We start from the raw sequence: 72,089 nt of genomic DNA, 5'->3' as shown, positions 1-72,089 counted from the left end.
CCTGCCACCTGGCGGAGAAACAGAAAAAGGTAATAGAAAGGTTGATTAAATCAGGCTGGAAACCCCATGACACGCTGGCTGACCAGCGGGAGTGGTAGAAGAAGGAAAAGAAAGATAAGGAAGAAAAGGCCTGGGTTCTGATTCTTCGAGCCCATGTAAAATTAACAGAGAAAGTAAATCAATCATATATTAATCTATCATCATGTATTAATTGTAACTTGCGTAATTATGTAATGCCATAAAAAAACCTGATAGTGACTATCTTAAGTGATGTATGGATCCAAAAATAGAGCTGGCCAAACAATAAGCTTTGTTGAATGAAGAGAGACTTTTGTGAATGTCTGTCTTTGAATGAGAGTGCTTGTGTGATTTTTGACTGTGGAATATTTGAGGTGGGAATTAATGAATTTTTCATGTGTCTGAAAGCCTGTTTGAAAAAGTGGTGGAGCTGTCTGTTTGTTTTAGCTCCACCCACTTTTTCAGACAGAGTAAAAGTGTTTTTAACCCTTTGTAGTATTGTCCTGTATGTGGGAAGTTTTAAGAAAGTGTGAACCTAGAATTGAATTACATTTTAAGTTAGAAATGCAGGTGCGGATTTATTCGGGGGTGATAAGTTACGGAGCTAGGAAATGCACAAAGGATAGGTTTGTTGAGCAAAAGATAAAAAATGCGTGGTCCGGTTGGTTTTAAAATTTTCCTTTGTGTAAAACCTTGACACGAAAGCTTCTAGCTCAATAAAAAGAGTTTTAAATAAAAGATTTTGGTTGTATTGGAAAAATAATTATAAAACAAGTACTTTGCATTCTGTGATCTGTGAATCACTAAGCATAAATGAGAAATCCGATATAAAAAATACAGTATTACCATATTTGACATTTTGTAATTCAACAATAAATACAAATACTACAAATGGGGAGCAGAAATTAGGATGGGAACAGTGAAGAGTTAATTTTGTTGTGAAGGTTTCAAGTACCACTGGTTAAGAAAAGGCACAACAAAATGCAATACATTTAAAATAAAAATTTAAATATGATCTCTTTAAAAAAAAGAAATAAAACTAAAAGGTTTGGAAACAATCTAGAAATACCTTCAGGGATCAGGTCAAACTCCTGGGCAAGTGATGAGCTATCTGCGAAAGTGTAAAAGGGGCTTTGGAAAAATTTGTTGTGAATGTTTGTTGAAGCTTGACTGTTGAATCCACAAAGGACTGCTTGCCTTTATCAAAAGATAAAGATGCAACCTTGATAGAAAACAAATCGAACGAATTTGGAAAAAAGTGTTTTTGATTCTCTTATGATTTTAAATTAACAAATTCACGGAGACACAAGCCCTCTGTGTAAAATACAAAACCTAATTTGAAGAAAGGAGATTTAAATGGAAAAAGACATAACGTACTAAGTAAGTACTGGAAAAAAAAGTGTTTGCAATGGAAAAAGACGTAACTTACTAAATACTAATTGATTTTAGCTGTGAAAAAGATATTAGTTTAATTGGGAAAAGCAAAAAAAATTGGAAGAGGTAAAAGACACTCTACATTGATAATGATTTTAAATTACGAGAAAGTTTCACTGTTTGAAAAGATTTCCAAAATGGATGTTGTTTATCAAGAAAAGTCCCAAACAGTCTAAACAAGCAGGAGGGTTTTGAAAATAACGAGGAGAAAAGATCTAAGCTATGCGCACTCAGCACAGAAAGAAAAAAACTGGGAATTAGAAAATTTTACTGAATTTTAAAATTCTTATAGAAAATGGAACTGGCACGGAAGTTTAGATTTTGTATCGAGAGAGAAATAAAACACAAGATTTGCTCAGTGAATGGGACCGTAAAAAAAAAAACGAAATGTTGGAATGTATACAGCTTGTGTTAAAATTGGTTTTCAGTAAACAAAATAGCTATTCAATAAGTGTGGTCTCGTTTTAAATCAATTAAAAAAAAATCTTTGGCATGTATTTGAATTAGAAGTTTAGAAAAATTGGAGTTTAATTTAAAATGCTGTCTTTCCTGATGAGAAGATTTTTATTATGACCACTTTGCTAATGATTTCTGCTGTTTTAATGGATTCCTAATTTCTAAGCAAGTTTTGAAGGTACAAAGACTTGAAAAGAAAATTTCGGATGATTACGCAAAGTCATGTAATGACATCAGGCCGTCTTACAAACCTGTAAAGGAGTTAACCCGTTCCATTGACAGCTGTTTTATACTGGACATTATTCATTTGGATTTCTTAATAAAATAAAGAAGCCTCACCTGACAGACAGAGGAAATGGTGGGACAGTCAGAATAAAAATAAAACAGAGCTAGCCTATGTAATAATACTCGCCTGATACAGATAAAAGAAATAGATACTCAAACAAAACAAATTCAAGAGTTAAAGCTAAGATAAATAAGCTGGAAGAGATTTTTAAAAAACAGGACCAGATGGATAGTGCAGTGCGCAGCCATAGCACCATCACTTATGGCAATAGAGCCAATGTACCCCACGGTGGGTAAGTCTAGTCCACAAACCTAACCTAACAATAAACCAGACTGGGATACGTAGCCAAAATAGGTAACGCGGGTGCATAGCTCGAGATTGGTCTGAAGACGGGATGTTACGGTCACTGTATCAGGCCATCCCAGGGGTCTGGGCAAAAAGCAAGCAGGACTGCAGTCTCATTAACATCACACCAGAGAAAATCATGGGACCCATGCATCCTCCCCACAAACAATACCCCATTAAACCAGAGGCCATGCAGGCCACTGAGAATCTCTGGTGGAACAGGGCATATTACGACAGACAGTATCAGTCACAAACTCCCCGATGTGGCTAGTAAAAAAGCCAGATGACAGCTATCGACTAACTATAGATTATACGGCCCTGAATAAGGTAACACCCAAGGAACACCCTATCGTAGCCAGCCCAACCAATGGCCCCCGGCACATGATAATGGCTATCTATCAGCGGCACCAATACGCACTACCACCATTCCCTCCAACGGACGCAGAGCAGCCCACATTACCATACAGGAGGTACCTCTCAGACCGACTAGGAGAGGCAATCAAAAGATAATTAAGTGAAGATTTAAGGTAGGAGATGATTACGATGAGACTTTGGAATAGGCAGAACATGTAGAAGAGTTAAGGTTAGAAAAAAAAAGCAAAAATAGCAGCAAAAGCGGTAACGAAAGGGAGGAGACACACCCAGGTGCAGCTCCCCTGATATGTTTTAGCTGCAATAAGGGAGGAGATGCAGAAAGGCGAGGCCCCCAACAGGCAAAGAAGGAAGCACCCTTTTGCAGCAAGTGGATGATATCCTTATTGCCTCCAGCACACAACAACAACTTGTAAAGGCTTTAACTACAGTGCTAGGAGCGCTACAAAGCACAGGATTAAAAATAAATCCGAGGAAGGAACAGGTGGGAAAGAGCAAAGTAACATATATAGAATACATAATAACAATTGTGGTTGTAAGGTTAAAACAAGCTCTCAAGTGCTCCAGCCCTGGGATTACCCGACCAGAATAGGCCCTTCCACATCTATACCCACCACAGTAAAGATCATTACATGGTACAACTATAAAGAATATGGATAACCTAACCCTTACCTCTGATTTCACAGAGTGACTTCGACATGCATGGATAAAAGTTGAGTAGACCAGAACCAACACCTGGTGACGACCAGGCTATCTGTTTAAACTTTGCAGATAAAACACTCACCGAGATGGGACCGCAGCGGCTACTTCAACTCTGGAGACTTATGATACTGGGAACCTTAAGGCCCACGCAAGCACTGGATAATACAGGCGGACTACGAGAGATACAGCACACGCAGGAAAGACACAACTACATGAACTATGGGGCTTTGTTTAATTTAATTGACGGAATATGCATCCCAGCAGCCAAAGACTGGAGCAAGGACAGAACTTGTTTTAACGCATGCTATATGATAATGTTAAGCATAAAATTGTGCCTGTTCTGATCAATATCTCAGGCATACGAATGGCAGAATATTGAACGGAATGAGCAAGAAATATGTATAGTGTATTGAATAAAGTTGTAATGCAGTAGGCTGCCGATGCCAGTAGATTCCAAGGACAGGAGCCAGTTCATTGGACTAAGAGGGGAATAGTTAATGATGCCGCTACCGGTTTTAACACCGGAACCTACATAGTAAACTTGCTGGATATACAAAGGCTAAACGAAAAGGTGGAGCAACTTAAGGGGGTGATGAAAGGACTATTAGAATGGGCAGAGCAGAATCAGGAAGATCAAGCTAAACTAGGAAGAGAGGGTGCAGAAATCCAACTGGATGGAATTTCAGTCCTAGAGGCTCATGCCAAAACAATTAATTGCCTAATCGACAGAGAGAAGGAAGATGCAGGAAAGCTTAGACAGGGACAACTCTGTCACGCTTATGGCTTATGGATGGTGGGACAGATACAATACAACCTTGATCAGATTCAAAGGGGGGGGTGCCAGACTGGATAGACAGCCCACATCTGGCTCAATTGGCCAAACGGAAGGGGACACTGGATAACTGTACTCTGAAGGAACTAACCAGAGTATATCCAGTGATCCCAGGTTGCCCAATGGGCAAAGCTGCCGGAGTGGAAATAGTCCTGATGATCCCAATAGTCACACAAGACTCGGGGCCGTTTCCCCTTTATCAACTAGAAAATATCGGGGTCATACGGGAAAACACCTCCCTCCGTTACTATCTGACCACAACCTCTGCTGTCCGCAGAGACAACACACGCTATAGGATCTCCCTAATGGGATGTAAGCAGAGGGGTGACATCACGGTGTGCCCTCATCCGGTGGGATAAGGAGAACTAGACGAGTGTAGATTTAACCGAACTGATGGATGTGTATTGGAAAACATAGAAACATAGAAACATAGAAAATATGTACAGGAGTAGGCCATTCGGCCCTTCGGCCCTTCGAGCCTGCACCGCCATTCAATGAGTTCATGGCTGAACATGCAACTTCAGTACCCCATTCCTGCTTTCTCGCCATATCCCTTGATCCCCCTAGTAGTAAGGACGACATCTAACTCCTTATTGAATATATTTAGTGAATTGGCCTCAACTACTTTCTGTGGTAGAGAATTCCACAGGTTCACCACTCTCTGGATGAAGAAGTTTATCCTCATCTCGGTCCTAAATGGCTTACCCCTTATCCTTAGACTGTGACCCCTGGTTCTGGACTTCCCCAACATTGGGAACATTCTTCCTGCATCTAACCTGTCTAAACCCGTCAGAATTTTAAACGTTTTGAGGAGATCCCCTCTCATTCTTCTGAACTCCAGTGAATACAAGCCCAGTTGATACAGTCTTTCTTGATATGTCAGTCCCGGCATCCCGGGAATCAGTCTGGTGAACCTTCGCTGCACTCCCTCAATAGCAAGAATGTCCTTCCTTAAGTTAGGACAACAAAACTGTACACAATACTCCAGGTGCGACCTCACCAGGGCCCTGTACAACTGTAGCAACACCTCCCTGCCCCTGTACTCAAATCCCCTCGCTATGAAGGCCAACATGCCATTTGCCTTCTTCACCGCCTGCTGTACCCGCATGCCAACCTTCAGTGACTGATGTACTATGACACCCAGGTCTCGTTGCACCTCCCCTTTTCCTAATCTGTCACCATTCAGATAATAATCTGTCTCTCTATTTTTACAACCAAAGTGGATAACCTCACATTTGTCCACATTATACTTCATCTGCCATGCATTTGCCCACTCACCTAACCTATCCAAGTCAGTCTGCAGCCTCATAGCATCCTCCTCGCAGCTCACACTGCCACCCAACTTAGTGCCATCCGCAAATTTGGAGATACTGCATTTAATCCCCTCATCTAAATCATTAATGTACAATGTAAACATCTGGGGCCCCAGCACAGAACCTTGCGGTACCCCACTAGTCACTGCCTGCCATTCTGAAAAGTACCCAATTACTCCTACTCTTTGCTTCCTATCTGACAACCAGTTCTCAATCCATGTCAGCACCCTACCCCCAATCCCATGTGCTTTAACTTTGCACATTAATCTCTTGTGTGGGACCTTGTCGATAGCCTTCTGAAAGTCCAAATACACCACATCAACTGGTTCTCCCTTGTCCAATCTACTGGAAACATCCTCAAAAAATTCCAGAAGATTTGTCAAGCATGATTTCCCTTTCACAAATCCATGCTGACTTGGACCTATCATGTCACCTCTTTCCAAATGCGCTGCTATGACATCCTTAATAATTGATTCCATCATTTTACCCACTACCGATGTCAGGCTGACCGGTCTATAATTCCCTGTTTTCTCTCTCCCTCCTTTTTTAAAAAGTGGGGTTACATTGGCTACCCTCCACTCCATAGGAACTGATCCAGAGTTTATGGAATGTTGGAAAATGACTGTCAATGCATCCGCTATTTCCAAGGCCACCTCCTTAAGTACTCTGGGATGCAGTCCATTAGGCCCTGGGGATTTATCGGCCTTCAATCCCATCAATTTCCCCAACATAATTTCCCGATTAATAAGGATTTCCCTCAGTTCCTCCTTCTTACTAGACCCTCTGACCACTTTTATATCCGGAAGGTTGTTTGTGTCCTCCTTAGTGAATACCATACAAAGTACTTGTTCAATTGGTCTGCCATTTCTTTGTTCCCAGTTATGACTTCCCCTGATTCTGACTGCAGGGGACCTACGTTTGTCTTTACGAACCTTTTTCTCTTTACATATCTATAGAAGCTTTTGCAGTCCGTTTTAATGTTCCCTGTAAGCTTCCTCTCGTACTCTATTTTCCCTGCCCTAATCAAACCCGTTGTCCTCCTCTGCTGAGTTCTAAATTTCTCCCAGTCCCCAGGTTCGCTGCTATTTCTGGCCAATTCTGGCCAATAAAGCCACTTCCTTGGCTTTAATACTATCCCTGATTTCCCTTGATAGCCACGGTTGAGCCACCTTCCCTTTTTTCTTTTTACGCCAGACAGGGATGTACAATTGTTGTTGTTCATCCAGACGGTGTCTAAATGTCTGCCATTGCCCATCCACTGTCAACCCCTTAAGCATAATTCGCCAGTCTATCCTAACCAATTTACACCTCATACCTTCAAAGTTACCCTTCTTTAAGTTCTGGACCATGGTCTCTGAATTAACTGTTTCAGTCTCCATCTAATGTAGAATTCCACCATATTATGGTCATTCTTCCCCAAGGGGCCTCGCACAACAAGATTGCTAATTAATCCTCTCTCATTACACAACACCCAGTCTAAGATGGCCTTCCCCCTAGTTGGTTCCTCAACATATTGGTCTAGAAAACCATCCCTTATGCACTCCAGCAAATCCTCCTCCACCGTATTGTTTCCAGTTTGATTAGCCCAATCTATATGCATATTAAAGTCACCCATGATAACTGCTGCATCTTTATTGCATGCACCCCTAATTTCCTGTTTGATGCCCTCAACAACATCACTACTATTGTTTGGACGTCTGTACACAACTCCCACTAACTTTTTCTGCCCTTTGGTATTCCGTAGCTCCAACTATACCGATTCCACATCATCCAGGCTAATGTCTTTCCTTACAATTACATTAATTTCCTCTTTAACCAGCAATGCCAGCCCACCTCCTTTTATTTTCTGTCTATCCTTCCAAAATGTTGAATACCCTTGGATGTTGAGTTCCCAGCCTTGGTCACCCTGGAGCCATGAATCCGTGATGCCAACCATATCGTATCCGTTAACTGCTATCTGCACAGTTAATTCGTCCACCTTATTCCGAATACTCCTCGCATTGAGGCACAGAGCCTTCAGGTTTCCCTTTTTAACATGCTTTGACCCTTTAGAATTTTGCTGCAAAGTGGCCCTTTTTGTTTTTTGCCTTGGGTTTCTCTGCCCTCCACTTTTACTCATCTCCTTTCTGTCTTTTGCTTCTGTCTCCATTTTGTTTCCCTCTGTCTCCCTGCATTGGTTCCCATTCCCCTGCCATATTCGTTTAACTCCTCCCCAACAGCACTAGCAAACACTCCCCTTATGACATTGGTTCACCGCGGTCCTGCCTAGGTGCAGACTGTTCGGTTTGTACTGGTCCCACCTCACCCAGAACCGGTTCCAATGCCCCAGGAATTTGAATCCCTCCCTGCTGCACCACTGCTCAAGCCACGTATTCATCTGAGTTATCCTGTGATTCCTACTCTGATTAGCACGTGGCACTGGTATTAATCCCGAGATTACTACTTTTGAGGTCCTACTTTTTAATTTAGCTCCTAGCTCCTTAAATTCGTCTCGTAGGACCTCATCCCGTTTTTTACCTATAATGTTGGTACCAATGTGCACCACGACAACTGGCTGTTCACCCTCCCTTTTCAGAATGTTCTGCACCCGCTCCGAGACATCCTTGACCTTTGCACCAGGGAGGCAACTTACCATCCTGGAATCTCGGTTGCGGCCGCAGAAACGCCTATCTATTCCCCTTACAATTGAATCCCCTATCACTATCGCCTACCCACTCTTTTTCCTGCCCTCCTGTGCAGCAGAGCCAGCCATGGTGCCATGAACTTGGCTGCTGCTGCCCTCCCCTGATGAGCCATCTCCCTCAACAGTACTCAAAGCGGTGTATCCGTTTTGCAGGGGGATGACGGCAGGGGACCCCTGCACTACCTTCCTTGCACTGCTCTTCCTGTTGGTCTTCCATTCCCTATCTGGCTGTGTACCCTTTACCTGTGGTAAGACCAACTCACTACATGTGCTATTCACGTCATTCTCAGCATCGTGGATGCTCCAGAGTGAATCCACCTTCAGCTCCAATTCTGCAACGCGGCCCGTCAGGAGCTGGAGACAGATACATGTCCCGCAGATGTAGTCATCAGGGACATGGGAAGTGTCCCTGAGTTCCCACATAGTACAGGAGGAGCATATCACATGTCCGAGCTCTCCTGCCATGACTTAACACTTAGATACACTTAATTTGGCGACAACAATGTTAACAGGTTACTTACTGATATAAAAAGAAAAAGAAAAGCTACTCACCAATCACCAGCCAATCACTTACCCCTTTGGCTGTGACGTCATCTTTTGATTTCTTTCTACTTCTTTTTTGCTTTCTCTCCCGGCTGCAGCTGCACAAGCTGGGCCTCTCGACTCACGCTGGCCTTTTGTAGGCCTGGGACGCTGCCGCTCCGCCTCTCCATGCACCTCCCGCTGTGCTTCACCGACTCACACTGGCCTTTTGTAGGCCTGGGACACTGCCGCTCAGCCTCTCCACGCACCTCCCGCTGGAAATAGTACCTGCCCCCACACATTTTGCCAGAGCAGGTTACGGGGGCAAATGGAAATACTGTGTCTCTACCACGGCACGTTCATATCAGTACAATGGCTTACAATGCCAGATCCCACAACCAAATTTTTGCTTCACACCCCTACGACCCATCACAATAGGACAAGCCTGCATTATCCAGGTTAGATGCCGAGGCATGGAAATCATTAACGCCACCAATCTGCTCCACGATCACCTGCAGGATTATGATGAGCCAGAGCAGGTCCCTATAACTAAGATTCAGAGTAGGCCAGTCTGTCAGACTCTAGCACCAACTACAGACAAAAATTGAAATACTGGAGAAGGATACTGACCAAGAGCTACAAAGCCAGAATTGGTGGAGGAGGGTCTCGGACTGGGGGCTGAATGTAAACATTCACGTCTGGATTCGAATAATATCACACATACTGGTAGGGATACAGCTGATTGGCACTAACATGGGGCGTTATGGTTTGTCGATCCTGCAGGCAGTATGCGCGACGCAGGAGAATCAGAACTAGAGCTCAAGTAGATAAGGAAATCTGCCTATCCGAACGACAGGGTAATTTGGACTATATCAATTTGATGCAAGTAACCGGGATTCTTGAAACCATGTGACTGGCCAGCCCGTTGGGGCAGGGAATACCGGGTGGTGCGTAAAATAATAAACGGGGTAACAAAGGGTGTTGGTTAAAGGGACTAGGACTAGTTCCTTACCGAAAGGCGGGATTGTTAAAGGGCATTTTCTAAGGCAAAGGCACCTGCAGTATAAGTATATGTGAATTTAAACTGGCTGTTGAAGATTCTGCAAAGCATTAGGGGAACTCAACTAGCTGACTTGACCACATTCCTAGGTAACTGATACAACTGTGTTTCTCACACAGGCACACACAATTAAGTCCTAATCAGCACATTCCGAAGCCCAGAACAGGTGTCTCTATCCAATGATACATAATGGGACTCCTGTAACAGGGTTAAGATAAGAAGTCCTAGGAACACACCAGACCCAAGGACACTAGATAAGGGTGGGCCTGACCACATCACGAGGGCATGAGGAATTCTTAGAAAAAACATGAACTGATCACGCAGCCCCTTGATGCTTAGGGGTCAATTCCATTGGCCCAAAGAAACCTGTATGTAATCTATAATCATTATGATTGAATTGTGTCCAGCCGAAATGGGCTGAGTAATTGTAGCCAAGTGTCATAAAACGTATAAGTATCGATGGATTTCTTTGTTTGGCGGAGAAAGGTGCCTGGTGTTACCCAGACGCTTTCTCCCTGCCGACGTAATAAACCGTTTTGATGTTTGGAACCGAACCAGAGTGATGAGTGATTCTTCCAGTATTTCATTTGTGCTAACACTACATTGAATCTGACTGAATTATGGTCACTGGCACCCAAGTGCTCTCCCACTGACACCCCTTCCACCTACCCAGCTTCATTCCCCAAAACTAAATCCAGAACCGCCCCCTCCCGTGTTGGGCTTGTTACATACTGATTATAAAAGTTCTCTTGAATGCATTTTTAAAATTCTGCACCCTCTATACCCTTCATACTATATTTGACCCATTCAGTATTAGGATAGTTGAAATCCCCTACTATTAGATAGTTGAAATCCCCTACTATTACTGCCCTATGGTTTTTGGACTTCACAGAAATTTGCCTACATATTTGCTCTTCTATCACCCTCCCACTGTTTGGGGGTCTATAATACACACCCAGCAGTGTGTTTAACCCTTTTTTATTTTTCTGTTTGACCCATATGGCCTCATTTGATGATCCCTCTAACATAACATCCCTCTTTACAGCTGTAATAGGTTCATTAATCAATATCGCAATCCACCCTCCCTTTTTACCCCCCTCTCTGTCTTGTCTAAAAATCCTGTAACCATGAATATTGACCGACCAAACCTGCCCCTCTTTCAGCCATGTCTCTGTAATGGCTATAATGTCATACTCCCAAGTGTGCTCTCAGCTCATCCATTTTATTCACTATACTCCTTGCCTTGAAGTAGATACCATTTAGCACAGGAATGCCTCCTTGATTACTACTTACCAACCATTGTTTCCTCTGCCCTACAGATTCACTTTCTATATTCTTGCTTTCCAATTTCTGCTTTACTTCCTTCCCTTTTGAATTTGTTCTCAGGTTCCTCTCCAGTTTGTACACGTTCCATCTTTCCCAGAAGCGGTCCGAATGCTTCAGGAATTTAAAGCCCTCCCTCCTACACCAACTCTCCAGCTGCGCGTTCATCCTCTCTATCCTTCTATTCTCGTACTCATCAGCATGTGGCACTATTAGTAATGCGGAGATTACTATCTTTGAGGTCCTACCCTTTAATTTTTCTCCTAGCTCCCTAAATTCTTCCAGCAGGACCTCATCCCTCTTTCTACCTATGTCATTGGTCCCGAGATGGACCACGACCTCTAGAAACATACAAACATAGAAACATAGAAAATAGGTGCAGGAGTAGGCCATTAAGCCCTTTGAGCCTGCACCACCATTCAATAAGATCATGGCTGATCATTCCTTCAGTAATCCTTTCCTGCTTTTTCCCCATACCCCTTGATCCCTTTAGCTGTAAAGGCCATATCTAACTCCCTCTTGAATATATCCAATGAACTGGCATCAATAACTCTCTGTGGCAGGGAATTCCACAGGTTAACAACTCTCTGAGTGAAGAAGTTTCTCCTCATCTCAGTCCTAAATGGCCTACCCCTTATCCTAAGACTGTGTCCCCTGGTTCTGGACTTCCCCAACATCAGGAAGATTCTTCCTGCATCTAACCTGTCCAGTCCCGTCAGAATCTTATCTGTTTCTATGAGATCCCCTCTCATCCTTCTAAACTCCAGTGTATAAAGGCCCAGTCGATCCAGTCTCTCCTCATATGTCAGTCCAGCCATCCCTGGAATCAGTCTGGTGAACCTTCGCTGCACTCCCTCAATAGGAGACCAAAACTGAACACAATATTCGAAGTGGGGCCTCACCAAGGCCCTGTACAACTGCAGTAAGACTTCCCTGCTCCTATACTCAAATCCCCTTGCTATGAAGGCCAATATACCATTTGCCTTCTTCATCGCCTGCTGTACCTGCATGCCAACTTTCAATGACTGATGAACCATAACACCCAGTTCTCGCTGCACCTCCCCTTTTCCTAATCTACCGCCATTCAGATAATATTCTGCCTTTATGTTTTTGCTCCCAAAGTGGATAACCTCACATTTGTCCACATTATACTGCATCTGCCATGTATTTGCCCACTCGCTTAACCTGTCCAAATCACCCTGCAGCCTCTTAGCATCCTCTTCACAGCTCACACCGCCACCCAGTTTAGTGTCATCTGCAAATTTGGAGATATTACACCCAATTCCATCATCTAAATCATTATATATTGTAAAGAGCTGGGGTCCCAGCACTGAGCCCTGCGGCACTCCACTAGTCACTGCCTACCATTCTGAAAAAGACCCATTTATCCCAACTCTCTGCTTCCTGTCTGCCAACCAGTTCTCTATCCATGTCAGTACATTACCCCCAATACCATGTGCTTTGATTTTACAGACCAATCTCTTGCGTGGGATCTTGTCAAAAGACTTTTGAAAGTCCAAATACACCACATCCACGAGTTCTCCCTCATCCACTCTACTAGTTACATCCTCAAAAAATTCCAGAGGTTTTGTCAAGGTTGATTTCCCTTTCATAAATCCATGCTGATTTGGACCAATCCTATCACTGCTTTCCAAATGCGCCGCTATTTCATCCTTAATGATTGATTCCAACATTTTCCCCTCTACTGATGTCAGTCTAACCGATTTATAATTACCCGTTTTCTCTCTCCCTCCTTTTTGAAAAAGTGTTATTAGATTAGCAACCCTCCAGTCCATAGGAACTGATCCAGAGTCGATAGACTGTTGGAAAATCATTACGAATGCATCCACTATTTCTAGGGCCTCTTCCTTAAGTACTCTGGGATATAGACTATCAGGCCCTGGGGATTTATCGGCCTTCAATCCCATCAATTTCCCGAACACAATTTCCTGCCTATTAAGGATATCCTTCAGTTCCTCCTTCTTACTAGTCCCCTAGTACATCCGGAAGGTTATTTGTGTCTTCCTTTGTGAAGACAGAACCGAAGTACTTGTTCAATTGGTCTGCCATTTCTTTGTTCCCCATTATAAATTCACCCGAATCTGAATGCAAGGGACCTATGTTTGTCTTCACTAATCTTTTTCTCTTCACATATCTATCGAAGCTTTTGTCGTCAGTTTTTATGTTTCCGGCAAGCTTCCTCTCGTACTCTATTTTCCCCCTCTTAATTAAAACCTTTGTCCTCCTCTGCTGAATTCTAAATTTCTCCCAGTCCTCCGGTTTGCTGCTTCTTCTGGCTAATTTGTATGCCTCTTCCTTGGATTTAACACTATCCTTAATTTCACTTGTTAGCCACGGTTGAGCCACCTTCCCCGTTTTATTTTTACTCCAGACAGGGATGTACAGTTGTTGAAGTTCATCCATATGAACTTTAAAGGTTTGCCATTGCCTATCCACCGTCAACCCTTTAAGTGTCATTTGCCAGTCTAATCTAGCCAATTCGTGCCTCATACAGTCAAAGTTACCTTTCCTTAAGTTCAGGACCTTAGCTTCTGAATTAACTTTGTCACTCTCCATCTTAATATTATGGTCACTCTTCCCCAAGGGGCCTCGCACAAGATTAGTCCCTTCTCATTACACATCACCCAGTCTAGGATGGCCAGTTCTCTGGTTGGTTCCTCGACATATTGGTCTGGAAAATCATCCCGAATACACGCCAGGAAATCCTCCTCCACCGCATTGCTACCAGTTAGATTAGTCCAATCAATATGTAGATTAAAGTCGCCCATGATTACTGCTGCACCTTTATTGCACACATCCCTTATTTCTTGTTTGATGCTGTCCCCAAACTCACTACTACTATTTGATGGTCTATACACAACTCCCACTTGCATTTTCTGCCCTTTGGTATTCCGTAGCTCCACCCATACCGATTCCACATCATCCAGGCTAATGTCCTTCCTTACAATTACATTAATTTCCTCTTTAACCAGCAACGCCACCCCGCCTCCTTTTCCTTTCTGTCTATCCTTCCTAAATGCTGAATATCCTTGGATGTTGAGTTCCCAGCCTTGGTCACCCTGGAGCCATATCTCTGTGATGCAAATCACATCGTATCTGTTAACTGCTATCTGCACAGTTAATTCGTCCACATTATTCCGAATACTCCTCGCATTGAGGCACAGAGCCTTCAGGCTTGTCTTTTTAACACTCTTTGACCCTTTAGAATTTTGCTGTAATGTGGCCCTTTTTGTTTTTTGCCTTGGGTTTCTCTGCCCTCCACTTTTACTCATCTCCTTTCTGTCTTTTGCTTCTGTCTCCATTTTATTTCCCTCTGTCTCCCTGCATAGGTTCCCATCCCCCTGCCATATTAGTTCAACTCCTCCCAAACAGCACTTGCAAAAACTTCCCCCTAGGACATTGGTTCCGGTCCTGCCCAGGTGCAGACCGTCTGGTTTGTACTGGTCCCACCTCCCCCAGATCCGGTTGCAATTCCTCCCTTCTGCACCACTGCTCAATCCACGTATTCATCTGAGTTATCCTGCAATTCCTACTCTGACTAGCACGTGGCACTGGTTGCAATCCTGAGATTACTACTTTTGAGGTCCTACTTTTTAATTTAACTCCCAGCTCCCTAAATTCGTCTCGTAGGACCTCATCCTGTTTTTTACCCATATCGTTGGTACCTCTAGCTGTTTACCGTCTCCTCCCAGAATGCCCTGCATTTACTCTGTGACATCCTTGATCTTGGCACCAGGGAGGCACCCAACTTCATTATGATTGTACATATGATCTGCTTTCAAAGGTTGATTATTTTGTTTTTTCATGACATCATAACTGTAAATTGTACTCCCTGACTCCTACAACAGAGTCCTTGGGACTTTTTTGGTTGTTGTATTCTATTCTGAATCATTTATGTGAATCTATCATATAGTTGAAATTAAAAAATATTATATTCATGTTTCCTTTTTCATTATGATTAACTCTCAAACTATTGTAGTTAAAATAATGATTAATACATTCTGTGACTTGATGTATTATAGGTTCATTTCAAATGGATTCAAACACAAATGATCTTTGGAATTATTAAATGCTTATTAAATGTTTTTCAGCAGCTTTCTAGCTTTTTGGTTTGGCCATGAAAATTCTATAGGCTAAACATTCTCTTGTTTGGGCGCTATGTATTGTGTTCCTAACACAGGTGAGGCTGCACACAGGCAGGTTAAAGTAACAGTGACCCTCAGTCTTTAATAAGACGCTCCAGAGTGAGGAGCAGGCCTTTGGGGCCGGCTTATATACAGTGCTCCCAAGGGATGCTGGGATCCTTTGGGACTTCAGGGGATGAGCTCCCTGGTGGCGGAACATGGGAGTGCATGCTTTACAGATACACAACATCACTCCCCGCCCAAAGTCAAAGTGAAAATTATTTATAAGGTGAGGCGGTCGGGAGCCTTTCTTTACCTGGTGGACCGCCTCGGTACAAATGTCTGTTCTCGTGTGTTGGCTGTGCCCTCGCTGGGCTGGCGTGTTGTTGCCCTTCAGGGCTGCTAGGTGAGCCTGGCCTTGCTGGGCTGTTGGGCGTGATGGGTTTGATTTCCTGGTCCGGCATGGTGTCGTTGATCCTTTGGGTGTGTGTTGTGGGCTCTAAAAAGGTGGTGCCTGCTGTGGGTTGTTCAGGGCAGTCTGTGAACCGCAGCCTCGTTTGGTCCAGGTGCTTTCTGCAAATTTGTCCATTGTCTAGTTTGACTACAAACACCCTATTCCCTTTTTTAGCTATCACCATGCCCGCGATCCACTTGGGACCATGTCCATAGTTTAACACATACACAGGGTCTTTCAAATCAATTTCCCGTGACACAGTGGCGCGACCATCGTTTACATTTTGTTGCTGCCACCTGCTCTCTACCTGATCATGCAGGCTGGGGTGAACCAGCGAGAGTCTGGTTTTAAGCGTCCTTTTCATGACTAGCTCAGCCAGGGGCACCCTTGTGAGCGAGTGGGGTCTCGTGCGGTAGCTGAGCAGTACTCGGGACAGGCGGATTTGGAGTGAGCCTTCTGTGACTCGTTTAAGGCTCTGTTTGATGGTTTGTACTGCCCGCACTGCCTGCCCATTGGAGGCTGGTTTAAACGGGGCCGAGGTGACATGTTTGATCCCATTGCAAGTCATGAATTCTTTAAATTCGGCACTGGTGAAACATGGCTCGTTGTTACTGACCAGTATGTCAGGCAGGCCGTGGGTGGCAAACATGGCCCTCAGGCTCTCAATGGTGGCGGTGGCGGTGCTTCCCGACATTATTTCACATTCGATCCATTTTGAAATAGCATCCACCACCACCAGGAACATTTTACCGAGAAACGGGCCCACATAGTCGACATGGATCCTCGACCATGGTCTGGAGGGCCAGGACCACAAACTTAGTGGCACCTCTCTGGGCGCGTTGCTCAACTGAGCACATACGCTGCATTGCCGTACACAGGACTCAAAGTCAGAATCGATACTGGGCCACCACACGTGGGATCTGGCTATCGCTTTCATCATTACTATACCCGGGTGTGTGCTATGGAGATCCGAGATGAATGACTCCTTGTCCTTTTTGGGTAGCACTACGCGGTTACCCCACAACAGGCAGTCTGCCTGAATGGACAGCTCGTCCTTTCGCCGCTGGAACAGCTTGATTGGCTCTTGCATTTCAACGGGGTTGCTGGCCCAGCTCCCATGTAGTACACAGTTTTTTACTAGGGGCAGCAGAGGATCTTGGCTGGTCCAAGTCCTAATCTGGCGGGCTGTGACAAGTGATTTATCATTTTCAAATGCTTCCATGACCATCAACAAGTCTGCGGGCTGCGCCACCATTAACAAGTTTGCAGGCTGCGTCATTTCCACCCCCGTGGTGGGCAATGGTAGCCGACTGAGAGCATCCGCACAGTTCTCGGGGCCTGACCTGTGGCGGATGGTATAGTTATACGCTGATAGCGCGAGTGCCCACCTTTGTATGCGAGCAGAGGCATTAGTATTTATCCCCTTGTTTTCAGCCAACAGGGATATGAGGGGCTTGTGATCGGTTTCCAGCTCAAATTTGAGGCCAAACAGGTACTGATGCATTTTCTTTACCCCAAACACACACGCTAATGCCTCTTTCTCAATCATGCTGTAGGCCCTCTCGGCCTTAGACAAGCTCCTGGAAGCATAGGCGACAGGTTGCAACTTCCCCGCAACGTTAGCTTGTTGTAATACAAACTCGACTCCGTACGACGACGCGTCACATGCTAGCCCAAGTCTTTTACACGGGTTATACAATACAAGCTGCTTGTTGGAGCATAAAATGTTTCTGGCTTTCTCAAAAGCAATTACCTGTTTTTTTCCCTATACCCAGTTCTCATCTTTACGCAATAACACATATAGGGGCTCTAAGAGGGTACTTAACCCCGGTAGGAAGTTACCAAAATAGTTGAGGAGTCCCAGGAACGACCGCAGCTCTGTGACATTCTGTGGCCTGGACGAATTCCTGATAGCCTCTGTTTTGGAGTCTGTGGGCCGAATGTCATCCGACGCGGTCTTTCTCCCCAAAACCTCCACTTCTGTTGCCATGAAGACGCATTTCGATCTCTTCAGCCGCAGCCCTACACGATCCAGTCGCTGGAGGACCTCCTCCTGGTTTTGTAGGTGCTCGGCGATGTCCCGACCCGTGACCAATATATCGTCCTGAAAGACCACAGTGTGTGGTACTGACTTGAGTAGGTTCTCCGTGTTTCTCTGGAAGATAGCTACAGCCGACCGAATTCCAAATGGGCATCTGTTGTAGATGAACAGTCCCTTGTGCGTGTTGATGCAGGTGAGGCCCTTCGAAGACTCCTCCAGCTCCTGCTTCATGTTGGCCGAAGTCAGGTCGAGCTTGGTAAATGTCTTGCCTCCTGCCAGCGTCGCAAATATGTCATCTGCCTTAGGCAACGGGTATTGGTCCTGTAGCGAGAAACGATTAATAGTTACTTTATAATCGGCGCAAATCCTGACCGTGCCATCACTTTTGAGTACTGGAACAATCGGGCTGGCCCACTCGCTGAATTCCACTGGGGAAATGATGCCCTCGCGTTGCAGCCTGTCCAGCTTGATTTCCACTCTCTCCCACATCATGTGAGGTACCGCTCGCGCCTTGTGGTGAATGGGTCGTGCCTCTGGGACCAAGTGGATCTGCACCTTCGCTCCGGAAAGGTTTCCAATCCCTGACTCAAAAAGGGAAGGAAATTTGTTCAGAACTTGGTTACATGAGGCCTCATCGACATGTGATAGCGCTCGGATGTCATCCCAGTTCCAGCAGATTTTGCCCAGCCAGCTCTTTTCAAGCAGTGTGGGACCATCGCCCGGGACAATCCAGAGTGGCAGTTCATGCACTGTGCCCTCGTAGGTGACCTTGACCATGGTGCTGCCCAGGACAGTGATAAGCTCTTTGGTGTACGTTCTCAGTTTCGTGTGGATGGGGCTCAGGGCTGGTCTGAATGCCTTGTTGCACCACAGTCTCTCAAACATCTTTTTACTCATGATGGATTGGCTAGCGCCAGTGTCCAGTTCCATGGCTATGGGTAAGCCATTCAATTTTACATTTAGCATTATAGTTGGACATTTCGTCGAAAATGTGTGCACCCCATGTACTTCAGCATCTGCCTCCTCTCTCTGAGGCTCAAAATTGCTTTGATCCACCATGGACCGATCTTCCTCTGCCACATGATGGTTAGCAGATTTTGCAGAGCTTGCAGCTCGCTTGCAAGGTGCCGCATTGTTTCACAGCTCTTGCAAACATATCTTTTGAAGCAGCATGAATAGGCTGAATGGAAGCCTCCACAATGTCAACAAGGTGTGAAGTGCCTTGCTTTCATCCTTTGTTGGGGACTCTGAGTCATCTGGGTCACCTGAGGCCTGCTGGCAGTTGCAGCCTTGTGGGTTCTGCCCTGTACATTTCTGCTCGCAAACACAGTTCCAGTTAATTTATGAACATTACTCATACTTGTGTGCTGAGAGATTTGTTTGGTGTTATCACTGGTGGACATAAACACCTGTGCTATCGCAATGGCCTTACTGAGGGTCGGTATCTCTATAGTCAAAAGTTTTCTTTGAATGGTCTCGTGGCCAATGCCCAGTACAAAAAAGTCTCTGAGCATTTGCTCCAGATAGCCATCAAACTCACATTGTCCTGCAAGTCGCCTTAGCTCGGCGACGTAGCTCGCCACTTCCTGACCTTCAGATCGCTGGCACGTGTAGAACCGATACCTCGCCATCAGCACGCTCTCCCTCGGTTAAGATGCTCCTGAACCAGTGTACACAGCTCCTCATACGACTTATCTGTGGGTTTCTCTGGAGCCAGAAGATTCTTCATGAGGCTGTAGGTAAGTGCCCCGCAGACTGTGAGGAGGACTGCTCTCCTTTTTGCAGCGCTTCCTTCTCCGTCCAGCTTGTTGGCTACAAAGTACTGGTTTAGCCGTTTGACATAGGCTTCCCAGTCCTCACCCTCCGAGAACTTCTCCAGGATGCCCACAGTTTGCTGCATCTTTACGTTGGATTCGTATACTCGTCGCCAGTTATTGTGTTCCTAACACAAATGAGGCTGCACACAGGGAGGTTAAAGTAACAGTGACCTCAGTTTTTAATAAGACACTCCAGAGTGAGGAACAGGCCTTCGGGGCTGTCTTATATACAGTGCTCCCAAAGGGTGCTGGGATCCCTTTGGGACTTCAGGGGATGAGCTCCCTGATGGCGGAACATGGGTGTGCATGCTTTACAGATACATAACACTATGTGTACAATTTTGGGGTGAAAATGACATCCGAGCAGCACACGCACACTTCTGGTGTTGTTCATTCTGGATGCCCTCTTGGTGAGGGCGTTTGCGTCGGTGCTGGGAGTGTGCACCAGATGTATGTAGAATTGGCACATCGTGACGTCAATCAACGTACAATGTTGATTTGACAACATCTTTGTCCTCAATGCTGGAACTAACGCCCTGTGTTAACCTCCCACAGCTGAATATACATTCAGCAGCAGCACGGATCCCCTACCAGTGATGTTTCAATGGATCATCACCCGCTTGCAAGTTAGCTGTTGATTAATTTCTACTGGCTCTCTAAATTTGTGGAAGTGTTTGGAGTTTTCTCGAGTTGTTTAAAATTGGTGTGATGACAGGGAGTGATACTGCAAGGGGAGACGCCTTGGTTCTGCCCTCCAGTGTTCTAGTCAGACCACTTGATCCCAGACATGGATGCTCTAGTTTGATATCCCCTTTGGCCTGCAGCATGACAGGGAGATGGAGCAAAGGCAGCGAAGAAGAGGACAAGCTGCTCGCAGAAGGAGGAGGAGGAGGGGGAGAAAGCTCTCAGCAGAAGGCCTTATCCACCTTCTGAGAGCAATTCTCTTACCTCAATCTGAGCCAGGAGCAGCGTGTGAGGTATCTGCGCTGTATGAAAGAGATCCTCTCAGCACTTTCCCGCCTCTTGCAACCAGACCTGCAGTTTCACACCAGGGCAAGCACAGCCCTGCCAGCGGCTGTGAAGGTGACCGTTGCCCTGAATTTCTTCGTGGCGAGATCCTTCCAGGATGGAGTAGGTGACATCTGTAACATCTCTCAATTTACCATCCACTGCTGCATAAACGAGGTGACAGATGCTCTTTATACCAGGAGAGGGGACATCAATGTCTTCCCTCTGATTAGAGAGGAGTAGGCAGAGCATGCACGTGGCTTTGCCAGGAAGCTTCCCCGAGGTGTAGGGCACCATCAACTTCATGCACGTGAATATATGGGTGCCGCATCTAAATGCTGAAATGTACCGCAACCGCAAAGGTTATCACTCACTGAAGGTGCTGTAATAGTTGGAGTTTTTTCATTTGGAATCTTTTATCCTTGTAGGGATTGCATACTTTTCATGATACTTTCCCACCACTGGGTGGTGTTTTGCGATTGGACAGAGAAAAGAAAGAGAACACATCATCCATTTTAGCTCAGATTGTCTGTAACTTTTAGTGATTAGAAATGAACCTTCTGTTGTATCAAACCTTCCCAGAAGTACGGTGATGTAAATAACTTCTCCTCATCCAATTGTTCTGAAATTGTTGTATTTACATGTGATATACAGTAAGAGATAAGTAACTTTTCTTTATTACTACTTTTATTCGATTGTTAATGTTGAGTTGCAAGAATGCTAGATCTGTCTTTTATTCTTTTTCAACAGTTTTCACACTACATTATTAAAGTATTTGGATTCTGAAGCTCTGACTTTTGGCCATTTTCCTTGTGTAGTGTTGAAGCTAGCTGGAGAATCAGAGCTACATTCAGTTTATGCTACACTTTGACAGAAACCGGTACAGGTGCAGTTGGTGTGTGACCATGCTCAGCACATCATGATGTTGAATGTCCAGTATCCTGGCAGCAGTCATGATGCTTTTATTCTGTGGCAGTCCGCCGTTCCCTCAATTTTTGCGTCACCAAGACAAACCAGAGAGTGGCTACTGGCCGACAAGAGCCATCCGTTGATCACCTGGCATGTGACTCTGCTCCACAAACCAACCACACATGGGTAGCATGCATACAACGGAAGTAATGCTGCCATACGGAATATGATAGAGCAGACCATTGCGATCCTTAAACAATACTTCCGCTGCCTGGACCACTCTGCAGGAGCCTTGCAGTACTCACCAGAAAACATCTTAAGATTCGTCATGGTTTGCTGCATGATTCACAACTAGCTGAGGAGGAGCAGGAGGAGGAGGAGGAAGTGGAAGAGGAGGAAATGGAAAAATAAAGACTTGGATTTATATAGCGCCTTTCATGACCACTGGATCTATCCAAGCAATTTACAGCCAATGAAGTACTTTTGGAGTGTAGTCACTGTTGTAATGTAGGAAGAGGAGAAAACAGAAGGGAGGATGCTACCAACAGTCCGTTTCTGCCCGGACCACCCATAATCGAACAATCTGGCTGTGATTTAATTGAACGCAACCCGATTTCCCCATTCAACAATAGTCCCACACCTTCCTTTCCCTCTGTTACTGACCATCACAGCATCCTCTTGGCCACAATGCTGAAATAAAAGCCACCACAAAAGAAAGATTCCAATGCTACTTTATCAATCAATCCATCCAATAATGCATAACAAAGTCAACTCACCACTCTTGTGCATTCTCTTTGTGCCTTTCTTCAGTGTGCCTTTGCCTGTCCTCATGTTTCTATGAAGTGCTATCCCTAGAGGCTACAGCATGGCTGATGGAAGGCTGCTGACTTTCAGTGGGGGAGACAGCAGATGGCCATGCAAGACAACCTTGAGCAACTCTGGGTCTAGAAAGCTCATCTGTGGACTGTGCTATCTCGACATGGGTAGCAGCAATCTGGGCTGGCTGGCTGACAGGCAACAGTAAGGCACTGGCGGAGTGGCAAGTTGAGAGGACGAATAGTGTTATCCTGAGAGAAGACTGCAGTTTCTTGCTCCTTGGAATTACTGCCACTTTCCCAGGGTAGTGCCTCAGCATTCCTAGCTATCTGTAAACCCCTTTCTGCACTGGTAAACGCAACCATGATGGCAGGATTCTAAGTTTATGTGGCAGCAAGCTGAGCCTGCATGAGGCAGTCTGAGCTTGCATGGTAGAAGTCTAAGTTTCTACTGCAGCACTCAGACATTGGGTGGCTTCTGCTTGTGCTGCAATGGAAGTTGAGACATCAGCCATCAGACGCTGTATCATGGTTGGGTCCACAAGTGCATGACTGGATCTATCCACTCCTTCCATGCTGGAAATCATGGGCTCTCTGCAGGCCTGTGACAGGTTGGTCCCAGACTCCTCCATGCTTCTTGACTCAGGCTTTGTGGCAGGCTTGCCAAAGCTCCAAGCCTTTCATTGTCCATACCTATCAGTGTTCTTTTTTAGGCCATCCCATTGAAGTCGTCATCTGAGTCCTCTGCAGCAGAACTCATGTGCGACCTCGCCATCTGGAGAGTGGGCACTTGCGCTAATCTTTCTCCCTGCCCTGGCTGCAGTCCACTCATATTCGATGACTCACCACATGCAGATCCCGCCTCTAAGCTACCCTCTAAACTCCATGCTGTGCCAGTATCTGAGTTGGTGGCTCCGAGTGTCAGATTGAGTGACCCCACTTCTTCTTCATCACTCTCCTCTCACTCTTGTTATTGCGCCACTGGCTGGTCAGGTTGGATTTCTTGGGTCTCTGAAATAAGAAAGGCACATGGGTAGGCTTGTGGTGAGGGGAGGGGGCAAAGCAAGAGGTGCATTCTTACACCATGTACAACTTGAAAATCAAGGGATTGTGGGATGAGTGGGAACTGGGTTGTGTGAAGGAGGATAACATATGTGGATACCAGCATCTTGATATATTTCAGTGCTGCAGCTGGCCACGGGCTCAGTGATGCCCCTCCCAAGAATGGCCTGCACTGTCTCCTCCATGAGAGTGAGGTTATACAGGCAAGCCTGACCCCCAGCCGGTTAGGTGCTGCTGATGCTGGTTATAAGCCACCTTTCCCTGCAAGAGAAAGGGAAGTGTGTCAATGAGTGTGGTGAAATGTATTTGGGTGATGTGTCTGACATAGTTGAATAGCTGTAAGTGTATGCCAGCTGTGAGATGTGGATGTGAGGCTTGCAGCAGTGGCAAGTGTGTGACGATGAGATGAAGCTATGAATGTGAGGTGTGAGTCATGATTGGTAAAGATTGTTGGTGGGTGAGTGATGGGGGTGTGGTGCATTAAGCAGTGTGTGAGGCCAGTGGTGCAGTTGATGAGATATGGCATTTGAAGGTGAATTCACTGACCTTAACCACTTGAGTGACGTCATTAAACTTCTTCCTGCAATGTGTCCACATCCTCAGGCTGCACTGCTGGCATTTACCAAGTGACTATCTACTCCCACTGCACTTTGGACTGTTGCCTGGAAGGCCTCCTAGCCCCCTGTGGAAAAAGGACCTCTCTCCTCCTATCAATGATCTGCTGTAGGTAGAATGCACCTTCCCTTTAAGAAATGCAGACTGCATTTAAGAAGTGCAGGCTAGCTTAAATTGGTGCTAGCCTCACTTGAACTTGGGCACCCTGCTGATTATTCAACCACTCAGCAGCACGTTCAGCGCTGGGCTGAATGCCACCATCATGGAAATGAGCAGGCAGCACAAAGTTTGCGTGCCTGCATTCCTCTGATCAGGTACATGTTGATCGCGCATCACAAATCCTGCACTCGTTTTTGGGGGCAAACCAATTTCTTGACAAGGACTAGAATTTCAAATATAATGCATGGGGAACAGTGAGCCACTATAGGCCATGAAGACAGGGGTAACCATCAAGCGGGACTTAATGTGGGACAGGATACGAGGAGCTCAAAAATAACAGAGTGAGTTGGAAAAAATAAGTAAGTAGACAAAAAGCAGGAGTGTTGCTCTCAGCTCCACAGCAGTCCCAAAGGCTCGGGCCCCACCTGATTGCTCCCCCTCTCCCAATTGCTTTCCATGCTCTCCCGATTGCTTCCCCTCCTCTCTCAATCATTTCCTCTCCCGCTCATCTCCCCCCTGTCCTGATTGCTTCCACAGGACTTACAGTAATTGAACACTTCATCTGATGGACTTCATATGGTGATTGGGCGGGAGGGTGGACTTGAGGTCAAAGATCAGCCATGATCTTATTGAATGGTGGAGCAGGCTCAAAGGGCCGCATGGCCTACTCCTGCTCATTATTGTTATATTCTTATGTTCTTATGTACCCAAGGATGCTACCAGCATCACAGTAACCAGAAATAGATTTATGCGTTGCCGAGGGAAATGCAACAGGCATCCGCAGCTTGTCAGTCTCATTTTAGGCCCAGACAATCAGAGCCAATCAGTGAACAGAATGCTAAACTCATTACCACTTAAGTTGTTTCAAAATGGCATTTCTCACAAAATCCAAAAAAATGCTGTGTCAAAAAAAGCATTACATGACAGGCCAAGAAAGTTAAATATATTGAAACACATAACAAAATGCAGTCTCATCTTTGAATGCTCCAAGTAAAAGGTAAATTGAAATTCAGAATGTTATCAACTAACATGATAACAAAAAATGTGTTTGATGCCCTGAAAGCTTTAGTCAATCCACAAAGACAGGAGTTCACCCGCAAATTACACCTCACTGATATCTGACCATATGATCGTTTCATTTTGTTGGAGCGAACATTTCTATTTGCTCTTCAGGTTATCTTCCAGGATTGTTGAAACAATGAGAGACAAGATGAAACAAAAATCAGTACGAGACAACCTTGATAATCTATACACTATTTCTCAAATATGCAAAGCCATACAAAAAGCAAAAATTGATGAAATGATGTGATGAAATAACAACTTGTATTTATATAGCACCTTTTGGCACAGAATGTACTCTGGATGCGGGACTTCAATGTACATACCAAGTGGCTCGGTGGCACCACTGCTGACCGAGTTGGCCGAGTCCTGAAGGACTGAAGGACATAGCTGGGACCTAGCTGCCAGACGGGGCCTGCAGCTGGTGATGAGAGAACTAACATGAGGGAAGAAACAACTTGACCTCATCCTCACCAATCTCCTCCTGCCACAGATGCACCTATCCATGACAGCATTGGTAGCAGTAATCATCACACAATCATTTGTGGAGATGAAGTCACATCTTCACACTGAAGACCCTCTCCATCATGTTATGTGGCACTACCACACTGCTAAATGGGATAGATTCAGAACAGATCTAGCAGCTCAAAACTGCACATCCATGAGGCGCTGTAAGCCATCAGCAGCAGTAGAATTGTATTCCAACACAATCTGTTATCTCATGGCCTGGTGTATACCTCATTCCACCATTATCATCAAGCCAGGGGACCAACCCTAGTTCAATGAGGAGTGCAGAAGAGCATGCCAGGAGCAGCACCAGGCATACCTAAAAATGAGGTACCAACCTGGGGAAGCTGCAACACAGGACTACATGCATGTTAACTGCAGAAGCAGCATGCTATAAATAGAGCTAAGCGATCCCACAATCAGCGGATCAGGTCAAAGCTCTGCAGTCCTGTCACATCTAGTCATGAATGGTGGTGGACAATTAAACAACTAACAGGAGGAAGAGGAGGCTTCAAGAATATCCCCACCCTCAATGATGGCCGATCCTAGCACACAAGTGTAAAAGACAAGGCTGAAGCGTTTAGAACCACCTTCAGCCAGAAGTGCCGAGTGGATGATCCATAACGGCCTCCTCCACAGAAGTCAGTCCTCAGCCAATTTGATTCACTCCACGTGATAGCAAGAAATGGCTGAGCGCACTGGATACAACAAAGGCTATGGGCCCCGACAATATCTCAGCTATCATGCTAAAGACTTGTGCTCCAGAACTAACCGCGCCTCTAGCCAAGCTGTTCCAGTACAGCTACAACACTGGCATCTACCCGATAATGTGGAAAACTGCCCAGGTATGTCCTGTCCACAAAAAGCAGGACAAATCCAATCTGGCCAATTACCGTCCTATCAGTCCACTCACAATCATCAGCAAAGTGATGGAAGGTTTCATCAACAGTGCTATCAAGCATCACAATATCACCAATAAGCTGCTCACTGATGCCCAGTTTGGGTTCCGCCACAACCACTCGGCTCTAGACTTCATTACAGCCTTGGTCCAAACTTGGACAAAAGAGCTGAATTCCAGAGGTGAGGTGAGAGTGACTGCCCTTGACGCCAAGGCAGCAGTTGACTGAGCGTGACATCAAGGAGCCCTAGTAAAACTGAAGTCAATAGAAATTAGGGGGAAAACTCGCCACAGGCTGGAGTCATACCTAGCACAAAGGAAGATGGTTGTGGTTGTTGGAGGTCAACAGGAGTTCCTCAGGGCAGTGTCCTAGACCCAACCATCTTCAGCTGCTTCATCAATGACCTTACCCCGCCATCATAAGGTCAGAAGTGGGGATGTTTGCTGATGATTGCACAATGTTCAGTTCCATTTGCAGCTCCTCAGATAATGAAGCAGTCATGCCTGCATGCAGCAAGACCTGGATGACATTCAGGCTTGGGCTGATAAGTGGCAAGTAATATTCAAGCTTCATAAAATGACTATCTCCAACAAACGAGAGTCTAATCACCTCCCGTTGATATTCAATGGCATTACCATCACCAAATCCTCCACCATCAACATCCTGGGTCACCATTAACCATAAACTTAACTGCACCAGCCACATATATACTATGGCAACAAGAGCAGGTCAGAGGCTGGGTATTCTGCGACAAGTGTCTCATTTTCTGACTTCCCAAAGCCTTTCCACCATCGATAAGGCACAAATCAGGAGTGTGATGGAATAATCTCCACTTGCCTGGATGAGTGCAGCTCCAACAACAGCCAAGAAGCTCAACACCATCCAGGACAAAGCAGCCTGCTTGATTGGCACCCCATTCACCACCTTTAACATTCACTGCCACCAGCACCGGTGAACTGGGGCTGCATTGTGTACCATCTATAAGATGCATTGCAGCAACTCGCTATGACTTCTTCAGCAGCACCTCCCAAACCCGCAACCTCTACTACTTAGAAGGACAAGGGCAGCAGGTTCATGGGAACATCATCACCTGCAAGTTCCCCTGCAAGTTATACACCATCCTAACTTGAAATATATCGCCATTCCTTCATCGTCACTGGGTCAAAATCCTAGAACTCCCTCCCTAACAGCACCATGGCCCAAGTTCGCCCCCACGGTTAGAACGGCCCTCCTCCGTATGGCCGGTGGTGTGCCATTCTAACCCTGGGGGCGAACTTGGGCCCATAGTCGTCAGTTGGCGGGGCCCGCCCACCCGGCATCTCGCTGGGGGCGGACCCTGCCCGAAGTGTCGGCGGCGGCGGGGCCCGTTCAGCATCCCCTGCTTCCCGTTCTCTCCCCCTCCCGTTCTCTCCCCCCTCCCACCTGTTCTCTCCCCCCATCCTCTCTCCCCCATCCTCTCTTCCCCCTCCTCTCTCCCCCTCCTTTCTCCCCCTCTCTCCCCCTCCTCTCTTCCCTCTCCTCTCTTTCCCCCCTCCTCTCTCCCCCTCCTTTCTCCCCCTCTCTCCTCCCTCTCCTCTATCCCCTCCCCTCTCCCCTCCTCTCTTCCCCTCTCCTCTCTCCCCTCTCCTCCTCCTCTCCCCACCCCCTCCCTCCTCCTCTTCCCCCTCCCTCCTCCTCTCCCCCTCCCTCCCCCTCTTTCCCCCTCCTCCTCCTCTCCCCCCTCCCTCCCCCTCCCTCCCTCCTCCTCTTCCCCCTCTCTCCTCCTCCTCCCTCCTCCTCTCCCCCTCCCTCCCCCTCTCTCCCCCTCCCTCCTCCTCCTCTCTCCACCTCTCCCCCTCCCTCCCCCTCTCTCCCCCTCTCCCTCCCCCTTCCTCTTCACCCTCCCTCCCCCTCCTTCTCCCTCCTCTACCCCTCCTTCCCCCTCCTCTCCCGCTCCCTCCCCCCTCCTCTCTCCCCTCCTCACCCTCCTCCTCCCCCCTCCGCTCTCCCTCTCCCCCCTATCCCTCCTCTCCCCCCCTCTCCCCCCACTCTCCCCTCCCTCCCCCCACCGCTCGCTGTCAGAAACATAGAGAGATACTGACAGAGACAGAGAGAGAGACACTGACAGAGACAGAGAGAGAGAGACACTGTGGGGGGCCCATCCTAGCACGCTGTTGGAGGGCTCCCGGTGCTGCAGTAGGTGAGTAGAAAGTTAATTTTTTATTTATTGATTGATTTTTAATTTTTTTTAATTTTTTAATTTTTTAATTTTTTTGATTGATTTAATGGTTGATTTATTGATTTATGTATCATTTATTACTGAAGATGGCTCTTTATTTGTAAAAGTGAAGTGTTTAATATTGTAAACTTCCCTCCCCCCCCACATCTCTTGTTCCCTACATCTGATTTCTAAGTGGTAGGCAAGGTTTTTCTCAGCGTACAAAAATCTATACTTACTCTATTCTAAGGTAGCCTGGAGTAAGTTTTCGCAGCCTAAACTTGCAAAACAGGCGTAAGTAGTTGGACATGTCCCTTTTTGAAAAAAAAATCTGTTCTAAAATGAAACTATTCTAACTCACTACAACTGGAGCAAACTAAATGCCGAGAATTGCAATTTCTAAGATGCTCCAAAAAATAGGAGCAATTCAGGTCAAAACTTGAGCCCTATAGGGGTACCTTCACCACAAGGACTGTAGTGGTTCAAAAAGGCGGCTCACCACCACCTTCTCAAGGGAAATTAGGGATGAGCAATAAATTCTGGCCTTGCCAGCAATATCCACATCCTGGAACAAATTTTTAAAAAGCAGAAAAAAGTAGAGAAAGCTTCAATAAATATGTGAAGAGAAAAAGATTAGTGAAGACAAACATAGGTCCCTTGCAGTCAGAATCAGGTGAATTTATAATGGGGAACAAAGAAATGGCAGACCAATTGAACAAATACTTTGGTTCTTTCTTCACGAAGGAAGACACATATAACCTTCTGGAAATAATAGGGGACCGAGGGTCTAGCCATGAAGGAGGAGCTGAAGGAAATTCTTATTAGTCAGGAAATTGTATTAAGGAAATTGATGGGATTGAAGGCTGATAAACCCCAGGGCCTGATAGTCTGCATCCCAGAGTACTTAAGGAAGTGGCCCTAAAAATAATGGATGCATTGGTGATCATTTTCCAACAGTCTGTCGACTCTGGATCAGTTCCTATGGACTGGAGAGTAGCTACTATAACAACACTTTTTAAAAAAGGAGGGAGAGAGAAAATGGGGAACTAGCCTAACATCAGTAGTGGGGAAAATGTTGGAATCAATTATTAAAGATAAAATAGCAGCGCATTTGGAAAGCAGTGATAGTATCTGTCCTAGTCAGCATGGATTTATGAAAGGGAAATCATGCTTGAAAAATCTTGTAGAATTTTTTGAGGATGTAACTAGTAGAGTGGACAAGGGAGAACCAGTGGATGTGGTGTATTTGGACTTTCAAAAAGCTTTTGACAAGGTCCCACACAAGAGATTGGGGTCCAAAATTAAAGCACATGGTATTGGGGGGGTAATGTATTGATGTGGATAGAGAACTGGCTGGCAGGCAGGAAGCAGAGAGTAGGGATAAATGGGTCCTTTTCAGAATGGCAGGCAGTGACGAGTGGAGTGCCGCAGGGCTCAGTGCTGGGACCCCAGCTATTTACAATATACATCAGAGATTTAGATGAAGGAATTGAGTATAATATCTCCAAGTTTGCAGATGCCACTAAGCTGGGTGGCAGTGTGAGCTATGAGGAGGATGCTAAGAGGCTGCAGGTTGACTTGGACAGGTTAGGTTATTGGGAAAATGCATGGCAGATGCAGTATAATGTGGATAAATGTGAAGTTATCCACTTTGGTGGCAAAAACATGAAGGTAGAATATTATCTGAATGGCAGCAGATTAGGAAAAAGGGAGGTGCAACGAGCCCTGGGTGTCATGGTTCATCAGTCATTGAAATTTGGCATGCAGGTACAGCAGGCAGTGAAGAAGGCAAATGGCATGTTGGCCTTCATAGCTAGGGGATTTGAGTATAGGAGCAGGGAAGTCTTACTGCAGGTGCACAGGGCCTTGGTGCGGCCTCACCTGGAATATTGTGTTCAGTTTTGGTCTCCTAATTTGAGGAAGGACATTCTTGCTATTGAGGGAGTGCAGCAAAGGTTCACCAGACTGATTCCCAGGATGGCAGGACAGACATATGAGGAGAGACTGGATCAACTGGGCCTGTATTCACTCGAATTTAGAAGAATGAGAGGGGATCTCATAGAAACATATAAAATTCTGATGGGACTGGTTAGATTCAGGAAAAATGTTCCTGATTTTGGGGAAGTCCAGAACCAGGGGACACAGTCTAAGGGGAAGGAGTTAGCCATTTAGGACCGAGATGAGGAGAAACTTCTTCACTCAGAGAGTTGTTAACCTCTGGAATTCTCTCCCGCAAAGAGTTGTTGATGCCAGTTCATTAGATATATTCAAGAGGGAGTTAGATATGGCCCTGACTGCTGAAGGGATCAAGGGGTATGGAGAGAAAGCAGGAAACGGGTGCTGAAGGAAATGATCAGCCATGATATTATTGAATGGTGGTGCAGGCTCGAAGGGCCGGATGACCTACTCTTGCACCTATTTTCTATGTTTCTATGTCCCAAGGCACCTCACATGTACTGTAGTGTAAAAACATGGGAGATGAATTCCACTGCAGCACAATCATAAGCACATTCATAAATAACACATTTATGTTTTTGCTACGTCTAGTGCACAGAGGATATTCCCCTCCCCGACCCGCCCCCCCCACCCCCCGCCATGTTGATGAGTCTACTGCACAAAAGTCCAGAAATTATACTTTGAAATATTAGTGTCACATAAGCTTATGGTTAGCATGGTCATAAGATATTTGTCTGCTATTTTTATGGAAGAATTAATCCAATGTACAGGTCAGCTCATTTGGGTTCAAGTGCATATAGTGCTTCAGGAGCAGTGGCCCTGGCAGTACTACACTGCAACTGTATTAGCGGCCCCATACAATCTGTCATGAAAACTAAGTGATAAGACAGAATGGAGAACACTGAGTCGGGGCACAATATATTGTTAGTATATACCAGCTGAAAAGATGCATTATAACAGAAAAGTGAACCAGCAACAGTTTGTAAATGGTTAACAATGGCCATGCCTTACATATAGCTGCCAATTTACATTGCACATTGTTTTCTGGAGCCACTATCACAAACACTGACGAGGGAAGCATAAAAAGTGCTGTTGATCTATGTTATCCTAATATTTAACCCATTGGTTAACACCTCTTAAAATAGTGGATAGAGAAATTTGATGCAAGTGGACTAAATACGGTAACATTGTCGATAGTAATTTCTTTCCTTATGACTATTTCCTATGCTTGAGCCTCATTGTGATCTTCGGTTAAAGGTGACATATTACTTACAGTACAATGCAAAACTTTGTGAAATCATTTTATTTTTATTTTCTAAATGAAAACATCAGTATTGTTTAATGAAAAAATGCAAGTGAAATCCAATATATAAATATGTGTATTTTGTAGTTTTAAAATACTTATATACATTTCCCTTATATGGTGTATAATATAATCCATCATGTAGTGAGCATAATGTAAAGTCTCGTCTTTGTGGATGTTTTGTGTTCTGTAAATATAGGAGTGTGACTTACACATTAGATTTTATAGTGACAGTGAAATAAATGTAGCACAACTGTAAAATATTTTCAAATTTTATTTCAGTTTCTAAAAAATTCCACTGTCCTCATATTTACTTCTGTCTACAGGACACCCAACAATAAATTATTGGACCATAAGAAGAATTGACTTTGTGTAATAATGGGGCAGAAATCTCGGCCTCCCCAGGTCCATATGGAGTGTGTACTGACCTGGGAAGGCATCGCAAAAGCTGGTTTTAAGCGCGCAATGCGCATGTGCCGGAACAAATTTTTCTGATCTGTCAAGCTCTGGTTTGACAGATCCTCCATATCTCCACAGCCAGGGCATTCACATGGGCAAGATTGCGATATTTACCCAACTCTTGCTCAGCGAATGTACTGAAAACTCTTGCACCTGGTAAAAGCAGGTGCATAGTCTACTTTTATCAGCATAAGAGTTTTAAAACATACAAAAACATATAAAAATAAACTTTAAAAAATACATTTTAATGTTAAAAAACCCTGCCCACTAAGGTAAGTTTATTTTTAACCCTAATTACAAAACTTTTTTTAAAAATCATAAAAACATTTTTTTTCTAAGACATTTATTAACTTTAATTTCAATTAATTTTAATAATGTGAGATGTGTTTTTTATTTTTTATTAGTGTTTTGGGTGTTTGGGGGGACGTTTCTCAATCATAATAATGGGAACTCCAACTTACAGAGTTCCCATTATTATCAATGAGAAAATACTTTATCTGGATTGGCTGCCCAGAGTCATGTGACTGCAGCTCCAATTTATGGACCTCCTGACGTGCACGTGGTCTGACACGCAGGACCAGGATCTCTGGTGGGCACAGCAGGAACAAGTGAGTGCGCATATTTTTTCCCTTTTTCAGGCGATCGCCCGCGAGAAGCAGCCGACCAGGATTTCTAGGCCAATGAGAACTCATTGATAAGGAGTTCTTATTGCTGTGGAATACTTTACCTAATTAGTTGTGTAGTCACACCTGACTGCGACATCTGTGTTGGAACCTGGAGGATGGGAGCGCGCTTCGCAGCGCGGGAAGAGAAGGCCTCGCCACCGGAATCACAGATGCATTGGCTAGTAAAATTAAGGAAAACCCAAAGATGTTCTATAACTATATTAAGAGCAAGAGGATAACTAAAGAACGGGTAGGGCCTATGAGAGACCATGAGGGTAATGTGGAGGCGGAAGATGTTGGTATGGTTCTTAATGAATACTTTGCATCTGTTTTCACAAAGGAAAGGTGCAATGTAGATACTGCTATCAAGGAGGAGTATGAAATTTTAGATTAAATAAATATAGTGAGAGAGGAGGTATTAAGGGGTTTAGCAGCTATGAAAATAGATGTCCCCGGGCCTGGATGAAATGCATCCCAGGCTATTGAGCGGAGTAAAAGAGGAAATAGCAGAGGCCTTGACCATCATTTTCAAGTCCTCTTTGGATTTGGTCATGGTGCCGAAGGACTGGAGGTCTGCTAATGTGGTATCCTTGTTTAAGAAAGGAGAAAGGGATAGACCGAATAAGTGTAGGCCTGTCAGCCTAACCTCAGTGGTGGGAACATTATTGGAAAAAATCCTGAAGGACAGGATAAATCTACATTTGGAAAAGCAAGGATTTGTTAAGGGAAGATCGTGTTTGACTAACCTGATTGAATTTTTTGAGGAGGTAACCAGGAGGGTGATGAGGGTCGTGAGTACGATGTAGTGATTATGGATTTTAGTAAAGCTTTTGAAAAGGTCCCACGAGGCAGACTGGTCACAAAGGTTAAAGCCCATGGGATCCAGGGCGAAGTGGCAAGTTGGATCCAAAATTGGCTTAGAGGTAGGAAGCAAAGGGTAATAGTAGATGGATGTTTTTGTGACTGGAAATATGTTTCCAGTGGGGTTCCGCAGGGCTCAGTACTGGGTCCCTTGCTTTTTGTGGTATACATCAATGACCTAGATTTGAATATAGGGAGTATGATTAAGAAGTTTGCAGATGACACTAAAATTGGCTTTGAGGTTAATAATGAAGAGGAAAGTCATGGGCTGCAGGAGGATATCAATCTACTGGTCAGGCGGGCAGAGCAGTGGCAAATGGAATTTAATTTGGAGCTGTGTGAGGTAATATACTTTGGGAGGGCTAACAAGGAAAGAGTATCCACATTTAGCAGTAGGCCACTTAAAAGTGTAGATGAATAAAGGAACCTTGCAGTGTTTGTCCAGAGATCCCTGAAAGTAGCAGGCCAGGTGGATAAGGTGGTTAAGAAGACATATGGAATGCTTGCCTTTACTGGCCAAGGCACAGAATACAAGAGCAGGGAGGTTATGCTTAAATTGTATAAGACGCTGATTCGGCCACAGCTGGAGTACTGTGTGCAGTTCTGGTCACCGTATTATAGGAAGGACGTGATTGCACTAGAGAGGGTGCAGAGGAGATTTACTAGGATGCTGCCTGGAATGGAGAATCTTAGTTATGAGGACAGATTGGATAGGTTGGGTTTGTTCTCATTGGAACAGAGGAGGTTGAGAGGAGACCTTATTGAGGTGTACAAAATGTTGAGGGGCCTGGATATAGTGGATAGCAAGGGCCTATTTCCCTTGCTGGAGAGATCAATTATGAGGGGGCATAGTTTTAAGGTGGTTGGTGGAAAGTTCAGAGGGGATCTGAGGGGAGGCTTCTTCATGCAGAGGGTTGTGGGGGTCTGGAACTCACTGCCTGGAAGGGTTGTGGATGCAGAAAGCCTCACCACATTTAAAAGGTGCTTGGATGGGCACTTAAAGTGCTGTAATCTGCAGGGTTATGGACCTAGAGCTGGTAATTGGGATTAGACTGGATAACCTCTTGTTGGCTGGCGCAAATACAATGGTAAGTACTACAGTGAATCGAATATGGCCAGGGTGATCTCCTGGACTAGTTGCAATCACCTGGATAGGTCAGACAGGAATTTTCCCATATTTTTTTCCCCAATTGGCCTGGGTTTTTGTCTGGTTTTTACCTCTCACAGAAGATTTCATGGCTCCAGTTGGGGTGAAGTGTAGAATGTTTCACTGCAAGGGGTGTCGCAGTTGTGTGGGGGCGTGGACTGGTTGGGCTGGGTGCTCTTCATCTTTCCACCATTGTTCATTGTTCATAGGTTTATATGTAACCTTCAGGACTGCTGACCGAGGGCCGTGTGACTCTTTGTCGACTGGCGCGGACACGATGAGCCAAAATCGCCTCCTTCTGCGCTGTAGATTTCTATAGGACTAGACTTTCCATTCAGATTGCTAGGGCCCAAAAAATGGGCGATGTTCCAGCCTTGGCGATGTGTCAGTCTTCACAATCGCTGGAACATCGCCCATTTTTGGAATCGCGGCTTTCGGCTCAGTGATAGCCCAGCGATGTGAAACGGGCCCAGCGATATTCCAGCAATGTGGAAGGCAATGCTTCCATAACAACGGCCTGCTGCGCATGCCTTTTTTTTTGGTAAACAGGTTTTCCCGGGAGGTCAGGGGTCATCCACATATGCACAGAAGGTAAGTGGAGAGAGAGAGAGAGTAGAGAGAGAGAGAGAAAAAGGAGTTATGAGAAGAATTAATCAGAAAAATATAAAAGATGTCCCAGCACGAGTCCTCTGAGAATGGCAGGAGGTGGAGGGAAGGACGAGGGCCAAGCCCTTTTCTGACGAAGCCAATGAGGTGCACTCTCGGTGGGCCCAATTAACCTGGGGTGGGCGTGGGGAACCTCCACCCTGGGCCTACCGCAAACTATGGAGCGAGATCGCCGATGTGGTCACTGCGGCGTCGAACAAGGCGAGGGGGTCGGACCAGTGCCGCAAGCGCTGGAACAGCCGGTTGCTTTGGCAAGAATAAATATAGATTTTATATTGTAATGATGCAAATTTTAATTATAATTATAAATATCCAGGATTGAAATAAAGCTTGTTATTCTCACATATATATTACATATATTCCCTGCTAAGATCTGGACAGGGCTATGAACCTGCGCCCTTTTTAAATCTCTTTGGCTGCTGTCACTTACACAGGGACCCAGCCTAGACTGGGGGCAACTGCCCTTGCTCACTGTATGCCCTGGAACACTTTGGGACATTGGCTCCTGTCATTGCTGAGTTCAATGGAGATTGTAATCGAGAGAGATGTTTGTGTCAAGCATTAGCTCCTAAACACGATCTTTGTTATAACCGTGCATCAATTGTGGATAAAAACCCTATAATGTTGATGACTTCTGTCTTTCTATGGTATTACCTAGTCAATGAGCTTATGCCATGCTCTTTTCACGTTTGCAGAAGAAGTTAGCGAAGAATCGGTCCGAGCGAAGGCACACTGGAGGAGGCCCTCCCCAGCTAACTCCGCTCACAGAGATAGAGGAACAGGCAGCGGCACTGGTTGGGGCCACAATCGCTCGGCCACCCGTGGTGAGGCAGAGCCCTCACTTCCATCACGTGAGTAATGCATCAAGCAGTGTTAAAGTAATGTAACGTCATTTCATTATAATATACGAATGATGTCATGTTATGCATGCAGCTCTCCTGATTCCCATGCAGCCTCTGTGCTACTCTCAGGTTGACAAGAGATAAGAGCAGGAGCAGGCGACCTGGAAATCTGTCTCCTTATCTGTCCGCTCCCCACAAACATTCACTCTCTTATCATTCTGTCTTTCTCCGACTGATCCAGCCTCCAGAGTTCTCTGGATCACTAACTTTCAACTTGGATTTACCATCAAATGTACTACCGTGTGATGCGTTATTATGTAACGTCTCTGGTCTCATTTATTGTAGTAGTGCTTCTCCTCCTTCATATGTCAGCGCAACGCAGTGCAAGAATGTGTACCCTTCCGTTCTAATAAGGTCAATAAGCTCAATTGTGTTTTGCTGGTCCACCAACACCCATGCGCAGCAAGGTGCGACTGGAACCCCTCCCCCTCCAGCTGCAGGTGACCCTCACCACAGGAGGGGAGGAGGAAGAGAGCAGCGACCATGAGGAGAAGGAGGAAGATACCATCATGGAATCAGAGGAGGATGCCCCTACCATCACCATGGCTGATGTGGGACCTGCGGCCACTTTGTCGGTTTCGACTGAAGAGTTAGCGGGACCAAGCGGCATGAAGCCGGTGATGCCAAGGCAGTTAACAGGGCTCACGCCGACCTCACAGAGGTTAAGGTCAGCAAGGTCAGTACTCGCCTCCTCTGGCCGATCGGATCGAGGGCTTGACCAGACTGTGCGAGGAGAGTGTCACGATCAGTCGAGAATATCTCCAGGCGTTCGTGTTATTCACGAGAGACATGTCCCGGGTGTGTGCTTTGCAAGCGGCGGTTTCGCAACAGACCCTCTTGGAGATGCATGTGCAGACCGCCTCCATCGATGCCTTGCGGCATGTATTGTTGGTGGGACACGGCACTGAACCCCAAGGTGCCGCCGTCAGACATACCACGAGAACCAGCACACAAGCGAGTCAGGAGGAAGCACTTCCTTCTGATTCAGAAGGCGATGCCCCAGCTTTGTCTTCCCCTCCAACACCCCCACAACAGGCAATCGTGCCACCATCACCCCCACCATGGCAGGAAGTCTTGCCGTCGCCCACTGCATGCCAGACTTGTCACGTTACCCTGGGACCGCGACGGGGTGGGGTTAACATGCCGTGGGTACAGGATCTGGAGGAAAATGTGGCCGCAGGAAGGGAGGGGGGTGTTTTCTTGTTGCTGTTTTTTAAATTTCTTCTTGGCTGATTGTTGAGGGTAACGGGGCGGGGTCAGTTACAGTTGAAAAATCTAGTTAAATTGCTAAATTCTTAAAACATTTTATTGAATTTTACAATTATTGTGCAGTGTCTTCTCATAACGTAAGTTAAGGTAAAACATGAATGCAACTGTTGTACAACAATGGCCAGGCCAGACCAATATAACTCAACGCAAATGCAACTGTTGTCTAACTGTAACTGTAACTGTAACTGTCCCCAATCTAAGTTCTTGCAAAGCGTTCATTTATGAGCTGTTGTAGCAACACTAAGCAGCTGCGTAATTCCCACAGAGTTTCTCCAATCTTCCGGGGGAGGGGTGAGACCATGGGTTTATCACCAGGCTGATTGTCCTCCCCGAGGTCCTCACCAGCATCCTCCTTCTCCTCCTGCTCCTTGTCATCTGCCTCTTCCAACTCCACTTCTTCCTGAGGTGGACTGGAAGCCCCATCTGGCAATTGTTTTCCTCTCCTTATAGCTAGGTTATGCAACATGCAGCACACCATAATAAACTCAGCGACCTGGTCAGGGTGGTACTGTAGGCTGCCTCCAGAGTGGTCCAGGCATCTGAAATGCTGTTTGAGCACTCCAATTGTATTTTTGATGATATTGCATGTAGCTATGTGGCTTTCATTGTAACGCTTCTCGGCTTCCGTCAGGGGATTACGCAGCGGGGTCATGAGCCAGCTGGAAATGCAATATCCTTTATATCCCAACATCCAACCATGACCTTTTAGCTGACTGTCAAACAGGTCTGAGACAGTGCTCTCATGCAGGATGTGCACATCATTGATGCTGCCTGGAAATTTAGCATTACCTGCCATGATTATTTGGTTGTGGTCGACAACGAGCTGCACATTCAGGGAGTGGAATTCTTTTCAGTTTTGAAACACCTCTGCGTCCTGTAAAAGTGCTTTCAGGGAGATGTGCGTGCAGTCTATTGCTCTGTGCACCTTGGAGAAGTTTGCTATTCTCGAGAAATCCAAAGCCCTCCTGGTCTGTGCCTCCCTGGTCATAGGGAAGTTTATAAAGTCCATTCTGCGAGCGTAAAGGGCTTTAGTCACCTGTCGAATGGAGCAGTGTGTGGCGTGCTGAGAGATACCACAGATGTCTCCAGCTGAAGCCTGAAAGGAGCCAGATGGCTAGAAGGACAGTGCCGCAGTAACCTTTACCTCAACGGGCAGTACGGTCCTGATGGTGCTGGTTAGGCTGCAGATCCCCCTTGATGAGCTGGCATATCTCATTGATGACCTCCTTCCGGAAGCACAGCCTCCTAAGGCACGTGTTATCAGACAAGTTGAGGTAAGATTGCTTTTCCCTGTAAGTTCGTCAGCTGTACGTTCTCCTCCTCCGCCTTGGCATTAGTCTGCTACCTCTTCGATTGGCCCCTTCACTAAACTCTTCATTTAACTCAACTTCAGACGCCAGCATGTGAGCATTTACAAGAAATGGTAGAGAAGCTACAGGCCCCATCACTATCACTATTATCATTATCACTATCACTATTGTTATAAATGTCCTTTGTACTAAAATATATTTAAAATATAAATTATAAATATACATATAAATATAAATATAAGTATAAATGTGAGTGGATCTATCAGTAAAAAACCTTTAAATAATTCACAAATTATAAGCCCCTTGTTTAAGCAGCCTCTTCACTTCCTCTGCTGTTCAAAATGGCGTCCGTAGTGCCAAGTTCTGTAGTCAAGGCCAGGTAAAAGCAACTTTTCTCCTGCGATGTCCAGTGATCTTTTTGGTGAGCGATCAGCCCAGCGATGTGTGGGCGATGTGCCGAAAGTTGCGCTGGGTGATGTGTAGGCGATCACCGCAGCGATCACCTCGGCGATGTGACACGAAAGTTGGGCCGGCAATTTTCCAGCGATGTTCCGACCCAACTTTTCACTTTTTAAGCAAAATGGGTGATAGCCTGCCTTTTTGGGCAATATATGGGCACTAGCCCAACGATCTGAAGTGTATGTTTCTATGTTTCTATTTATGATCATTTTATGTGATATGTTCAATATTATAAATTTCTGTATTGACAGAATTTCTCCATTGATCATTTAAAAAGATACAAGATTTAAAATTTGACTCAAGGAGATGATGGCAGCACATGAAAACTGGTAATATAATGCAACAGTTGACAGTACCCTGATGAAAAAGTGGCATCGCACTAACCTGGAGGCTACAGATGGTGTATAAATTCACCCATGCACTCATACCTACTCCTATGACTGATAAATAGCCAATGACTGCAGAGATCTTCATTACACATGGCAGTTCATAACCTCTGTCAGGAGTAGTGAAACAATTTAAAAGGATTTCATTGTAAGCACAATCTTGCCAGTGACAGTAAAAATTACTGCAATAGTTGATCAGAATACATATTGCTGTTGCAAGCTATGCTGGCTGACTTCATTAAATAAGCAGTGCAGCTACCTGAAGGGAGAAAGGTTAGTTACGCCTTAGCATCCAGCTTTCAGTCAATCCAGCAATGAAATGAAAATGACAGCTCTGACCAGGACACCAGTCATAGTTTTATTTTCCCAAATCAATTTCTTACTGTGAAATAAGTAAAATAATTGAAAATAATCTCCTATGGCACTCACCTTAGCTGGTTCTCATAACTAAATTCCTTGGGTTTTTGGTGCTCTACACTGCATTCCCTTAAGGAAAATAACATCCTTCCTATTATTCACTATCCACTACTGCACATGGTACTTCATTTGCAATGGAACCAGTGCTTTTGTGAGTACCTTGTTGGGGGGTGAAATTAGCATCCGCCAGTAGCACAAAATGGTGGATGGACAATTGGCAGCCTGTTTCACACCACCCCGAACTTTGAGCAGGTTGTAAAATGGGCTGCAATTTGCAAGCGCTTATTTTGTGCTACGAAGAACAATTGCACCTCTCATCTCTTTAATTTGTATTCTGCTAATGCAATCCAGTTTGTCCTTTTCACTGTGGCCATATACTGGCTGAAGCTGTCAATGAATTTTCCACAATAATCCCCAATTATTTTCCTGATTTCCTGTACATCTGCTTTTACTTCTGTTCCTGCTAATTGAATCCCAGCTGTCTAGTTCTATTGCTGATCATACCTTTGGAGTTGAAGAAGTCATCATTCACCACTTCACCATTTTAACTGCCCATCTATTGTGACTTGATGGATTTACTTGCGACATTTGGAAGAGACGTCATTTTATTTGAAGCACTGGAAAGATGAGGAGGAACCAGTAGCTCTTGTGGTTGAACATCATTGAACAGATTTTTCATCCAGTGGTAACGGTTCTGGTTGTGTGCGGGCCAGGAAATTGGGCGGATTCCAGCTCAACTTGCGTTGTGTGCAGTCTACTAACCAGACTTTTAAATATTCACTGGAATATGTTAAATCATTAAAATTGTCTCTGGTGCAAAGGAGCTTGTAAAGGAGCAGAGGCTTGTTGGGTAATAGTTTTTGTTATTTAAATATTGTTCAAATTTTTTCTGATTCCTTTTCTATTTTGGCATCAGAACATATGGAGATGGTTTATGTAGAAACAAAAGCAGCCAAAATTACAAGAAAGCTGGCTGTAATTAAAGTATTCACGAGAGTTCAACAGAATAGAATGATCACCAAAGAAGAGGGCATGTGAAAACTTTCACTGCTGCTCGGGGACTCTGGACCAGCTGCAAGCTTCCATGATACTGGACAAGTCAATGTAAAATTAATGATGGAGGTCTCTGTAAAAACAAGAGAACTAGCATTTATAAAGTGCCTTTCATGTCTTCAGAATTCCCTAAGTACAGATTACTTTTGAAGTGCAGTCACCTTTGTTGGGTAAGTAAGTGTGCAGCCAGTTGTCGACAGCAACATCCTGCAAACAGCAAATTAATGAATGACCAGCAAACCTGTTTTTGTTTTTTTAGGTTTGAAGGAGGAATGTAAACTATCCAAAATACTGTATTTCATGGTCAAAATGATATGCATGAAGGGTCAAAGTGATCAGCTAGCACCAGAACCACGTTGCCTGCACCCTCCATTATTCCACTATCTGTATCTGCAGACCCTGGAACACTAACTTGGCAATATGGGAGAGGGTGACCCTCTGCAGGTTGCAGGTTAGTACAAAAGCTGTACCATCTGATACAAGAAAACCTGGACACAACCTGCACCATTGGGATGGCATTGGCTGTGGCAGTGAAATCAAGATCACCATTACACTGAACATTTCTGCCTCTATCCCATCTGCAGGCGAGCAATGGAATTGTCTGGAGTATCAGCCAATGTGCTGCCCGCACATTAATAAAACACATTTTTGTCAGCATGGCTAGCACTTCCATCTCGTTTCCCACTGAGGAGCAACAGGAGCATAACGCAGCTGCTCAAATTCACCACAATACTGTATTTCCCAAAGTACAAAGAGTCACAGGTTGTAGCCTTCTGGCCACCTGGACTCCAGAGGTGATTACATGATCCGGCATGTGATCTTTAAATGTTTGCCATTGCCTATCCACCGTCAACCCTTTAAGAATCACTCGCCAGTCTTTTTTAGCCAATTCAGGTCTCATACCATTGAAGTTACCTTTCCTTAAGTTCAGGACCCTAGTCTCTGAATTAACTGCGATGCTGAGGATGATGTGAATAGCACGTTTAGTGAGTTGGCCACTTGGCAGGTAAAGGGTACACAGCCAGATAGGGGATGGGTGACCAACAGGAAGAGCAGTGGAAGGAATGTAGTGCAGGGGTCCGCTGCAGTCATCTCCCTGCAAAACAGATACACTGCTTTGGGTACTGTTGAGGGGGATGACTCATCAGGGGAGAGCAGCAGCAGCCAAGTTCAAGGCACCATGGGTGGCTCTGCTGCTCAGGAGGGCAGGAAAAAGAATGGGAGAGCTATAATGATAGGAATTCTATTGTAAGGGGAATAGATAGACGTTTCTGCGGCCGCAACCGAGACTCCAGGTTGGTATGTTGTCTCCCTGGTGCAAGGGTCAAGGATGGCTTGGAGAGGGAGCAGGACATTTTGAAGGGTGAGGGGGAGTAAACAGCCAGTTGTCATGGTGCATATAGGTACCAACAATATAGGTAAAAAATGGGATGAGGTCCTACAAGACGACTTTAGGAAGCTAGGAGCTAAATTAAAAAGTAGGACCTCAAAAGTAATAATCTCAGGATTGCTAATAGTGCCACGTGCTCATCAGAGTAGGAATCGCAGGATAGCTCAGAAGAATACGTGGCTTGAGGAGTGGTGCAGAAGGGAGGGATTCTAATTCCTGGGACATTGGAACCGGTTCTGGGGAAGGTGGGACCAGTACAAACCGGACGGTCTGCACCTGGGCAGGACCGGAACCAATGTCCTAGGCAGAGTGTTTGCTAGTGCTGTTGGGGAGGGGTTAAACTAATATAGCAGGGGTGTGGGAACCTATGCAGGAAGACAGAGGAAAGTAGAATGGGGGCAGAAGCCAAGCCTGAAGGCTCTGTGCCTCAATGCGAAGAGTATTCGCAATAAGGTGGATGAATTAACTGCGCAGATAGCAGTTAACGGATATGATGTAATTGGCATCACGGAGACATCGCTCCAAGGTGACCAAGGCTGGGAACTCAACATCCAGGGGTATTCAACATTTCGGAAGGATAGACAGAAAGAAAAAGGAGGTGGGGTGGCGTTGCTGGTTAAAGAGGAAATTAATGCAATAGTAAGGAAGGACATTAGCTTGGATGATGTGGAATCGGTATGGGTGGAGCTATGGAATACGAAAGGGCAGAAAACGCTAGTGGGAGTTGTGTACAGACCACCAAACAGTAGTAGTGAGGTTGGGGACAGTATCAAACAAGAAATTAGGGGTGCATGCAATAAAGGTACAGCAGTTATCATTGGCAACTTTAATCTACATATTGATTGGGCTAACCAAACTGGTAGCAATGCGGTGGAAGAAGATTTCCTGGAGTGTATTAGGAATGGTTTTCTCGACCAATATGTTGAGGAGCCAACTAGAGGGCTGGCCATCCTCGACTGGGTGATGTGTAATGAGAAAGGACTAATTAGCAAGCTTGTTGTGCGAGGCCCCTTGGGGAAGAGTGATCATAATATGGTAGAATTCTTTATTAAGTTGAAGAGTGACAAAGTTAATTCAGAGACGAGGGTCCTGAACTTAAGAATAGGTAACTTTGATGGTATGAGACGTGAATTGGCTAGGATAGACTGGTGAGTGATATTTAAAGGGTTGACGGTGGATAGGGAATGGCAAACATTTAAAGATCACATGGATGAACTTCAACAATTGTACCTGTCTGGAGTAAAAATAAAATGGGGAAGGTGGCTCAACTGTGACTAGCAAGGGAAATTAAGGATAGTGTTAAATCCAAGGAAGAGGCACATAAATTGGCCAGAAAAAGCAGCAAACCTGAGGACTGGGAGAAATTTAGAATTCAGCAGAGGAGGACAAAGGGTTTAATTAGTAGGGGGAAAATAGAGTATGAGAGGAAGCTTGCTGGGAACATAAAAACTGACTGCAAAAGCTTCTATAGATATGTGAAGAGAAAAAGATTAGTGAAGACAAACGTAGGTCCCTTGCAGTCAGATTCAGGTGAATTTATAATGGGGAAGAAAGAAATGGCGGACCAGTTAACCAAATACTTTGGTTCTGTCTTCACGAAGGAAGACACAAACAACCTTCGGGAAATACTAAGAGACTGAGAAGGAGGAACTGAAGGAAATCCTTATTAGGCGGGAAATTGTGTTAGGCAAATTGATGGGATTAAAGACCGATAAATCCCCAGGGCCTGATAGGCTACATCCCAGAGTACTTAAGGTAGTAGCCCAAGAAATAGTGGGTGCATTGGTGATCATTTTCCAACAATCTATTGACTCTGGATCGGTTCCTATGGAGGGTAGCTAATGTAACACCACTTTTTAAGAAAGGAGGGAGAGAGAAAATGGGTAATGGGTTAGCCTGACATCAGTAGTGGGGAAAATGTTGGAATCAATTATTAAAGATGAAATCACGGCACATTTGGAAAGCAGTGACGGGATCGGTCCAAATCAGCATGGATTTATGAAAGGCAAATCCTGCTTGACAAATCTTCCAGAAAATTTTTGAGGATGTAACAGCCAGTTTGGACAAGGGAGGACCAGTGGATGTAGTGTATTTGGACTTTCAAAAGGCTTTTGACAAAGTCCCGCACAAGAGATTGGTGTGCAAAATTAAAGCACATGGTATTGTGGGTAATGTACTGATGTGGATAGAGAACTGGTTGGCAGACAGGAAGCAGAGAGTTGGGATAAACGGGTCCTTTTCAGAATGGCAGGCAATGACTAGTGGGGTGCCGCAGGGCTCAATGCTGGGACCCCAGCTATTTATAATATACATTAATAATTTGGATGAGGGAATTGAGTGTAATATCTCCAAGTTTGCAGATGACACTAAGCTGGGTGGCGGTGTGAGCTGTAAGGAGGATGCTAAAAGGCTGCAGGGTGACTTGGACAGGTTAGGTGAGTGGGCAAACGAGTGGCAGATGCAGTATAATGTGGATAAATGTGAGCTTATCCACTTTGGTGGCAAAAATATGAAGGCAGAACATTATCAGAATGGCGGCAGATTAGGAAAAGTGGAGGTGCAACTCGACCTGGGTGTCATGGTACATCATTCATTGAAAGTTGGCATGCAGGTACAGCAGGTGGTGAAGAAGGCAAATGGTATGTTGGCCTTCATAGCTAGGGGATTTGAGTAGGGAGCAGGGAGGTCTTACTGCAGTTGCACAGGGCATTTGTGAGGCCTCACGTGGAATATCGTGTTCAGTTTTGGTCTCCTTCTCTGAGGAAGGACATTCTTGATATTGAGGGATTTGCAGCGAAGATTCACCAGACTGACATATGAGGAGAGACTGGATCGACTGGGCCTGTATTCACTGGAGTTTAGAAGGATGAGTGGGGATCTCATCGAAACATAATAGATTCTGACAGGACTGGACAGGTTAGATGCAGGAAGAATGTTCCCGATGTTGGTGAAGTCCAGAATCAGGAGACATAGTCTAAGGATAAGGGGTAAACTATTTAGGACTGAGATGAGGAGAAACCTCTTCACTCAGAGAGTTGTTAATCTGTGGAATTCCCTACCACAGAGAGTTGTTGATGCCAGTTCATTGGATATATTCAAGAGGGAGTTAGATATAGCCGTTACGGCTAAAGGGATCAAGGGGTATGGAGAGAAAGCAGGAAAGGGTTACTGAGGTGAATGATCAGCCATGATCTTCTTGAATGGTGGTGCAGGCTCGAAGGGCCGAATGGCTTACTCCTGCACCTATTTTCTATGTTTCTATATTTCTATGAGATCAGCATGGGTGCCGCTTACGCTGTGTATCTATGGACCTCAGATGAGGGCCAAGATGACCAGCAGCAGCACCAGCAGCAGCATATGCAGCAGGAACAGTACCAGCAACAGCCTGTTGCTCACAGATCTGCAGCTGCACAGGAGAGAGGGGAGAGGGGCAGTTTGCAGGAGGCCATACCTGGCACACAGGGTCTACAGGCAAAGGTGGTGGCAGACATTTGCAGTCTGCTGGAACAAGACCTGCAACTGCCGTGATGCTTTCATTCTGCGGCAGTCAACCGTTTCTTATCTTTTTGCACCTCAAAGCAAAGTTACCGTCTGGCTCCTCCGAGACAAGGAATACCCACTTAAAACATGGCTGATCATACATCTCAAAAACCCAAGGAATGAGGCCCAAGAGCGATACAATGAATGCCAAATAACCACCTGATGTTTCATTGAACAAGCCACCGGAATGCTGATGTTGCACTTCAGGTACCTGGACAGATCCAGAGGCGCCCTTCAGTATGCACCAGCCAGGGTCTCCAGAATGGTCATGGTTTGCTGCGCTCTGCACAACATTGCACAGCAGCAAGGTTTGGACCTGCAGGAGGAACAATGCACACAGACTCTTCAAATTATGAGGAGGAGGAGGCTGATGAAGAGGAGGAACGTGATGTGGTCAATGCACCAGCACCGGGATGCCAGTGATGCCCTCATTATTGCAAGGTTCACTTAGGTTCCACCAGTGCACCCATCCAATAACCTCATGCAAAAGCCACATTTGCGCCTGCTCCCCCCACTCTCCTCACCCCCACAATGCCACTAACCCAAAACAGTCCTGCAATCAACCAAGCCTCCCTTTCTAGCTCGCCATAAATTCATGGACAACTGGAATGTCCACTTGCCAGTCAGCAATCAAGAATGGCCAAGATTGGAAAGTGGTGCAAAAGAACACACCCATGTGCATACCCTTGTTCAACTGCAAAGTTTTACTCTTCTTTTTCCTACCACTTCTATGTGCTGCAATCACTGTGGCTTCAGCAAAGGTAGAGGCAGGCTGGTCAGATCCCTGCTTTGACTGCTGAGATGCTCTTAGCCAACATCCTCTGGGTTTTGGAGCTCATGGCTCATGAAAACTCCACCAAAGACTGCTTCACCTGCCCCTGCAGGGGCAGACTCAGCCATTGGACGTGAGGCAGCATGTGGGGTACTGACAGACTGGGCAGGGACAACAGATGAGCAGTGAAAGCACTTTGAGCCAAGTGTCCACTTCCATGTCCCCTTTCACCATCATCCCTCTGATGGCTTAGCCGTTAGTGTTCGTAGTGGAGCACACTTTGCTGCAGATCAGTGGGGCACTGAATGGCCGAGGCTAGGATATCATTCAACCTATTTAAGGTGGCATTCATAGCGTACAAGCCATTGGTGAAGGCCTGCATGCACTCATGTGATTGCCACGTTTGATGCTCCATGCAGGTGGCCACTCTTTCCATGGACAAAGTTATCATCGCAAAGGCCTGCAACATCATGCCACTCATGCTTGAAATGGACTGCTCCAATCTCTCTGCAATTGGGCATAGTGTGGCTGGAATGCCTGCTGGTACATTGCACATTCTCTGCTGCTGCTCTAGGTGTATCCTCTTCATCGATGGCCCCCGAGATATAGCATCTGCGTGCAGCTGAGCAGAGCTTGGAGAGTCCTGCACCCTCTGATGCAAACTCTCCGCTGCTGTCCCTGACTCCACCATCTACTCTTGCTCACATGTGATATGCTGGCCACCATGTGAAAATCAAACTTTCTTTCTAAATTCTTCCACTGAGTGTGAGTGTGAGTGTCTGCGCTGGAGCATGGTCTGCATAAGTCCTGTGGCAGAGTGAGCTCCTCTAAGGAGTCATCATCATCATCATGGGTGACCTGGGCCACCTCCTTCTGGACGTGTGAAGGTCCCGTGTGAGATAAAAGTCATGAATGAGTACTATAAAGGTAAGAATATTTGAAGTTATCATTATGTACATGATACTATTTTAGTAGCTGTTGACATCAGGTCAACATGAATGAGTGTTGTATGTCTTGTGGCTGCCATATATTTAATTCTGTCACCGGGTAGCTGGTAGGACTCCATCTCCCCATCTTCGACGGCCAGATATGCCAAAACTCTGCTGATCTCCAGCCCTCCTCCTCTGCAGATATAAATTGAGAGATAGACGGAGGACCACCTCCGATTCTCTGCCTCTCCCTGGTGTTCTCTGCTCTCTTCTCCTGCAAGGAGCGAAGAAACAGACCTATGAGTGAGAGTAATGCCATATGTTCACCCATTGGATGGAGAGCATTTGTTGAGAGTGACTATGAAGGATAGGCATGACAATGCATAAAAATGAGTATGAGTGTCAGTGATAGATGGATAGATGGGGATGTGAGTAGCTGCATAGTAAGAGAGGGATGGGTGCACCTGCAAGGTACATTGGTGTGAGGACTGATGTGCTAGAGTAGGCTTGGGAAGGCAGAGTGAGTGGTTGGGTTGATACACACATCAAGATGTACGTGAATGTGGCATTGTATTCACCTTTTCTGCCCTGCTCATGTCATTAAACTACTTCCTGCATTGAATCCAGGAGTGTGGCGCCTCACTCCTGCTGCTCACCTCCTGGGCATCCTCCAGCCATGCCTTTTTTGTGTCACCTTCTTCCTCCCGTCACTAGGGAACAGTATCTCCCCCAGCCCCTTCCAGCCCCCAACAGCGCATCCAGGGAGGTGTTGTTGAAGTGGGGTGCAGCCTTTGCCTGTCTCAACTCCACACCAGCAGGTCTGTGGCTCTCCATCCCAACTCCAAACTCCTTCCACTTCAACGTGTCATCGTGTCATCATCATGCCACACCCTATTGGTCCCCTCAACCACCACCCCTCCCCCCCGCCCTGCCCTGCCACCGCCGCTCCCAGCACATCTGCACATTAAATTCAGCCCACTGTCCAAGATTACTTACCCACCAAAAAGCCGCCTAGATCCCACATGCAGGGATACAGGTGTTAGTAGGAATACATACAGTGACAGGCATGTGCCCAACTTGCAGTCCATCCTGTGCATCAATAAATTCCTAATCATGCCTCAGGCTTAGATTTAGTACAATGTTTTAGTACATTGATTGGCTCTGTGAAGACCATATTAGATGTAAGTGTGTCAAGGATTTCAATTGTAAGCTGCAGCTTGAATGCGTGCCTAGTGGAGTATGAGCATGAATGAAAAAAGATTAAAGAGCTTTAAGGTTCTCTGATGTCTTTTTATGGCTCAGCACTAAATGATCATTAGACTGGGCAGCATGCTGAAAACCTGATATATGGTTCTTTTGGATAGCCTTACCTTGGTAGCTTTCATCGCGTTAGACTTGGCATGAAGCTTAATGGATGCAAGTGCATGTGAAATTAGGGCCAATCTCAAAAGATCAATCATGTGTTGCTTGCACTTTTGCAAAGCTCATTGCACACCAACCTCACTGAAAATATCTGAAATGTGAGTTAATTGTTTACAAACAATAAAGATGGGTTTAGATTGGGCGATATGACAATCCATGAAAATTGAAAGGTGAATAACTTTGGTCCAATTACCCAAACTTAAAGTGGTTTCTATTCCTATGTTATATGTGCTTTGTTTACTTGGGTGTCAGCTTTTTATATGTCAAAGATTTCTTTTCACGTTTACCTCTATGCATCAACTGTAATGTCTGATCAACTCTTGCTGTTAACTATTTTTGCTCACTATTATTCTGTTATACACTGGCGAGCACAGATGCTTCTATTTTAGTGGTGTACGGCCATCATTTGCATCTCAGACATCATAATTAGCATAACTATTTTAATTAACATGTCTAAAATTACACATGCAAATTTGCACATGTGTGCACAGGAAAATATTAGTTTTGTAAAGATAATTCTAATTGCTACATATTTTAATGGCCTGAAATTTGCACTTGTAATGACAGCAAAACTGTCAGCGTTTGCTGTCATTACTGTGTAAAACTGACAGCAAGTTCTGGTGTCCGCACATGCGGAGTTAAATGCAGAAATTCAGAATTTGCTGCCAGTTGTACCCTGCTCCTCCACAGGGTGCGCTGTTGCAGTCTTCGCAGATGCAATCAACACAGAATCAGTGATTTGACATGAACTTCAACATGTTACTCACGATTCTCACTGTAAAAACCATTGAAAAAGTAAATTCATTTTGAATGAGGTGTAATTGAGGTTGTAATGGTGCACTGAGTCATAATTACTGCTGAACAACCTCATTGGTGTGGAGTGTCATTGCCTCCATTCCACGACAAAAATTTTTTAGATTTCTTAAATAATAAAAATAAATTTTTATATTTTTTTTGAAGTTTGTTTATGATATTTCAGCTTCTACCTTAATCCCATGAGTATGCCCCAATCTTTATTTTGCTCTCTGCAAAATGATTAAAACATGAATGATAATCAGTGCATTTACTTCCTGGTTTGCTGTCTCTGATAATTCTTCAATCTGAGTGCCTGATCAGCCTGCTTGATGACCACAGATCCCCGATAGATGGTGCCAGAATGAAACTGCCTTTGGAATAGGGCAAATTGAAGCCACAGAGCCCGCTAAATCTTTGTAGGCAGCTTTCTTCGAGGTCAGCAGCGAGAGCTGCCCCATCGCTACTGACTGCAAAATCCAGGCCATGTTAATCAATTCATTAAATAATAATAACTTACCTTGGTTTCTTGTAAAAGTTTTTTAAAAGAATGAAATGAAGGCAAATACACTAAGATTTGGAAATTAAACCTAATACTTATTTGTATTTTAGTCATGAAATAATAGCAATGAAAGTGCATGGTGTTGAAAATAGAAATGAACTCCTTACAGATAAGAAACCCAGTTTTGTCTGATCAATATCATTAAATGAGGCTAGTCATGTAAAGTGTACATTCACTCAAACCCAGTAAAAGGTTACACAAATTAAGTCAGTAAACTGGCCCAAGAGAGTTAATATATCATGCTAATTGCTCAAAATTGAATGCCTAAGTCACACGTACAAATCATTTGTGTTTCCCATGGCTTAAACAGCTAATTGAGGTTGCTGTTTGTGTTACATCTCTATACCTCTGCAGTCTAAAATCTTCTTACTTACACATGTAAAGTTAGTTCACAACTGTAGTAAGAGTGTATCTAAGAACCCAAAAGATACCTGATGCTCTCGTCACCTCATAAATTATTGTCATTGATTGCAGATTTAGACAGTACAGATAGTTTTCTGAGGGGATGAATCAGAAGAACATCTGCTACCGATAGAACACATGTTAAATATAAATGTAATCCTCGATAGACCTATCTTGACGTCGCATCATGTTATACCCTTCAGCCTGGCTCAGCGGGAGCGCAATCAATAAAATTTGTATTCCAGTGCCACCTTTTAAAATCAACATCCTGCACAGCTTGCTGAAAGCAGTGTACTTTATTTAAATTCCATTACCAAGCAATTATAATACTCCGCCCTTCATTCAACATCACTGAAATCTCATTCTTTTGTTCAGATGTGCTGTGTTAACTATGCCAATTCAATCTGCTTCAGAATGGCCAATCAAGGAAGCTGTGCAGATTTAAAACTGATTACATTAGACATGGTTTGCAGTTCTTGTCCATCTTCACCCCTGTAACAACCTCCATTCTGCTAAGTCCCACTACCTCTGAACTCTCCATTCCTCTGACTGGCCTTTTGTGCATCCACTGCCACCACCCCCCCCCCCCCGCACCCACCTCCTTTCACCCTGCCATTAGTGGCCATGTCTTTAGCTCTCGAGGCACAACGCTCAGGAATTTCCTCCCTAAACCCCTCCCCCTCATTTATTCTTCTCCTTTAAGAGCACCTCCTTAAAGAGCACCTCCTCCTCTCTGAATAGTTCCTTCTTTGTTTCAGCATATATATTTGTCTGATTTGTCTAAAGTGCCTTGGGATATTTTTCTATTTTAAACATGCTGTTATAAATGCATTTTTTTGTTATTGCTTGATTACAAATTTGCAAGGCTATCCCAATAGTTCGATTAGTTGAAGCAGTGAATAACTGAACCATTCTAGACCAGGAAGATTCAGGTTGTGAACATCTGCCCTCTGTTAGTTAATTAGTTAAACACAACCAAGATGGCAACCAGGTCACGACAATTATCCTCAGAAACCTTGGGTTAGGAAAGGATAAACCAAATGGGGTTCTTAATTCTGATCACTATCCAGTGACCACTGCTGGAAATTTTGGATGTTAGGTGAGGATAGGGTTTGTTGCGATGCCACCAGTAGTTGAATATTCTGATGTTGCTCACTGTGAAGATGTTCTACACTACAGATTGACCTGTGTTCGTTGACCTGCACTCCATGCAAGGAGTCAACATCTTCAAGAGAGGTCGCAGTTAAGAGAGGTTGTTAATTGAAGCACTACCCACCAAAATGCTGTGCAGTCTCTTTAATGAACACTAGCAGACAATTTAAGTGTCAATCAGCCCCTTAACAATCCTCTGGGTGGCCAATCCTTGCATGCATTTCAAATCCTTTACTTGCGCTAAATGTGGGCTAAACTGGCATTGCAACTTGGCCACCTTCGAGGCTCTTTCGGGCCTAAAGTATCTGTGGAAAATCGCCCGTCTATTCCTTCAGTTGCCAAGCCTTGAACATGGTGGGGTAGAGATTCCATTTGTTTACGTTAGTTATATCAGCACAATTCGGGCAAAATCGTCCGATTCTGCAGATTGCGCTGGTTAGGGAAGGTTCTTCAAATTGCGTTCATTTTCTTAGGAGCACAGGCACTAGTAGGCATAATTTAAAAGTTTATTCATATCAAAAAATATTTAATTTACCAAGAAACTGATGAGTGCAAACTAATGAAACTATTAAATGGCTCAGCATAGTGATTTTAAATTGGGTTACTCACATGTGGTGGACTGGACACTCTTATCAAAACTGCTTATTTTTGGTGATAAACCCATTTCCAGCGGTATTAATAAAACTGCACCACGTTACTTCTCTTATGTACATCAAGGAATATTTTTTACTGGAAAGGGAAATAAAAAAACAACTACGTTCTATTATGCTGCCCAATTGTGCTGGTTCAATGAAGATTTGACGTTTGTGATTATGCAAATTAATTTTTATCAGAAACTTGAACTGAAATGTGACCGGTATAATTTTGAGTGCATGTGGGATGCAATTTCCCTATTGCACCCAAAGCGGAAACTCTACCAAGGTATGTTTTTTGAGATTCTGGCTATTGTCTTCTGTAGCAGCTTAAGCAGCAGTTTCTAGCTGTTCAGATAATAATCAGTCACTAACAACTTCAATAGCTCAACTGAGACAGAGCTACAAATATGAAAAATCTCTGATACCAGATAAAAAGGAAAAAAGTGTTATATGGTAATATGAAATGCAAATTTTAGAAATGCAATGAATCAAAAATATGTTTTTCAAGTAATCTACAGGAACAATCCTGTATAATATAACAATTACTGTCATTAAAAGACTATCAGGCTGACCTTGGTGACCTTTGCCCATGGATAGTGCCCAATTCCCTGGATGCAAAGATTGGGACAAATTATTGTAGGCATAGGCCTGCCGAATACATATGATTAGAGGCCCTGTTCCCAGCCTCCTGCATCATTTTCTTGGGCCAATGCTTACTGATCTCAGCAATTTGAAGGCCTTGATTTCCAAGGCCTGCAGCTATTTCTGGCTTTCTTACCCCTTTTGCTGAGATTAGGCTCTGCTAGATGAGACATGCCCAAGCTAAGGATGCCACCAGTCATGTAAAAGGCCTGACAGGAACTTGCAATGTTCGTGGGTTAGGACAGGAGCAGTGCATGTCAGGTGAGCTGCTCCTATACAGAACTGGGGCTGGGGAGTGATGGGGGAAGAGGATGATGAGCAATGATAATTTGATGATGAGCCTTGATAATTTGTAACTTTAACTTTTGTTATTTAAAATGAATCCAGCACTCCCCTAATGGCTCTGTAGGTTTTGCTATTAAGTAACTGAGTCATACAGATCAAGAAGTTAAAAATTTCAAATTGTCAGGAGTGGATTCATGGATGTCCTTGCGTTAAAATGCAGCTCATAATGGGTGTGATTTAGGAACATTCATCGTGCAGCTACTGTAGCTGGAAGGATTTGTTGGGGGATGTGAAAGAAGTAGTGCTTAAAAAAGTGTATTCTCCTGCATAACAGTTATTCAAGGAAAGCATTGAAAGCACTGTAAGATTGTATAAGGGAGATGTAATGCCGGGTGCCATTCATGCTTAGTAATAGCACATAGGATGAAGTCTCCTACTTTTGCTGACCTGGTGAGGTTTTTAAACTTTTCAGGCACTGCAGCCATTGAATGGTGCAGAGGGCATACTGCTTGATTGCCATCTCCTGTCTGGAACCCTGAGCTGTTCATCTCAGTATCCACACCCCTCAGTCCCAAAGAGGGCCTCCCTCCACTGGCGCAATTATTCTCAAAGATTTCAATAGTCACATTCGAAAATCAGAGTATTCTGTGGCCTGCACACTGGTTGCAATTTGTATGACATTAAAAGAAGCAATGCCCTGTTAAGTCCTGCAGTAGCATGTGATTTCCCACTCACAAGTGTGTGAGCTGACATTATTCATGTTGGCAAATTGCCCAGAGATTGATACTTAGACTGAACCTAGAAACAAAGACGAGGTTGGTGCGCTAGTAGTTAGGCAGATGCTAATAACACACCACCTGAATGATGCCTGATCAGAGGACCCAGCCAAAAATTTAGGCTACTGTGTGGTAAATCATTATGGCTATTTAATTTACTGAAGAAGTATTGAAAGTTGAGATCATTATATATCAAAATTAAGATTACTACCAAAATAAATGCGAATTTGTTGGTGATACTTTGCGTAATATTACCACAGACAGGATGATTTGACAGATATGACCATGGAATTTCTTGCTAATAAACTAAATTATTTCTCAATGAACAACACATGTGTTAATCCTGCAGTATGAATAACATCATGCATCAATGTCATGAAGTGCATGGCCAGGTCAATATCTTTATTAAGAGATTCAGATGACATTTATAAACTGGTCTCCTGATTATTGACATTACCTGAACTCCTCCAGCACATTACTGCCTTGTTATCACTCGATTACTATCTGTATCAAATACTTTTGCTAAAAAAAATGAAGTTTTTTGAACTGTTATAAATAAATATTTGTGAACATTGGATTAAAAAAATGACTGTCAAATATGACAAATAGAATTTTATAACGTCTGTAAAGTAAATAAAACAGCTTAGTAGAGTTTATCTCTCCCTCCAATTGGGCCCAGCACTTAGTCACAGCCAAGACCTTCAATGGGAGCTCCGATGTAATCTTCGGGGCTCTTCCACTCCTTTAAATGGTGCTTTCTTCTCTTCTGGTAGTGGCATCCCATCTGCAACACTTTTGGGATCTTCCTCTCTGTACTAGGGAACTCTCTCTTGGTGACAGAAAAGCTACTGTGAGGCCTACTGTTGCATAGTAAATGACCCCTAACCCAGATAAATGGGACAGAATTTGGCTGGATTTGGAGAGGCGGCAGAAATTCTGCTCCACTGGAACTCCATCCTGAAGAGGAGAATCCAGCCCACAGCATCTTTCCCCATTTAATTCATTTTACTAAAGTTAAATCAAACAATTTTAATTTTGAAGCTTTTAATTGCTACCTGCATCTTCTTGATAGTCAGTAATTAGAATGTTTACAGTTTCTTATAGATATCTACCTCTAGTTATCACATCTTGCATACCACTCGATGTATATTCTTAGTTTTAAAAATGGTACGGAATAAAATGAAATACATTATTCAACGAATATCTAAATATATAAAAGTCACTCATTTACAGAATAAATTTACAGAATAAATGGACAGGAGCTGTGAAATTCAATCAGCAAAGCACCAGTAAAACTCCTAGAATGCATTTTAATAAAATGGGAATGTGATTTATTCAATCACTATAAATTAGTAGCCTTGATGTTATCCCCTTCCTGGCATAAACATCCCTATTGTTATTGAAAAGCAAATCCTCTGACTCACCATGAACGCTGTCATGGGAGATATACTAGTAGATTAAGTCCTTTCAAAATCATCAGTAATTGAAGTGATCTTAATGAAGGCTAACAAACCTGTTTTGGGCAATCTTATTAATTGCAAATATATCTGACAATTATCACACAGCGTAATTTCAGTAGACGAATGAATAGATTTTTGGCAAGGCATCGTATTAACCCAACAGTAAAACCAACACATTTCTGCCACTGTTTAAACTGGACCAAAATCTGCCATTAGTTTGACTTGCCCTTGCATTTTTACATTTTTGGTGTGGCAAGTGTGAGCTGATAATGTCACAGCGAATGAAACATGGCATCTGAAACCTGAATGAATAGGGAAAGCAACTGTGTATCTCCTTAACCAATCAAATTACAAAAGGAAGTATAAATAGAGTGGGTGAATTCAATATCAAATCAAGTACAGAAAGAGAAATAAACAGAAAGAAAGAAAGATTGGATTGAGAGAGACAGAGAAAAAGAGAAAAAAAGGCAAAGTTAAAAAAAAATATTTCTAAATTTAACATTTTTGAATCTCCAACAACAATTAAAATCTGAAGGAATGAGATTCCAAGATTGTATTAGTTCATTTTCAGTGCCAGAAAGGTTGACTGGCAGTAATTAACAGTTATCATGTTGTTAAAAGGGTACTAAGACTTCAAATGACAAGACTTTGAATTTCGTTTTTATCTACTGCGCAAATACAGCAACTTTACGTCATTCAATGCATTGCAATAGTGAGGCAGACAGCGCAATGCCATTATTGTGAAGCTAATAGTGGAGTGGCTCAATACGGACAGCAACTTTTTGATATTTGAGTTTAACCATACGTCTGCCCATCAGCTGAACAAGCTGTACCATTTAAGCATAAATTTCGACAAGAAATTCTGGCCTATTGCAAATTTCTGTTGTAATGTAATATCACCATGTGTATTACCCTCATCAGAATGTGGCACTCCTGGTAGTGAACTTTCCTCCCCCTTTATTGATTATTTCCCTCTCATAGAATCATACGATCATAGAAATTTACAGCACTGAAGGGAGCCATTTCGGCCCATCATGTCTGCGCCGGCCAACAAAGAGCTATCCAGCCTAATCCCACTTTCCAGTTCTTGGACAATAGCCCTGTAAGTTGCGGCACTTCAAGTGCACATCCAAGTACTTTTTAAGTGTGGTGAAGGTTTCTACCTCTACCACCCTTTCAGGCAGTAAATTCCAGATCCCCACCACCCTCTGAATGAAAACATTTCCCCTCAAATCCCCTCTAAACTTCCAACCAATTACTTTAAATCTATGCCCCCTGGTTGTTGACTGCTCTGCTAAGGGAAATAGGGCCTTCCCATCCACTCTATCTAGGCCCCTCATACTTTTATACGTCTCAATAAGGTCTCCCCTCAGCCTCCTATGTTCCAAAGAAAACAAACCCAGCTTATCCAATCTTTTCTCAGAGCTAAAATTTTCCTCTGTACCCTCTCTAGTGCAATCACATCTTTCCTGTAATGTGGTGATCAAAACTGCATGCAGTACTCTAGCTGGGCCTAATTAGTGTTTTATACAGTTCAAGCATAACCTCCCTGCTCTTGTATTTTATGCCTCAGCTAATAAAGTCAAGTATTCCATATGCCTTCTTAACCACCTTATCTACCTGGCCTGCTACCTTCAGGGATCTGTGGACATGCATTCCAAGGTCCCTTTGTTCCTCTACACTTCTCAGTGTCCTACCATTTAATGTATATTCCCTTGCCTTGTTAGCCCTCCCCAAATGCATTACCTCACACTTCTCCAGATTGAATTCCAATTGCCACTGTTCTGCCCACATGACCAGTACATTGATATCTTCCTGCTGTCCGCAGCTTTCTTCTTCATTATCAACCACACAGCCAATTTTTGTATCATCTGCAAACTCCTTAATCATACCTCCCACATTCAAGTCTAAATCATCGATATATACCACAAAAAGGAAGGGACCTCGCACTGAGCCCGATGGAACCCCACTGAAACCAGCCTTCCAGTCAAACAAACAACAATCAACCATTACACTTTGCTTCCTGCCTCTGAGCCAACTTTGGATCCAACTTGCTACTTTGCCCTGGATCCCATGAGCATTTACTTTCGTGACCAGTCTGCCATGTGGGACCTTATCAAAAGCCTTGCTAAAATCCATATACATTACATCAAATGCATTTCCCTCATCGACCCTCCTTGTTATCTCCTCAAACATAGAAACATAGAAACATAGAAAATAGGTGCAGGAGCAGGCCATTCAGCCCTTCTAGCCTGCACCGCCATTCAATGAGTTCATGGCTGAACATGAAACCTCAGTACCCCCTTCCTGCTTTCTCGCCATAACCCTTGATCCCCCGAGTAGTAAGGACTTCATCTAACTCCCTTTTGAATATATTTAGTGAATTGGCCTCAACTACTTTCTGTGGTAGAGAATTCCACAGGTTCACCACTCTCTGGGTGAAGAAGTTTCTCCTCATCTCGGTCCTAAATGGCTTACCCCTTATCCTCAGACTGTGACCCCTGGTTCTGGACTTCCCCAACATTGGGAACATTCTTCCTGCATCTAACCTGTCTAAACCCGTCAGAATTTTAAACGTTTCCATGAGGTCCCCTCTCATTCTTCTGAACTCCAGTGAATACAAGCCCAGTTGATCCAGTCTTTCTTGATAGGTCAGTCCTGCCATCCCAGGAATCAGTCTGGTGAATCTTCGCTGCACTCCCTCAATAGCAAGAATGTCCTTCCTCAAGTTAGGAGACGTAAACTGTACACAATACTCCAGGTGTGGCTTCACCAAGGCCCTGTACAACTGTAGCAACACCTCCCTGCCCCTGTATTCAAATCCCCTCGCTATGAAGGCCAACATGCCATTTGCTTTCTTAACCGCCTGCTGTACCTGCATGCTAACCTTCAATGACTGATGTACCATGACACCCAGGTCTCGTTGCACCTTCCCTTTTCCTAATCTGTCACCATTCAGATAATAGTCTGTCTCTCTGTTTTTACCACCAAAGTGGATAACCTCACATTTATCCACATTATACTTCATCTGCCATGCATTTGCCCACTCACCTAACCTATCCAAGTCACTCTGCAGCCTAATAGCATCCTCCTCGCAGCTCACACTGCCACCCAACTTAGTGTCATCCGCAAATTTGGAGATACTGCATTTAATCCCCTCGTCTAAATCATTAATGTACAATGTAAACAGCTGGGGCCCCAGCACAGAACCTTGTGGCACCCCACTAGTCACTGCCTGCCATTCTGAAAAGTACCCGTTTACTCCTACTCTTTGCTTCCTGTCTGACAACCAATTCTCAATCCACGTCAGCACACTACCCCCAATCCCATGTGCTTTAACTTTGCACATTAATCTCTTGTGTAGGACCTTGTCGAAAGCCTTCTGAAAGTCCAAATATACCACATCAACTGGATCTCCTTTGTCCACTTTACTGGAAACATCCTCAAAAAATTCCAGAAGATTTGTCAAGCATGATTTCCCTTTCACAAATCCATGCTGACTTGGACCTATCATGTCACCATTTTCCAGATGCACTGCTATGACATCCTTAATAATTGATTCCATCATTTTACCCACTACTGTTTAATCAAGTTAGCCAGACACGACCTTCCCTTAACAAATCCATGCTGACTGTCCTTGATTAATCTGTGTCTTTCTAAATGAAGATTTATCCTGTCACTCAGAATTTTCTCCAATAATTTTCCCACCACCGAGGTTGGGCTGACTACTCAGTTTATCCCTTTTTCCCTTTTTAAACAAAGGTTACACATTAGCAGTCCTGCAGTCCTCCAGCACCACACCTGCAACCAGAGAGGATTGGAAAATGATGGTCAGAGCCACTGCTATTTCCTCTTTTGCTTCTCTTAACAGCCTGGGATACATTTCATCTAAGCCTGGGGATTTATCCACCTTCAAAGCTTCTAAACCCCTTAATACTTCCTTTCTCACTATATTTATTTCATCTAAAATTTCACACTCCTCCTCCCTGATTGCAGTGTCTGCATTGCCCATTTATTTGGGAAACCAAACACAAAGTATTCATTAAGAATCATACCCATGTCTTCCGCCTCCACACACAGATTACCTTTATGGTCTCTAATAGACCCTACTCTTTCTTTAATTATCCTCATGCTCTTAATTATTTATAAAACATCGTGTATTTTCCTTGATTTACTTGCCAACATTTTTCATGCCCTCTCTTTGCTTTCCTAATTTCCTTTTTAACTTCACCCCTGCACTTTCTATACTTCACTAGGGTTTCTGCAGTATTTAGCCCTCGGTGTCTGTCATAAGCATCCCTTTTTTTCTTTATCCTACCCTGTATGCCCCTTGACATCCAAGGGCTCTAGATTTGTTCGTCCCACCCTTTTTCTTTAAGGGAACATACTTGCTCTGAACCCTCAGGATCTCCTCCTTGAATGTCCTGACACTGTATCTTCAAGTAGCTGTTTCCAGTCCACTTTGGCTAAATCACATCTAAGCTTGGTAAAATTGGTTTTCCCCAAATTGAGAATTTTTATTCCTGATCTATCTTTGTTCTTTTCTGTAACTACCCTAAATCTAGCTGAATTATGGTCACTAGCAACAAAATGCTTCCCACTGATACCTCTTCCACCTGCCCAGCTTCATTCCCTAAATCCAGAAACACCTCTCCCTTGTTGGGCTTGCTACATACTGGCTAAAAAAGTTCCCCTGAATGCATTTTAGGAATTCTGCACCCTCTATACCTTTCATACTAATTCCATTCCAGTTAATATTAGGGTAGCTGAAATCACCTACTATTACTGCCTGATAGTTTTTGCACTTTTCAGAACTTTGCCGACATATTTGCTCTTCTATCTCCCTCTGACTGTTTGGGAGTCGATAGTACACTCCCAGCAATGTGCTCACTCCTCAGTGGGTAGCACCCTCGTCTCTGAGTCAGAAGGTTGTGGGTTTGAGCCCCACTCCAGTGACTTGAGCACAAAAAAATCTAGGCTAACACTCCAGTGCAGTGCTGAGGGAGCATTGCACTGTCGGAGGTGCCATCTTTCGGATGAGACGTAAAACTGAGGCTCCATCTGCTCTCTCAAGTGGATGTAAAGGATCCCATGGCACTATTTCAAAGAAGAACATGGGAGTTATCCCCAATGTCCTGGTCAATATTTATCCCTCAATCAACATAACAAAACAAAACAGATTATCTGGTCATTATCACATTGCTGTTTGTGGGAGCTTGCATGTGCGCAAATTGGCTGCCGCATTTTCTACATTAAAACAGTGACTACACTCCAAAAGTACTTCATTGGCTGTAAAGCGCTTTGAGACATCCAGTGGTCGTGAAAGGCGCTATATAAATGCAAGTCTTTATTTATCATTTGTCATCAGCTGCTTCAGCAAGGATGGGCCACCTCCTGTCCTCAACCCTTAGGATTGTGGGTAACCTTGGCCTATAACAGGAGGACAATTTGTGTTTGAGGGATGAACACAGCTCAGCTGTGTCAAGTGCCATGTGTCTCCCTGTCCCAGACTTTGGTTAGTAATTTATGGAAAGCTCTGTGCATGAAAGTCTTGTCAGCCTGTGCCAATGTGGCATGCAGTTTCTGTTGAATGAAGCTGGCAATACAATGTGATACCTTTGTAGCTTCCAGAGGGTAAAGTAAACGATTAGTTATATTGGGATCACACTTTGCATGAAGGAAGAACATGCATACAAGCATGCTTAAGTGAGTACACTTACCATGCCACTTCCTCAGACATCACAGAATGTCTTTCTCATTTGTTCCCTGGTCCCCTTGAACTTGGACCTATCTATCACTCTTTGAGCAATTTCTGCCTGGATCACCACTGCCTGTTCCTTCCATGCCCACTGCATGGTGGAGGCAGCAGGTGTGGTGGGGGCCAGGTCCCAGGTGCAATAGGCCACAGGAAGTGGCAGTAATGGTCTTGGGTCCCAACCACAACAACTATGGATGTTTACCTCTTAGGAGTCTCCTATCCCAAAAAACGGGTCCCAAATTAATTACCTGCCTCAGATTCGACCGAGGGACCGGAGTCATCCCCCAGACTCAGGAAAATGGTTTGAGTTGGAGCTGAGTCTGATAGGTGGGAGGAACTGTCCTAAACAGGATAATCCCACCCTATATCAACTATGGATAATATAAGTGTTTATGATTAATGGTGTTCTGATGTAGTTAAGGATAACTCAATACATCTTCTCTAGACGGAAGAGGACACGGTCTGCACTTGAAAGTAGGTAAATTCTAAATTAATCTGAGGAAATTTGTGGGGGAATTTTAACTCCCAGGATGGGCAGGACAATGGTGTGGGGGTGGGGGAGAAGGTAACGTTTTTTAAAATGGGAAACCCGACCACAACCCACTGCGAATGCATCTACTTCGGGTTTAACATCCGGGCGTGTTGGGGGCAAGTAATCTGCTGTCGAGAGGTGGATTGGTCATTGCATTATGTTCAGGAGGCTGCGTGCGTCAGATTGTAGCAGTCATTCAGAATTAATAGCTGCTGGCCAGGTTTCCCAAGGCTCAGGAAACCTGGCAGCTGAAGGGAAGCGAGGAGGACCAGATCCAAGAGGTAAGTGCTTTTCCAATATTGCTTATAGGCCAAGATGAGCAGGAATGCTTCTTACAGCCCCCCTAGCTAACTGGCCACAAGTTGCCTCAACCTCCCCACGATCTCCAAATCCCCCACGGTCCGATCTTCAGACCCCGCCCATGATCCAAACCCCAGACACCCACGATCTGATCGCCAGACCCTGCAATCCGATTTCCAGTATCTTCCCCATGATCCGATCTCCAGACCCCCCACGAGCCAATCCCAAACCCCCCCGCAATCCAATCTCCTGACCGCCCCCCCCAAGATCCGCTCTCCAGAAGCCCCCATCCCATGATCCGATCTCCAGACTCCCCTCCCATGATCCGATCTCCAGACCCCCCTTCCCACGATCCGATCTCCAGATCCCACTCCACATGAACTGATCTCCAGACACCCCTTCCCACGATCCGATCTCCAGACACCCCTTCCCACGATCTGATCTCCAGCCCCCTCTCCACATGAACCGATCTCTAGACCCCCTCCTCCACGATCCGATCTCCAGACCCCCTTTCCATGATCTGATCACCAGAACCCCCTCCACATGAACCGATCTCCAGCCCCCCATCCCAATATCCGATCTCTACACACCCCCTCCCACGATCCGATCTCCAGACCCCCCTCCACATGAACCGATCTCCAGACCCCTCCTCCCATGATCCGATCTCCAGACTCCCCTCCACATGAACCGATCTCCAGACCCCTCCTCCCACGATCCGATCTCCAGACCCCCCTCCACATGAATCGATCTCCAGACCCCTCCTCCCACGATCCGATCTCCAGACCGCTCCTCCCACGATCCGATCTCCAGGTCCCCCCTCCACATGAACCGATCTCTCGACCCTCCCATCCCACGATCCGATCTCCAGCCCCCGCCACCACGATCCGATCTCCAGCCCCCCCTCCACATGAACCGAACTCCAGAACCCCTCTCCCACGGTCCGATCTCTAGACCCCCCATCCCATGATCCAATCTCCAGACCCCCCCCTCCACATGAACCGATCTCCAGACCCCTCTTCCCACGATCCGATCTCCAGACCCCCTCTCCACATAAACCAATCTCCAGACCCCCCTTCCCATGATCCGATCTCCATAACCCCCATCCCACGATCCAATCTCCAGACCCCCACCACGATCCGATCTCCAAACCCCCCACGATCTAATCTCCAGACCCTCACCCTTGGTGCAATCTCTCCCTTCTTCTCTCTTCTCCGCTCCCCAGCTGCGGCCTAGTACAACAGGCTTTCTTGCCCGTCAGCGGTCAGCCTCTCAATCTGGCTGTCTGCCAGGCGGAAAACTGAGTACAAAACTTCTAATGGTATTCTGCTGTTAAATTCATCAGGACCCCGCCTTTCCCATATTTCTTGGTTCAACGGCAGCTGACAGTTGCCCCCACTCCCCTCCCTGCCTCTCCATAAATATTGGGGCAATTATTTCAGTGAGCAAGTTGCAAATTTGAGATACATGTTTCCTAGCAAGACGGTGGAAGCAGAAAGTGTTGTTACATTCAAATGCAAATTAGATAGATTTCTTTCAGCAAATAATATTTTGGGATACAGCATAGGAGTAATTTGAGACATGACATCGTAAGTGCTTGGGAGGAACAGGTGACTTTGGACCTATGGTTCCAAAAGCTTTTCACTGCTGCGGATTTCCTCACCTCATATCTGGGCCTGTTGTAAACAAATTGATAGAGACTGATTGCCATGATTAGTCAATTATACAACTCCATCATTGCTGTATCATGAGACTACCATGAGTGTATAAAGTGAACTAGATGGACTTTGGGCATTTTCATCTACCATTTTCTATGTACCTAAATGATTCTGTGGAGTCAGCTTGCTGCTGTTGGTGGAAGAAATTGCAAAATGCTATATTAACCTTGGTGTCATTGCTGTGAAGGAAAATGTAAGTTATATCATCTACAGTCCTTAAATATATTTATTAATATAATATGAGAATTGTTGCTTCTTTTAGCTTTACTGAACTGATTCTGGGTTTATAATTAAATTGCTTTGCAAAACTAAAGATTGGTTGTATAAGATTTCAAACCATATTTGTTGATTGTGCAATACTTGCATTACTTAGTCACAGGGTCAGAAAAATGTCATTCTTTTTGCTTGGCTTCAGCAGGCTGTGGGCACATCTGAGATATGCCTCCGACCAGAAAGTTGAGCAAAGAGTCCCAAGCTGCTTGGAAGTGGAGGTGGGAGGGGGGTGGGATTGTCGGGTCCTCTCCCCCATAGAAAAGATTAGATGCACCTGCTGCCTTAAATTATTGAAAATTGTCGGTCTGTGACACTGGAATTCTAAGTCCTTGGCCCTGGCCCCACCACCCCCATACATCGTTGGTCTTGTAAGTGGTGGGTGGAGGTTTACAAGGCTAAGTGGAAATTCCTGCACAAGCCCGGGACCCGGGGTATCTAGGTCCAGCCCTGGTTTCTGGCCATTCTAGCAGACCGAAGTTATGGCAGGAATCCACTAGAATGGCCATAACTTTTCAGCCCTAGTTTATTCATAAATTGTACACTGCAATTGTGTTCATAACAAATGTTATAAAACTGACAGAGAAGGCATGAATTTTCTCCCTTATTCTGCCCAAAATCAGAAAAGGGAGGAAATTCAGGCAGTGAGGCCTAGTATCATGACCTCAATTATACTCCCCCACTCCTCTCAAGGATGGCTGGTAGCTGCTCCTTCCCTGCCAACCACATGCAAATGGTGGAGAGAGCGTGGCTCAGGTTTCCAATGGATTTTCCTGGTATTTGCCTTGGTTACCTGGGACTACCATGTGGTAGGCCTTGGAAATGGCAGTAATAGCCCTGTTCCTCCAGTAGATGGAGAGGGCCCTGTAGAGTTATATTCTAATCTGGCCCTCACTAACCTACATGTGTAGGCCACGAGCTCAACTGACACTAACAAGGTTGCTGATTGCCTGCTCTTTAGGGCTTTACTGCTCCTTTTAATGTCCTGTCAACTTTTCTGCTGCTGCAGATGTGCTGCGTTTTTGCAGCCAGGCACAACACTCTTAGTGATGAGAATCTCGCTGCAAGTCCACCGCACATGAATGAGGAAAGCAGAAGAGCATGCCAGAAGCTGCACTGGGCATACCTAAAAATGAGGTACCAACCTGGGGAAGCTGCAACACAGGACTTCATGCATGCTAAGCAGTGGAAGCTGCATGCTATAAACAGAGTTAAGTGATCTCACAATCAATAGATCAGATCAAAGCTCTGCAGCCCTGCCTTTTCCAGTCGTGAATGCTGGCAGACAATTAAACAACGAACAGGAGGAGGAGTCTCCATGAATATCCCCATCCTCCATGATGGCAGAGCACAGCACACAAGTGTAAAAGACAAGGCTGAAGCATTTGCAACCACCTTCAGTGGATGATCTATATCGGCCTCCACCTGAGGTCACCACCATCACAGAGGCCAGTCTTCAGCCAATTCGATTCACTCCACGTGATATCAAGAAATGGCTGAGAGCACTGGATAGAGCAAAGGGCCCTGGCAACATCCCGGCTGTCATGCTGAAAACTTGTGTTCCAGAATTAGCCGCACCTCTAGCCAAGCTGTTCCAGTACAGCTACAACACAAATCCAATCTGGCCAATTACCGCCCCATCAGTCTCCTCTCAATCATCAGCAAAGTGATGGAAGGTGTCATCGATAGTGCACTTACTCACCAATAACCTGCTCACCGATGCCCAGTTTGGGTTCTGGCAGACCACTCGGCTCCAGACCTCATAACAGCCTTGGTCCAAACTTGGACAAAAGAGCTGAATTCCAGAGGTGAGAGTGACTGCCCTTGACATCAAGGCAGCATTTGACCAATTGTGGCATCAAGGAGCTCCAGTGAAACTGAAGTCAATGGGAATCAGGGGGAAAACTCTCCACTGGCTGAAGTCATATCTAACACAAAGGAAGTTGGTTGTGGTTGTTGGAGGTCAATCATCCCAGCCCCAGGACCTCACTGCAAGAGTTCCTCAGGGCAGTGTCCCAGGCCCAACCATCTTCAGCTGCTTCATCAATAACCTTCCCTCCTTCATAAGGTCAGAAGTGTTGATGTTCACTGATGATTATACAGTGTTCAGTTCCATTCGCAACTCCTCAGAGAATGAAGCAGTCCATGCCACATGCAGCAAGACCTGGACGGCATTCAGGCTTGGGCTGATAAGTGCCAAGTAACATTCGCACCACACAAGTGCGAGGCAATGACTATCTCCAACAAGCGAGAGTCTAACCACCTCCCCTTGATATTCAACGGCATTACCATCGCTGAATCCCTCACCATCAACCTCCAGGGGGTCACCATTGAGCAGAAGCTTAACTGGACCAGCCATATAAATACTGTGGCTACAAGAGCAGGTCAGAGGCTGGATATTCTGTGGTGTGTGTCTCATCTTCTGACTCCCCAAAGCCTTTCCACCATCTACAAGGCAGGAGTGTGATGGTATACTCTCCAACAACACTCAAGAAGCTTGACACCATCCAGGAAAAAGCAGCCCGCTTGATTGACATCCCACCCACCACCTTAAACATTCACTCCCTCCATCACTGATGTGCCGTGTCTACAGTGTCTATAAGATGTACTGCAGCAATTTGCCATGGCTTCTTTGGCAGCATCTCCCAAACCCGTGGCCTCTACTACCTAGAAGGACAAGCAGCAGGAGCATGGGAGCACCATCACCTGCAAATTCCCCTCAATGTCACACACCATCCTGACTTGGAATTATATCAGCATTCCTTCATCGTTGCTGGGTCCAAATCCTGGAACTCCCTCGCTAACAGCACTGTGGGAGTACCTTCACCACAAGGACTGCAGCGGTCAAGAAAAAGGCCAATCACCACCTTCTCAAAGGCAATTAGGGATGGGCAATAAATGCTGGCCTTGCCAGTGACACCCACATCCCAGAACGCATTAAAAAAAACTTACACAAGCATAACAAATAATAACGGCAAATAATAACATCCAGAATGCCCCAACATTAGTGGCTATTATCATTGCTATAGGCCTCTCGACAATTTTTGCTTTCGTTCCCTATTTCCAGATGCAAGTCCCTGTCAAGTGGTGTTCATGCAGCTGGGATGCTCTGAACTATGGTAATAAACTGACTCTGGAAATACAAGTGAAGGCAAGGAGGAAAATCAACCCTAATAGCTCCTCTGAGGGTGGGTTGTGTAAAGCAAACTCTAAAGATAGATAATGTAAGTTGTAAGGTTGGAAACATTTTGTGGAGTTTAACTTGAATAGATTTCAGAGCCGAGAATCTTTGCAGAAATTTCCTTTGAGACTGTAAACTGGGTAAGTCCATGAAAAATAACTCCTAGATTGTACTTCTGGAAGAAATAGGCTCCAAGGGACAAATGGCCTAGTTTTGTTCTGAGGTTTTACATTCGTACTTAAAAGTTCACTTAATCCAAGCATCTTTCATTTAATGCACCATACATTCTTCTAATACTTAGTTCAAAGTAGTATTTCATTCACCATTTGATTTCCACAGGAAAAAGTGGTTGGTTCTGTTATATATTTAACCCCTTGTAACCTGTATTACACTACCACCAGAGGGCCTACCTGTTGGAGTCCCAAGGGATCCCAGCATCCCTTGGGAGCACGGTATATAAGCAGGCCACCCACGAGGTACCTGCACTCTGGAGTCTCATTAAAGGAGCGCACTTGCTCATTGTACATTGTACTCAGTTTCATCCTTTATTGTGAGCTTATCAATTGGCGACGAGGTAACGAACAACCGCGCAAAAATGCAAAGAACAGTTGGTATCCTGGAGAAGTTCTCAGAAGGGGACGATTGGGAGGCCTTCGTGGAGAGACTCGACCAATACTTTGTGGCCAACGAGCTGGAAGGGGACGAGAATGCTGCCAAACGAAGGGCGATCCTCCTAACTGTCTGTGGGGCAACAACCTATGGCCTCATGAAGAATCTCCTCGCTCCGGCAAAACCAACAGCTAAATCCTATGAAGAATTTGGTACGCTGGTCCGGGAGCACCTAAATCCTAAGGAAACCGGGATATCGTTTCTACACGTTTCAACGATTGGAGGGCCAGGAAGTGGCGAGCTATGTCGTCGAACTAAGGCGCCTTGCAGAACAATGTGAATTTGAGGGATTCCTCGAACAAATGCTTAGAGACATTTTTGTACTGGGCATCGGCCATGAGGCAATCCTTCGCAAACGGTTAACCGTTGAAACTCCGAATCTAAGTAAAGCCATAACGATAGTCTCGGCATTTATGTCCACCAAACAGATTTCGCAGAGCAAAGAAGTTTCGACCAGTACTGTGAACAAAGTAACGTTGGTCTCGAACAGGAATATACATGGCAGAACGAACACACCGGCTGCTGCTGTCCGACCTCAGATGACCCAGAGTCCGCCATCAATCGTTAATGCGAAGCAGTTAACACCTTGTTGGCGCTGTGGAGGTGATCACTGGGGATTCGGTCGGCCACGGCAATCTTCCAACAGAACATGGAGAGCCTGCTAAAGTCGGTTCCTTGCACTGTAGTTTTCCAGGACGACATACTGGTTACAGGTCAGGACACTGTCGAACACTTGCAGAACATGGAAGAGGTTCTTAGTCGGTTGGATCGTGTGAGGCTCAGGTTGAAATGCCCGAAGTATGTTTTCCTGGCGCAGGAGGTCGAGTTCTTGGGAAGAAGAATTGCAGCAGACGGCATCAGACCCACCGATGCCAAGACCGAGGCCATCAAGAACCCGCCAAGACCACAGAACGTGACGGAGCTGCGGCCGTTCCTGGGACTCCTTAACTACTTCAGTAATTTTCTACCTGGGTTAAGCACCCCTACATGCGCTACTGCACAAGAGACGACTGGGTATGGGGGAATTCACAAGAGGCTGCCTTTAAGAAAGCCATAAATCTGTTGTGTTCAAACAAACTGCTTGTCCTGTATAACCCTTGTAAAAGATTAGTGCTGGATTGCAATGGGTCGTCATACGGGGTTGGGTGTGTGTTACAACAGGCTAACGAATCGTGGATTTTGCAACTGGTCGCTTATGCGTCCAGGAGTTTGTCCAAGGCCGAAAGGGCCTACAGCATGATTGAAAAAGAGGCTCTGGTGTGTGTTTACAGGGCAAAAGAAATGCACCAGTACTTATTTGGCATCAAGTTTGAGCTTGAAACTGACCACAAGCCGCTCATATCGCTGTTCTCTGAGAGCAAAGGGATTAACACCAATGCCTCTGCCCGCTTCAAAAGATGGGCGCTCACGCTGTCGGCATACAACTTTGTAATCCACCACAGACCGGGCACAAAGAACTGCGCAGATGCTCTGTCGTCTGCCATTGCCCACCACCTGGGTGGAAATGGCACAGCCAGCGGACTTGCTCATGGTAATGGATGCATTCAAGAACGAAAAGTCCCCCGTCACGGTCTGCCAGATCAGGACCTGGACCAGCCAGGATCCTTTACTGTCCTTGGTAACAAACTGTGTCCTCCATGGGAGCTGGTCCAGTGTCCCAGCGGAGATGCAGGAGGCGATTAAACCATTCCACAGGCACAAAGACGAAATGTCCCTACAGGCGGACTGTCTGTTGTGGGGCAATCGCATGGTCTTGCCCAAGAAAGGCAGAGATACGTTCATATGTGAACTGCACAGCACCCACCCAGGCATTGTAATGATGAAAGCCATAGCCAGATCCCATGTTTGGTGGCCCGGCATCGACTCAGATTTAGAATCAATCGTGCGCCAGTGCAACACTTGCTCTCAGCTGAGCAATGCACCCAGAGAGGCACCGCTAAGTTTGTGGTCGTGGCCCTCCAAACCATGGTCGAGGATCCATGTAAACTATGGGGGCCCATTTCTAGGCAAAATGTTTTTGGTTGTCGTGGACGCTTACTCAAAATGGATTGAATGTGCGATAATGTCTGTAAGCTCGTCCACGGCCACTATTGAAAGCCTACGAGCCATATTTGCCACGCACGGCCTGCCTGATGTCCTGATCAGTGACAATGGGCCGTGTTTCATGGACAATTCAGACCATGAAGCAAAGCTTGAAACATGCAGACCCATCTGTCCTGAGTGCTGCTCAGCTACCGCACCAGACCCCACTCACTCACCGGAGTTCCCCCAGCCAAGCTGCTCTCTTGTCCACCCTGATCTCCATGATCATGTGGAGGGCAGGCGGCATCAACAAAGTGTGTATCATGACCGCGCAAATTTGTCACACGATATTGAGATCAATGATCCTGTGTTTGTACTCAATTACGGAAATGGTCCCAAATGGTTCACTGGTTCGGTCACAGCCAAAGAGGGGAATAGGGTATTTCAGGCCAAATTGGCCAATGGACTAATGTACAGAAAACATTTGGACCAAATCAAATTATGGTTCACCAACAGCTACGAACAAACTGAAGAAGACACCACCAACTTTGACCCACCAACACACACACAAGTGGCAACTGACATCATGGTTGACCACGAAGCCGAACTCACCATCCCCAGCAGCCTGGTGAAGAACTAACCAACTCACCCACACCCACATTTGTACCGAGACGATCGTCAATGGAGCGAAAAGCCCCAGATCGTCTTACCTTTTAAATAAGTGTACTATTGGCTTCACCGGGGAGTGATGTTATGTATTTAACCCCTTGCAACCTGTATTACGCTACCACCAGAGGGCCTACCTGTTGGAGTCCCAGGGGATCCCAGCATCCCTTGGGAGCACTGTATATAAGCAGGCCACCCACGAGGTACCTGCACTCTGGAGTTTCATTAAAGGAGCTAAGGTCACACTTGCCCATTGTACACAGCACTCTGTTTCATCCTTTTATTGTGAGCTTGTCAGCCATTGATTGTCGTTGATTATTACTTGTCTCCA

This window comes from Pristiophorus japonicus, chromosome 5 (genome assembly GCF_044704955.1).
Source record: "Pristiophorus japonicus isolate sPriJap1 chromosome 5, sPriJap1.hap1, whole genome shotgun sequence".
Lineage (NCBI taxonomy): Eukaryota > Metazoa > Chordata > Chondrichthyes > Pristiophoridae > Pristiophorus > Pristiophorus japonicus.
This window is presented reverse-complemented; position numbering follows the sequence as displayed.